This window comes from Lichenostomus cassidix, chromosome 3 (genome assembly GCF_008360975.1).
Source record: "Lichenostomus cassidix isolate B80296 chromosome 3, HeHo_3.0, whole genome shotgun sequence".
NCBI lineage: Eukaryota > Metazoa > Chordata > Aves > Passeriformes > Meliphagidae > Lichenostomus > Lichenostomus cassidix.
In genome coordinates, this window is record NC_139483.1 from 20,586,204 (window position 1) to 20,658,292 (window position 72,089).

The 72,089-nt window shown below is 40.7% G+C and overlaps 2 protein-coding genes and 1 long non-coding RNA gene across 4 annotated transcripts in view; 2 read left to right on the forward strand and 1 right to left on the reverse strand.

The window, feature by feature from the left end:
- Positions 1 to 6,712, forward strand: part of PTPN14 (protein tyrosine phosphatase non-receptor type 14) — a 106,666-nt gene extending 99,954 nt beyond the window's left edge. Inside the window, exon 19 of the mRNA XM_085054830.1 lies at positions 3,964 to 6,712. Coding sequence (XP_084910956.1) covers positions 3,964 to 4,092 — 129 coding nt within the window. The 3' untranslated portion in view covers positions 4,093 to 6,712. The remainder of the gene's footprint in view (positions 1 to 3,963) is intronic.
- Positions 6,713 to 10,285: 3,573 nt separating this feature from the next.
- On the reverse strand, positions 10,286 to 39,554 carry SMYD2 (SET and MYND domain containing 2). Of its 2 annotated transcripts, none has more exons than XM_085054831.1 (12): positions 39,373 to 39,554; positions 36,657 to 36,720; positions 29,691 to 29,801; positions 27,966 to 28,026; positions 25,403 to 25,527; positions 21,626 to 21,693; positions 19,810 to 19,912; positions 17,311 to 17,421; positions 15,391 to 15,511; positions 15,014 to 15,188; positions 13,493 to 13,601; positions 10,286 to 11,489 (listed from the first exon to the last, which is right to left on the reverse strand). In XM_085054831.1, the coding sequence occupies exons 1-12, from the start codon at positions 39,552 to 39,554 to the stop codon at positions 11,409 to 11,411; spliced, it is 1,311 nt and encodes a 436-aa protein (XP_084910957.1). In that variant the 3' UTR covers positions 10,286 to 11,408. The 2 variants fall into 2 exon arrangements, with proteins under 2 accessions (XP_084910957.1, XP_084910959.1); XM_085054833.1 differs by lacking the exon at positions 39,373 to 39,554 and adding an exon at positions 35,197 to 35,264 and having other exon boundaries at positions 36,657 to 36,703.
- LOC146439234 (uncharacterized) lies at positions 38,758 to 54,566 on the forward strand. The gene is made up of 4 exons (XR_014850708.1): positions 38,758 to 38,820; positions 39,051 to 40,036; positions 43,386 to 43,452; positions 54,310 to 54,566. It is a non-coding gene; the product is annotated as an uncharacterized LOC146439234 (long non-coding RNA).
- Positions 54,567 to 72,089: the final 17,523 nt, after the last annotated feature.

Sequence of the window (72,089 nt, forward strand, 5' to 3'; positions counted from 1 at the left end):
TTGAAGTTAAAAGGCACTGAAGTGCTTTCTTTCTGCTACCTTTGTGAGCAAGACAAGGACCTGAAATGTGACATGCAGAGATTGCCCATGGCAGGTTACCTGCTGTAGTTTTCTGTATAGTTGGTATCATGCGTCTTTTTTTATTAGAATTATTTTAATACATTCAAAGCTAGGGCTTTCTTCTCTCTTTTAAGAATTTTAGTTTAATTCATACCTGCATTTAATTAAAAGTCTAGAGGCAGTGTGTTTACAAGGAGTGCCTGAGAGAGGCTAGAGAATAATGTCCTGGCTCTTTTAACTGAAGTTTTCTGCTCTCTAAATTCTCTCCTTGAGTTGCTTCCTCTCTCTTGTATGGACTGTAATCTCACCTGGAATGAAACTTAACTGTGTTAAAAACAAGGTGTATGTATGTATTCCTTTGGGGAATAGGGCTTTAGCATTTGCAGCCACCATTACAAGTAACACAGTCTGGAGTTAAGAATAAGAGCGCCAATAGAGTAACCATGGGTAGCAATTTAATTTTCATCAGTCACTGGGAAACTGTCTAGGAAGAGCATCACATCTTGACTAGCAACATGCCACACAGTTTTCATGAGAGCTATGGAAACCAGGGATTTCTCTTGCCAAAGAAAATGCTCAAAGACCAAAGCTTCCTGTAGAGATAAGAATGCAGCAAGAGTGACAAATGGATGTAGGTATATATACATATGTGTATATATGTATGGGTGTATGTATATATATATAATCTGCCCCTCCCAATAATCAGCCACTGGGAGAGTTCCTAGAGATCCTTGGCTCAGATCAGCTGAGACAAACCTCCTCCAGCTGTGCTAGGGCCTCACCGAAGGTGAAGCTGTCCTGTAGATCTGTGTCACAGCTGATACTTTTTTCTTTTGTTTTTTCTTTTTGGGGGGGGGGCAGCTGGGGGAGAAAGGGAAAGGAGGAGGTGGTCTGGCCAAGAAAGGGCCCACAGGGATCTGCCTTGAGAATCCAGAAGCTTCCCTGTGCTGACTGCTGCTCAGTAGCTGCTCTGGTGTGGGGCAATGGCTCTGACTCTTGAGCCTGCTTGGCTTTCCTTATGCACTGGCACATGGAAGTGACTGCTTCTGTTCACATAGCAGCCATGAAATTTCTGCACACCAGAGGAAAGCTGGAGAGTTGTGAGAGCCATCCCTGAATTGCTCATGAGCGTCAGTGTAGCTGTGTCTGCTTCACAGCACCCTCTGCATGTGCTGAGGAGCAAACGCTAAGGGTTGAGCAATAGGGCCTGGACAGCTCAGTTTATAGAAGTCAAGCTTTGGTTTACAGAAGTCACCCATTTGCCAAACAGTAACTGAGTAGGAAGTGAAGATAAAGGTACATGTTGAATGCATGGGGGTAAGCCTTGAGATTATTCATTAGAGTTTTCATTGACTTCACTAGGACCTGATGCTAGTGCTCAATAATAAGGGATTTCTCTGATGTCCCTGAATTAAAGCATTCTTTTGTCTTGATTAATTATGAAAATCGTCATTAACATTAAATACAATTTTCATTAAGGGCTTCATTGCTCTAGAATGTACCAAGTTAATATTTTTGGTTTGTTAAAACCTAATTTAAAAAACAAGACTGAAAAACTTGACAGTATGTGTCAAGTTTTCAGTTTGTGACAGATAGCTCCATTCTGCACAGAAGGGTTCCTTTTCATTTGTTTATTTTGTAGTAGAATTGATTGAGATTTTTTCCTGAAATAAAATTACTTATCACTTAAAATGTTTTAGTCTTAGGAATTGGTTTTCTCAGAAGTGTCCTAGCAAGTAAATGTATTAACATTTTAGCAGTGAAGGAAAATCAGGAGGGAGTTTGAAAATCTTTATACAGACCATTTTGGAAAGCCTGCATCAGTGCTGGAACAAAAACCAGAACCCTTGAGCCTGAGGTTTCAGGTTTAGGTAAAAAGCCATGTTTAATCAAATTCTATACAGCTTCAGTCACTGTGGCTTCTGGGCAATGGCTGGTTGAGTCTAAAGCTGTATCTCATTGCAGGGATAGAGTTTCAGTAACTGCTGCATGGCAAGTAAATGTCACATCATTACATCCTTACTGCTGCAGACACATAGTATGAGAAAGTAATTGAGAAGCTGCTCTATCAACTTTTAGTCCAGACTTGGCACTGGGACATTAACTCATGATTGCATCTACAGCATGTTTTCACTTGGGAGGTCTTTACTTTGGGAGGCAGAAATGAGTGCTATTTTTGTTTGTCCTCCTTCCAAGTGCCAGCTTAGCAAACCATTAGGTGTATATATATATATATATATTTTTTTTTTTAACACATACATTGTAATGAAGGTGAATTTACAGATTCTGCTTCTCTGGAGTCAAATAGTGAGGCTGAATAGGCAGGATGGGGTTTTCTTCCATTTCTGAGATAAGGCAAAGCCATCTCCATTTTGAGGAGGTGCATGGATCACTGTGTGCCCACTAAAAACCAATGAGCTGTCATGCACCAAACTGCTGAGAGAGAAACATGCTGTGCAGGTCAGAGCTGGCCTACATTTTTGTTGTAGTTGTTCAGGTGAGATCAGGTTCCACACAACTCTGCTCAGCAAGGACCATGTGGCTTTCGTAAGCATCTGAGTCCACAGGGAGGCTTTCTCCAAGTTAGCCAAGTTAACTGGGAAGAGCTTCCATTTTTCTTTGCACCTGTTTGAAAATAATATGACATTACTCATCCCAAATATTTACACTTGTTGACTCTGTAGAGATGTCCTTTTATAACAGCTTGTTGGGGTATGTGGCAGAATATTTGGCCTTGTTTTCAGAAAGTGATAGCCTATGAGTTAATACTTGTTTACATGGAGTGGAGATTCTGAGTTTTATATATATGGACAGAAATGGATATGCAGCGTGACTTTTATTTTAAACTTTCCAGGAAACTTCAGATGTGCCTGGAAGCAGATTCCACAATCAGTTGGGCCTCCAAGGGTTAGCAGCAATCTCAGTCAAAAGACTTGCTAAGCTCCTTTTAGCACTTCTGCAATGGCAAGTGGGCATTACAAAGTGTAATTTTGTGTTGCCTGATAGAGTTGCTGTTCTTTAGTTTTATATCTTGCACTGCTTAAGAACTCCCTCAAAACCAGAGTGTATCTTAGTGCTTACGTTAACTGCTGCCATAGAAGGTTTGTGTCCCTCAGCTTGGCTCACATTACACGCTGTTTGAATTTGAGCCTGGCAGGCTGAGCTTCATGGCTCAACAACTTCTCAATAGCTCCTCATGTACCTGTTGTAACAGATAAAACACAACAGCATCATAGGTTTTTTTACTCCCTAAATGCCAGAAATCTGATGATAGCATTCTAATGAAATGTGCAGTGATTTCTAACACTTCACCTCATGGGCCTCTGTTTCACAGAACTCACTTGGTTTTGAGTTCAGACCATTATAGGCTGCCTGTGCCCCAGTGGGGTTAGGGATGTGCTTTCCCAGTGGATCTCCTTATCCATGCCTACTTACTGTACTTTAGTTCCTGCTGCAGAGCATTTTCAGGGCACACAAGTGAGTTTCTTTTGGATGAAACTAAGCTGGAAGATGCCCTCTTGGAGAACCCCTGGTGTGTCCCAGTGGATGTTCAGTAGGTGGCAACAAACTGATGCTGGCCTGAAGTCTTCAAAACATGTGTTGTGGATACTGGGTCCTTGTTTCTCTTCACAGACTTATTTCTCCTGGAGTGTTATTTGCTAACATACACTTGGCTGTGGGAGGTCGGATGTTGGAGTTCCTGGATCTTTTGGTGGCCATGGGTTCCCTTCTCTTATACAGAAAGGATCTCTATCTTTGCCTGCACATTTAATTTTGTCCAAGGAACCTTTGCTTTCTATAACTATAGTATAGTTTCCTGTGTCAGATAACTGATATATGAGACAGTGATTGTTTGATTTAATGAACCCACATCCTTATGCTTTTTTCCCCTTTGCTTTACAGAAGATGGATGTTCCTGTGATGCTGAGACACCTGCGGGAGCAGAGAGTGTTTATGATCCAGACCATAGCCCAGTACAAATTTGTCTACCAAGTGCTTATACAATTCCTGCAAAACTCGAGACTTATTTAATCTTTTCAAGCATCCCAGACCCAGCTTTGTGGATCTGACTGAACCTTAGTGATGAACAAGGGGAACTGCCTTGACAACACTGTGTGCATATATTGCACTTTTTAAAGTTGTCTTGAAAGTAAGGAATGATGGTTCTTTACCAGTCTCCCATGGATTATTTTATACAAGATATAATTTATTTTTCTTGGAATAACTGTTGAATTACTTTAATAACTTGTAAAACTTATAGTGACCTTCAAAGTGAACCACATTTGACATGACTGGTCTGCATTGTAATGTCCATAAGGAAAGCAATCCTTTGTAAATGTAGTTTGCTGGCATTTATTTTGCTACACAGCTTCTGAAATCTACAGTTATTTGGCAGGGGGCTTTCTCTCACGTAAGAACATTCTGGACCCAGTATGTGGCTTCCCTGGTAAAAGCAAGACCTGCTTGATGTCAGCTACAGCTCTTTGTGAGTGGAAGCTGAGGGTGCACAGCACGGAGACCTGAGCTTCTGCATGTGCAGCTGGACACGTTAACAGAGGGCTCAAGCACAGGACAGTGTGAGGACAGAGAGTTTTGGGTGCTAAACTGTTCAAATTCCACAAGAATTATGGTTTTAGATTAGTCCTTGAAAAAGTCAATATCGGATCTTTTAAAGGAGGCTTTGCTGCTGTGTGCAGCCCTTGAATGCATTCATAAGAGGCAATGTAGGATGAAGTGCAGTGACCCACATCAGGCTGAAGTCAGTGAATGAGTCTTTCCAGAATCTGCTGTGGACTGAGAGTTGAACAGCAGAGGATTTTCAACCAAATGTTGGAAAAAAAACCCAAATCAAGCATCCTTACAATAATACTGAGAGTATTATTGCCTTGAGGCTCACTTCCTGTAGAGAAGGAATCTCATTTAAATCAGACATCTCCAGTTACCTTAGTCTTCACGTGTGGACTATGGTTGGATGGCTAGAGAAGGAGTCAGGCTAGAGAGGAGCCTTGGAGGTCTCTGGTCCCAGCCCTGCTCACCCCACTGCTAACTTTAAACTTGGATAGGCTTGTCCAGGGTCACATCCAGTTTCAGGATTCTCAAGGGTGAAGATTTCACAGCCTCTCAGGGCATGCGATGCAATGAAGTTACTTTGCCATGGTAACATCACCTTTCTTGGTATCCCTTCCCCAGATATTTTTAATATTTTAATCCTACTGTTGCTTTTCTGTAGCATGCCCACCTCCAAACCCTGGTCAATGTACAAAGGCCTGAGCCTACAAGCACTCTTAATTTCAGCACTAAAGAGACTAAAGTAAGTGGGGAGCTTAAGCTAAGTTCTGTGCCAGAATGTTTCTTAAATGTGTTTAAAACTGTACTGTGTTGATTTGGTACTCTGCAATACAGGCCTGACGAGGTCTAATGACAAAGATTCTGGTGAAGACTTGGAGCCACCAACAAATGGAGAGGAGTTATTTTGCTGTAATACCTTGACCTTGTTCTTTTTAGGGATCAGTGGTGTTTTCAGTCAACTTCAGTTTTCCTCTAATTTCTTCTGCCAGTGCCAACATATCTCTTGTTAAATTAGCAGCAACCATTTAAAGTCTTTTCAGCAGTATCTGCATGATAATTGCAGAGAGATGCTTTATATCTGGGAAAAAAGCCAAGGAATAAACCTTGAAGCAAAGTGTATTAAATTAGTTATCTCGTTATAACTTTTTGAATAATTTCCTAATGATGAATTAAGTTTGAACTCACAGCTGTCAAGTCCCATTGCTCCATTTGGATGTGAGAAGTAGAAAATCAGGAGGGAAAAGAATCTGTTCCTGTGTCATATTATTCAGCTGCTCTTGGCTGAAATGTGTATTTCTGCTGCTACAGTGAGCACAGGGAAGTTTTTGAATAAGACAATGTGAAGAGCTGTGTTTGAGGGGAAGAAAATTAAGCAAATGTTTTTTATGCAAAGATGCATCATAGGTGTCTTAGAAAAACATTAATTAGAAAAAGGCACTAAAAATCCTTTCCAAATTAAGTCAGTGCCTATTAATGAGCCAAATAAGTGGCCATGTAGTAAACAGTCATTTCCAATTAACTCCTAATGTGGCTGGTACAGTAGATAGAGGCCAATGTGAGTCACTTTTTCCCTTTCATTGTCAAAGAATGGTAATTTTAAACTTTACCTTTCATCTGACTTCAATGTATTTTTCCCTGCTAGATTTTATCTTGACTAGATCTGTTAATATCATAAGTGAATTGGGCTGGTGCATGTCTTCAGAGGTTCCTTTCCACCCCAGCCTGCAAGCAGCCCTCAGCATGCTGATGTTTTATGGTTGAAACGTGATACTGTTGTAAGGGAAAAACTGAACCTTCTCACTTTGAACCTGCTGTAGTTTTATCAGGCCAAAATTGCTTGGGCAGTATTTCCTAACCTTTAGGGAGTGACAGGAAAATGCATTTTGCATCCAATTTTCTTAGTCATAGCAGGAACGAACGAACGAATGGGACTTAAAGCAACAGTGCTGTTTAGTTTCTGTCCTGCAGACTTTTAAACAGCTGAACAGTTTGGAGGACTGTTTAGAATTGCTGTTTGTTGTGCTGCATGGTTTTTTAACATCAAAGCGTAACAGTAGTTTGAGACCAGTTTCATCCATTTGGAGTAGTCTTGGCTTGAAAATCTCACAATGGTTCATCAATGAATGGAACTTTGACACAAACAGTCTTCTCCCAGGGCACCCTCCTTGCAGTCTTGGCATGTTAAGCCTACACCCCCTGATGCTTTCCAAGAGAGAACTTGCAGAGGATGAGTAAATCTGGCTTGGGGATCCATTCAGTCTCTTTTCCTTTTAGTGCACTCTTCACCTGTATTTAACACCCTTTGCCTTTTTAATTTAAACTCTTACCAACTATAGTGTTGAGGTGCGGGCATCAGATTTCTGGTTAAAATTACGGTCTGAGCATTTCATGCGTCCGATTGTTCAAGCAGGGATGGGAGGGATGGTGGCTAAGTTGTGACGCTGCTCAGTGCTGTGGGGATCCTGTTTCTGTCCTCCATCGGTCCCACTGAAGGATGGTGGACATCAGCTGCTCAGGTCCTACTTGTTTCAGGTCCTACAAAGGCTAATTTTGGCACCTCTTGTCCTCAACTGCCTGAGGAAAGATGAAGTTCATTCCCAGAAACATTTTCCTTATAGGTATACAGGGATCCTAAATGCTCAGCCTTATCAGAAATTCCCTAAACTAATTTCAGCTGGCAGGAGACACATCTTTCAAAACTCACCCAACCTATTGCCAACACAATCCTTGAAGTATATTGAAGTGTGTTTCTGTTCTACTTATTTAAATCAGCTGCCTCAGCTACAAATATTATTAAATATTTGCATGATTTCAAAAGTTGGGTTTTTTAAATTACTTTCTTGTAAACAACCAGAAATGCAAATGGCAAAACACAGACTTACTCATTCTTTTCCAAGTGCTTCAATAGGGATGGTCATTGTAAGCCAAGACATTATTTTTTTGATCCAATTTCTGCTATGTCTGCGTAGTCCACAAGCAACTCTAAAAGAAATGCTGATGGGCAATCTTGGATATAGCACAGAAATCTGTAGGGAAAATTCAGCAGCTCCTGATGATGCCACATTTCCAACAGCTGACTTCCCACTGGTCTCCTGGGAGGAGATGATGACTGAATTAGCTGTTGTCAGCCTCGCAAACAGTGTGTGATCTGTGTGCTCAGAAAGTGGAATCATCAGGCTGATCTCTGGTGTAGCAGCTCTCATGCATCACTGAGGGAGGTCTGAGTTAAATTTTGCTGCTTGTCTTGGTGAAAAAGAAAATGCTAGGGTGGCACCCATTGTAGGAGATAAAGGATCTCCTTTATCTCCTGCAATCACATTTATCACATTGCAGAAGCAAATTCCCGCATGAAAACAGCCTTTGACCACTCTTCTACAAAAATGAATATAAATCTGCTCATGTGTTCTTCAAGTTATATGCAATTTGGGATAGGTTTTGATGCCAGTAAGAGAAAGGCTGCAAGTCCAGAACCCCAAAGGCAATTGTCCCCAGCTTGCTCTTAGCCTTCAAGAGAGGTTTTGAAGAATCTGGTGCTATGGGAGCTATAGATGCCATCTCAGTCTTTAGAGAGAAGGACATTATACATGCAGCTGCTTGCAGGGATTGGGATTTGAGGAAGGGAACAGATGGCTGTGGGGCAAACAAGATGGAGGTATTAAACATAAATAAACTATTGTTAGACTGTGAAACAAAACCCTGCACAGGTCGAAAATAGCAGTGTTTATATAAATATTTGAACTAAATACATTTTTCAGTGTTTTTGGAGTATTTTGGATTACAGATCCATTGGTTTCTCTCAGCGGTTTTTTGGCTGGCATTTCTTCGAAGTTTTGTTGCCTGTGCTTTATGTGTACCCTCACTGAGAGTTTCCCACGTGCTCTAACAACAGGACTTTGCCTTTGGAGAGTAAACTGGAAATCAGTGATAAATTCTCCAATGGAGAATTCCAGCACTATTTGACAGCAAGGGAAGGATTGCCACTGATTCACCCAGATAAGGACTCTGTGGTTGGACAGTCAGTTCCAAGTATTTGAGGGGTAGTGTTCCTTGATTAAGCAGGCAGGCAGAAAAGAGGAATGCTTCCCACAAACGATTTCCATGTCAAGTTGGAGAGTACCCCCTGACATAAACAGTGGCTGGCAGTTGAAGGAATAGGGATGTGTCTAGAAAAGGGTGCTCAGCCCCTCTGGTGCACCTGGCAGCCAATCCTTTAGGGGCTTCCTGAGGCCAAAGCTGTATCCTGCTCACTGTGTGTAGTAACTACTGATGGATCCATCTTCCAGGAATCACATTACCTTTTCTTTAGAAGCCATTTATTCCTCTGGCCTTCACACTGTCCTGTGCTGGTGAGTTCCACAACTTACAGATGTAATGTATAAGAACTTCCTTTTTGTGTATGTTAAATAAAAGTATTTTCTTGCTTCTGCTTGGTCTTTAAAAGAAAGCAAATCTTTAGTGCCAGAAACACTGGTAATAGGATGTTTATCCTGTTGAGATTGCTCCATATGGAAAACATATTTTCCTCACTAGTAAAGTACCTTTCTTTGGTTATTTTACAAAGGAAAAAAGTTTACACATGCAGATGACTGTAATATTCCCATATGTAATTGTGTGGAATGTGTTAAATGAGATAACATTTTTTAAGTTTTATGTCGCTGGATTTTACTGTCTTGTTTTACTTCAGTATTTTGATGCTTCCTGTTTCATTTGTTCTGTAATTCTGTACACGACAGTTTAGCACAAAACAGTGATCTGAATCTCACCACCTCATTGTATGTACACATTTTGTAGAGAAATGAGACATCAGTTATATGCCCTTCCTGCCCCCCACTCCCTCCTGTTAGGGCTGAATGGCAGACCTATTCTATGCTATTGAAAGCCTTTAAAAAAAATCTATGCATGCTATTTTATATTCTAATGTATTATTCATATCAGTACATAAGCTTATGCTTGTCAGTTTTATCTTGTGTATAGAACTGATTACTTTTGACAGTATTTTTGCACTGTTTCTTTTCTTTCTCTTTTTATAATAAAAAGTTCTATCAGCATTAATTGACTGCAATAATTTTTTATCCCTTTCACTGCCTTTGTGTAAATAGTTTCTTATATGCTTTTGCAAATGTGAGAATGTCTTCAGTCACTAAGGTTTTTTGGTAAGGCTGTCCTTCATATTCACAATATAAAATAAACCATTTTTTTTCAAGGAAAATAATGTTTCTGTTCTTTTCTGTCTCAGCTTAAGGATTTTATATTTGCACCTATACTGCTTGAGTTGGTTTTCCATGTTAAACTGATAGGCAGAGCCAGGGACACAGTGAGCTTTGAATAACCCTCTGTTAACAGTAATCCAAGTTTCACAGGGGCAAGGTTCCCACTGGTGCTCATGTTCAGCTAATCCAATTCTTTGGTCTTGAAGTGTAGTCTGGGCTCTGGACAGACTTGCTGAAATAAAGGTATTAATTCCCAAGACAAGAGCGTATTTGACAAGACAAAGTTAGGATAAAAATAGTCAGCTAGTGCCCCCTTCCTAGGCTTGGCTGTAGTTAAATGGCCTTGGCTTTCTGGAATTGTAGGTCTGGTGCAGTTTCATGTACTCCAGCAACAACTGCTGGCTCGAAAGCAATGAAAGCTTTCAGCAAAATGAACTGACAAACCCTTGTTCTAGCAGTTTTATTTTCAGAGCAGTGCTTACAAGAAAGAATATACAATGAAGTTATTAAGGGTGATGTGTCCTCTTTCTCATCATGCTTTATATGCTGTGAAACAGTAAGAAATGGGCAGGTAATTTTATTGTGCACGATATTTGAATTTTGATGCTAGAAGTACACAGCTACACTCTTTACCCCATCCTTAAAAGCAAACTCCTGCCACTGATCTAAATGGAGAGAAAAAAATCTTGTTTATATAGGGGTAGAGAAAGCTAAGTCCTGGACTTTTTCTTCAGAAAGTGTTCCTGTTCCTCTCTTGAAAATAACTGCTAACATACTATTACAATAGTTGTAAGCCACTGGAGGTGAAGGTATGGCTGTAAGGAAATATGAGCTCTCCTCTGCAATAACTCACTTTAAATTGTAAAGGGGACTAAAAAGACAAAAGTTGCATAGTTCATGTCTTGTGCAAGCCTTCAAGCTCTGAGACAGGTGTCAGTATTTTCTGTACAAGACAAGTTGAGCTCTAGGTCTTTACTGTGATGAATCCTCAGCTGCCAGGAGCAGTGATGGACCTGCAGATTAACTGGCTGAGGGAACATTGGTGACTTTGCTGTAAAATAGACAGAATTCATCACCCCATTTCCCCTTTCTCTCAGTTAAGCCACTGCAAACAAAAATAATTCAAGGAAAAAAGGGAATGGATGCCAAACCAAAACAGAAAAAGTAGGGCTTTTGCTAATTTGTCAGATTAAGCAAAACTATCTGGGCAAAAATAGATATCACAAAACTATTGCACCTGTTTAAGTGTAGAAGTGGAATCAAGAAGGGCCAAGACCACTTTATTTACTTTACACAAATAAGATCCACATCAACATCCCTAAAGAAAAAAATGGCCATTTTTGCAAACGAGCTGTCAAAAGGCATAACCTTTAAGAAACCATGGATGCTTCCTTAAAAAAAAAAAAAAAGGCAATTGTAGATTTGTGGAAGCTAGGCCTAAGTGTGTTTGTCATTCCAATTATAGGACAGAACTGTGTTCATACTCTACCGCTTTTCAAAGCACTCCTGAAGGTTTCCATAACAAGGCTTTTTAAATAAAGGTTTGAAGGATTGCATAGATTCAAAGGCTCAGTGGTCCTCTAATTCCTTTTTGATCTCTGAAATGTATGGATGATCTTTCCCATGTGCTACTTCCATGATAGCAATTGCCTATGAAAAGAAAAAAAAAATATTCACACAATTGATTCATATATAACACCAGGCTATAAATACTCTCTTTAGAGGTTTGAAGCAGTCTGACACCTCTAGCTACTTTTTGTCCCCTTGTAGTCATAAACGCAGTAGGAAATAAAATGAAATTCAAAACTAAGTAATAAAGGTTTTATATTCAGAGAATGCATCTTTGATCTTAAAGGAGCCCAAAGCACCTTTCAAAATTATATTCCTGACAAAACTACTTTGAATGCAGCCAGCTCCAGGACAGAAAACTGCAAGTGCAGTGGGTAATATTCCAGCAGAGGACTTAGCCAGTATCAGAGCGAGCTCTGCTCCTACCAATTTATCCTTGAGAAGTCACACAGACATGCAGGCCCAGTGCAGGAGTTATGCTAAGGCATTTCAGCCTTGAGTCTGTAAACCCTCTGCTCCTTCCAGGGGCTACCAGTGGCTTTAGGAAGGAAGCAACTTCTTAGGCAAAAGCGAGATCCTGTCAGATTCGGACAGATGCTGCTGTGCCTGACTCCCTGGTGTTTCACCTGCACCCTTCTCCAGGCCTGAGAGTGAACACTGCAGGCAGCCAAGCACCCTGACTGGCACCTTTCCCACCCTGCCAAGTGTGTGCAGGGGCAAGATTTCCACTTGAGAAAAGATCTGATAAAAGGCAGCACTAGACAGAACTGAGAAGAAAGTTGGGTGTAAGTTTGAGAATGTTTAAAGACCACAGTGCTAAGACTCCAAGGAACTGCAGTATCCCAGCCCTCTCAGCATTTGGTCATTTCATTCTTGGAAAACTATTATGCTCTTGTATTTGTTAAGTCAGTACAAGGGCTTCTGGTTCCACCTCAGCAGTGAGAAATGACCCCACCCCTCCTCCTGCCCAAAAAAATAAAGAAGGATCTTCTGGATGAGCTGCTTACAAACTGACAGAGAACAATGGGTTTGCTTTTCCACTAAATCTCAAACATCAGAGGCTAGGGTAACTTTGGGCAGTTCCTGTAGACAGCTTTTGAAAGTGAGTCATTAGAAAATGTTTGTATTAGGAAACTAACGAGGCTAACAAATCTTCCTAGCAGTTCCCTACCCCCAGTCCCATGCTCCTACTGGCACAATTCCCATTTCTGCTCAAGGGTTTAACACCACAGTGAAGGAAAACCTATGCCAATTTCAAACTAGGTAATAGTTAAATTTTAGAGCATACATTCTTGTAGCATCTTTCACCATGGTTGGATGGCTCTGTTATTTGCTGGCTAAAAACTTGCCAGCATCTAAAAAGCAAGAAAAAATGAATACATTGTGACATTCCACACGGAGTCATTACATGCTACAGTAGTCACTGACGCTTAAGAAACTAAAATAAATTTCTGTCCAACAACAATAAGGGAAAATAGTCAAGACACATGGTATAGACTAATAAAAAATAGAAGAATAAAAACCTAAAGAATAAGTCACAGACTAATAAAAATGGGTGAAGAAAAACATAAAACCAAAATGCTGTATTTGCCAATTTCAGCATTACCAGATGCATTGAATTCCCTTCAGCTATGTAAAAATCGATTGGTTCCAGAGCAAATAACCACCAAAAGCATGCCTAGTTTAAGTTGGATATAGGAATCACATACTTCAATGAAACATTATGTGCCTTTTATAAAAGCCAAGCATTTTTCCTGTCCTTACCCAGCAAATGAGGGGAAGATAGGGTTCTGCTTCATTTAAGCTAGTGCGGCTCTAGCTCAGTGATGAACTTAGAGCAAATGTTTAAGCGTAATTCTCACTCCAGCAGCTGCAGTGTGAGCCCACTGTGAAAAGGTACCCAAGAGCAGACCTACACTCCATCTCTAGAAAAACCAAATCTGAGCCAAAAATCCAGTACCCCAATACATTAACACATGGTGCATTTCCTACCACACCAGGCTCACTGACAGAGAAACACACAGTGTTTCAATGACCCCATGGCTGAAGTGGTGTTATTAATGGAGAAATCAGGCAATAAATACCCTCTTCAGTGCTTTAACTCCAGCCGTCCTGTTTTTCAGCGCCATATACAGTCTCCCTAATTTCAGCCACATGGAGGCAACATTCAGCGAGTAGGAGGGATAATGTTTGCTGCAAGAGAGAAAGAAATTCAGCTTTATCAAACTTGGCAGTTTCATAGCATTTTCCCAGCTCCTGTCCCCCTCTCATGGGGCAAGAAGCTGCCTCTCGTTGCCCCTGCCCATTCACCGCTCATCCCCTCTGCCGTGACTGCCAAGAGCCTGTGCCAATTGTGTCTGGGATGGGGACGCCTGTCAGCTGGGAATTGAACTGAAACTACCATATGCCTCTGAACAGCTGTCAGATGGCAATGACTTTCTGCCACTAGTTTTAATCTAGCCAGCTACAGAGAGAGGCTGCATTGTTATGAGTTTTTGGAGGCACCCTGCACCCGCAGCAGTAGCTCTGTGTGTTCCACAATAGTTGGTGGGCTGGAAAGCGAGGGGCCCTCGGCAGTGTGCAGGGCACACATGGCAGGCTGTGCTCACACACACTGAGCGGGCACAGTCCGCTTCAGCAGAGCTGACCTGGAATGCCAGGCTCAGAGCCAGAGGAGCTGGGCAAGTCTCAGGGAAGATAAATAGTACTGAGCCCCCAGGGGGGGAATGTTGGCTCCTCCTTTGTATCACTGCTTTCTGCCAAGTGATCTGTGACTTTATGTTGGCATCTGTTCCAAAGGGAGAGCTTTTCTTGCGCTCCCCCCAGCTGGCAAGAAAGGCACGTCTCAAGACGAGAATGTGTTTGGGAGATTCATGGCAGGACCAGACACAGCCAGCATAACTGGCTGGCTCTAATGAACGGGATCACTACTGCAAAAACACAGAGAACTGCATCAGAAACAGTATTCATATTTCCTGCAGAGGCTCTGCGCTGCCTTGTCCCACACAGAGCTCCAGCCTGGGCGTTCCCCCAGGCCTCCAGCTCTAGAGCAGCAGGATCAGGGACAAGGGGCACCCCCAGCTCTGAGCACAGGAGCTGAGCTCGGCTCCAGCTCCCTCTGCTGCTCAGCCCCAGCCCTGGGACAGGGCTCTGCTCTCCTGCAGCCATGCCCTCTGTGCTGCTGCGGAGAGAAAAGACTGGGAGACTGCAGGAGGCTGACAGCAACACAGGCTTGGCCTCCATTACCTCGTACAAAATACTGGCTGCAGATGCAGTTTGAAGCCCTTCCTTAGTAAAAAATTACGATATTTTAGAAACCAGTATTTATCCAGCTAAGCAGAATTAGCACAGCACCCAAGGTGGCACAAAATTATTTTGAGAACCCAAAGGAAGATTTTAAAGTCAGTCCTTCTGTGTATTGCAGACCACATTCTGACAGTAACAAACACTGTCCCAGCATTTAAATACTCCTTTTTGAGTAGTGGTATCATGGGTAAAATGCTTATACAACATATACTGAGAGAAAAAATCTCTGCCCAGATTTGTCTTAATTGTTCAGATTACTGAATTAGAGCACTAAAAAAAAAAGAATCTCTCATATTTACCTGTATGGTCTGATAATTTTTTGCCCATAACACAGGGCGCCTTCCCAGTCCTGCACATAGAGACAGACACCCATGGCTTGGTACATCATATGTAACATATAAACATTACTGTCTTCAAACACTGCACCCATCTTGTCCAGGCTGAGTTCACAGATCTCCAGTAATTCACTAGGGGGTATGAAGAAGTCAAGGAACGCAATAAATCAATGGCCCCTCATTATACAACTACCTGGTAATGCCTCCAGACACAAAGACAGAGATAAGTTTAATTTCTATTCATCATAGTATTTCTCCTACAAGTCCAGCAATCTTCTGAAGTCCAGCAGGCAAGATTTTTAGGTCACGCACCAATGGACACAGGGTAAGACAAAGGATATATTTGTAGTGTTTGGCTCGCCTGAATTCCTCAATCACATTCCTGGCATATTTGATCATGGTCTTTACTGTCTCTGCTGATGGAGGATCATTCAGCTTGCAGATTTCCAGTTTCTCTTTATCCTGAAGGAAACACAATGAACCTTACAAAGGCAGGTTGCAAGCCCTAGAAATTAAAGTGCACCTGCTATACAAAATTACTCTAATAAAGACACAAATGTGAACTTAAGCTCTTCAAAGAATGAAAAAACAAAGGTAGAATGTGCACCTGCATTTTTTCTCTAAAGCCTTGGCTAGAAATCCTAGAATCCCCTGGCCTTCCAGTTCATCTGCCATTCTCTACTTCCATGAAGTCCCTTTCTTTTGAAAGACTGAGGAGCTTTTCGATTTTGTGTTGCAAGCAGTTTTATATAAGACATTTCACTGCTTCCAAGAGATTAGGGATTAAAATAAATTTAGCCCTAGTTTTAAGGCTATAGCAGATCAAATACCTTAGGTTCACTACCAAGTGATATCTCTGTGGAAAATGACATGATCTTAAATACAGAAAAGGATCCTTCAGATCTGCAGACAAAACCACATTTCCATATATTTTGTTATTTCTGCTGGACAGCTCCACTTACTCTTATCTCTCCATCTAACATACTAGTTCATGAAGAGTCAGCTACAATCTAGAAACAATTTTTTGCTTTTTAAGCTTCACATTGTTGCTAGATTTCTTTTTCTTTTATTATTTAATCTGCCAGCTGAGAGAGCTACATGGACTTTTTCCAGAACTGAAGAAGGATGAGTGACAGGTGACTCCCAGAGTAGCACATTGTTGAAAATCACAGATGAAATCCTGGATTCAATAAACTCAGTGGCAAAATGATCAAGATAACTGTGGAGAAAAATACAACTAAAATGTTGTCGACAGAATGATCTTAAGCAATAATATTGGGTACTATTTGGGAAAAAAAAAATTACAGAAGATGACACCGTTTAGGGGAAGGAGATGGTTGTCTGGTCAATTTGGGAAGCAAATTTTTTCTCTTTTCTCTTAAAAGAACATCTGGTGAAAATGGGAAGAGAAACGATCTGGAACTTAAGTATTACATTATGCCAGACACACTGATCTTGTCTGGAATGACAGATAAGCTACACAAAGGACCTAGAGTGAAGGAGGTGCACATGGTTGCACAAGCACAGGTGTCTCAGTATCTGTTTGCTTTGGGTATCTTTTCCCTCCAAGAAGTGTTTTTCTTCAAAACACCTAACACCTTGTTTTCAGGAACACTGTCTGGACCTTCCTTTGTCCTTCAAGGGGCACCAGCTCATGTCTAATGAACACAACTCTGGCCTGCACATCACCAAGGGCTGGGACTGGGACTGTACTGTCTCTGAGCAGACCAATATGATGCTATTGTAGGAAAGGCCATTTCTCAGATTCTGCTGGGTCTCCAAACCATCCAGTAATGTCATACAATGCCTCCTAGAACTGACAAAAATTTTCCAACCAGGAAATATAGCAGCAGCACTCAATTGCAGAACAGGACCCCGGAAATGCCCCGCAGCAAGATTTACTTGCTGGGAGTTGGCAGAAAGCATGAAATTTAAAAAAAAAAAAAAAAGTTCTGAGCTAAATTCTTCTAGCCAGGTAGCACAGACAGAGTATAATTATCTACTTTTAACAATGTTTTCATCTTTGCTTTGTAGCTTTAAATAGGCCACTACCAGGAAATTTCCTGGTGTGTCATGATTACAGTGGAAAGAATGAGTATCAGAAAACCATTCTGGACAGAAAGGCAGAAAAACAAAACCACCTCCTCCCATTCTCATCATCCTACTTTCCAAAATGTAATTAAACCAGATAGGATATTACATCTAAGGACATGGGTAGGTGCCTTGACAGTCAGAAGCATATTTTATACCAGTTGTATTACCTTCTCCTTCGTGATGCACTCCCTGCAATCACAACTGAAGAAATAGGAGTCTCTTAACCGGTCATTTCTGTCTTCTGTGGGATACAGCAGGTCAATATAGCTGCTAAAAATCTACATGGTAAAAAAAAAAATAGCAGTTAGTGAGAAGCAGCATCACTAAACATATTTTCCACTGCTAGGTCTGGTATACGTAGTATGACAACTACTTATTCATGCAGCTTGTGGACCCCTGCAGCCACATCACCTGCCTGCTCCCTTCACATTCCAAGCCCCTTGGCAGCATCAGGAGTTGTCACTTGTGAATGCAACCTGACAGAGAAGTGCTCCTTTTCTATTCGTTATGGAATTTCCCTCAAATATTACCCTGGCTTACACCCAGGACAGCAAGATTCAGGTGTGGATAAGGAAATTACCACAGCATAAATCTCAGGCTTCTGTCAGACTACAAAGAGATGCCTACTTTTCAGAAGTAAAATAATGATTTCAGGTATCCAGCCTAGGATAAGTTACAGTGGCCTGGTTTTTTGGAGGCTGGAATCTCAAATTTTTCTTTCTGAAAACCTACAAAAATTGGGGCAACAGCAGTCACTTGTAGCTTTAGAAACTCAGGACAAGACCTTTAGATCTCTGAAAAGAAGAGAGGCCCAGTGCTCCAGTTCAAGGAGAATGAATATCAGATTTACTTCAGCAGCAATATTTTAAAGCAAAGAAAACCTGCTTTTGAACATTTTAAAGGCCCTTCATATACACTATTCTTAAGTTTTCCTCTATTTCAATGGTCTTCAGAAAAGAACCCCTGCAACTAGCTTTAATGCTCTGCTTTTAAAATGAGATCTCCCCCAAGAAACACGTCCTATGCACAGCGCAGTTGATCATTCTGCAGACCAAGGAACAGCTTTAGCTCCGTTTCCACATTTATAGTTATTTGAAATGCTTTGCTCAGTCTTTATACTAAAGTTTCTCTTTTCTTTAAAAGTAAAATAACATGTAATTTCATACAGTGCACCTCAAGTGAAAGTCTGAGCGTGCCATCTCACACCTTCCCTCACACTCCTCTTCTCCCTTCCATATTTTTAAAGCATGTGGAATGCAGGAGCCACACTTACAGCAAAAAAACTTTGAAGTGTTGCCCTGCAATGGCTGCACGGAGCCTGAAGATGGAGACACAGGCTGGGAGACTGCACAGCGACCACACACAGCCACAGCTCACGTTCAGAAAATTCTGAAGTGACAGAAAAGCAAATGTGCAAAACCTGTGAGGTCCTGGAGAGCTGATGCAGCTTCTAAGGCAGAATTCAACCCAAAGGAGATGCCGAGCAAGGTAAATACTCCACATCTCTGCCTCCAATGATACTCCTTCCCCCCAAATGCTGAAAATGTCTGGGATTCCACAGTAAAATTCTGAAGCCACAATCAGTCCTTGTCTGTTACCACAATGCATTTGCAGTGACTGCCAACAGCACAGACAAATCATTGCTGGCAAAGGGCATCAAAAGAAGTTGCTCACCTGAGTCATTCACCCTTGGCTACAGCAGCTAAACTTTGTTCACAATGGGGAACAGCTATAATCCACAAAAATAACATCCTAACCTTTCTTCCAGGTGGCTATCACAGACCTCAGAAAACAGCAGAAGTTTTCAAAAATCAAACCTTATCAGCATTAACTTTGCCCAGTGAATTCACATTTACAAATGAGCCACTGAAACTCTGTGCAATTTCCATCCCCAGAGACAATGTTCAGTATCTTCATCCCCTGCAGGTATTTGAACATCCTCCTCAACTCTGTTTAGCATCTTTTTTTGGGGTTGTTTTTTTGTTTTTTTTAAAAAGTAAAATGCAGCTCTACTGTTTAAAACTCCCTGTCAAGTTTATTATTTGATTGAGAAAGTTTCAAGGTAAACCCAAAGCCTTCCTCAATTTCACAGATTTTTATCCCTCAGTGTTCAGTTTCACTCCACCTAAAAACACACATTTGCTCTTCTGTGACTTACTTCCCAACAAATGCCACTGAGGTGACATGACCAAGTCCCATGTTTTGTGGATGCTCTGTCCAAACAGAAGACAGAGGATTTATCTGTACCCATTTACCTTGTTTATTCTGGCTTCAATTTCAACACATTACTATTATACTGGGAACTATTATAGCAGTAATAATTTGCTTTGATCTTGGAATTTCAAAGCACCAGCCAAACATGGGTAAACTCAGCCTCATTTTACAGATGGGTAAACTGACAGAGAGGCTGGCAGATACACAGTGACTGCTGCAGGTGCCTTTCCCATGTTTTAGCACAAAATAGGGTACTGCCTCCAAAAATCCCTTCAATCCTCCAGAGCCACGCTACCTTTTCCAAAGCACCACTTTGCATTTCTCTGAGAAATGAGAGATCCTTCCTTGCTATTATTAAATTGCCATCTAATTAAAATGAACCCTGAGAAGCAGAATGAATCCTACTGTCAGGATGCAGGAGAACAGAGCACATTCAAACACTGTGAATTTACCTCCTCTCCAGGCTCAATCTCTCTAACAGCTCTGACTTCAGCCACAGTTCCTTTGTAAGTCACAATCACGTTTGGGCAACAGCTATGGTTCATCAATGCAACACTGCAAAAGTAGAAAAGTAAATGTTTTCCCCAGCCACCACCATAAGCAACAGGCAAAAAGTTAAGCACCACTCCACAAAACAAATAAGTCTGAAAGATTGAGTCAGTCTGTCTCTGTAAGCTGTTTTTATTCTGAGGATTAACGTGAAGGTAACCTTGGGAAAATCTGTTGTACTGTTATTTATTCTAATGATATGGAGGATGGCTGTGCTAATGAATCATTATGATTTTTAAATCCTATTATTGAAGTACTAGGCAAGTTATTATTTCCCCATTCTTACAGTGCTACGGGACAGCTGACAGGTGTGTTCATACAGCTTTACTATCAACATGATAGACAGACTATTTTCCTCAGAGAAGGAAAGAAGGAAAACATGTTTAGCCTAAAAGGAAACAAGCAAATACAGGAAAACAAAAGCCTTTGCTGCATTGCAACTTAAGATGAGTGTTAAAATTTTAGCTGGCTTCTATTCAAATGTAAACAGCTTCCATGTTTGAAGTGGTAGGGAAGAGATCTGTTATACAAAGCACATGACTTGGACAAAAACCTGTATGGATAGAGAAAAGTAAACCCCCTTATTACCAAGCTTGGAGAAAGTGCAGTTCACTGCTTATCTGTGATAAAATTTGTAGTTTTACTTCTTTCTCTTCCAATCTAGCAATAACAACTGGCTCTTCAGTATTTTTAGCTCACAGACGTAACTGTTAAGCAAGAAAGATCTGACTCTTGTACCCTGAGAATTTACAAAGGACGGTGTTGGACATTTTTCCAGAACATCCTGGTTTAATAATCTCCTCTTCCCACAACGACCCTGATCCCGGGCATTTCAAGGCATTAATTTCCAATCTGTAGATCAGGGATATGAACTTCAGACAGACCTGCCTGAAGAAGAAGAATCTGTGAAGCAAGAGCTAACCACTACTGCTTCTCTGCAGCACTTGGCAAAATCACATCCAGCTTTAAGTGGGCATCCGTAAGTTTCAGGTTACTTTGACACAGATAAGCCACGAGTAATCTAAGCCTCACCAGGAAGCCAAACTAAGCCTCAGTGCTAATACCTTCATACAGACTGTGCAAAGATCAGGGGCAGAAAATACCCTCCTTTGCTACAATATTAAGTGGGAAGGACAGATTTAAAAATGCAAGAAATGTTTCTTGGCCCTAGAGAAAGCTGTGGTCTCCTGTTCACAAAGTGCAGTTAACATTTAACATCTGCAGTTTATTTATAAGGCTAAGAAGCTTGTACATATTTTTTTTTCCACTGTAGCATAGCAAGGAGGCTCAAAGAAGTTATGAAAGGGATTTACTATTTGCCAAGGAACAAAGGTAGAAGGAATATTGTTCAGAGAGCACCAGGTGAAGGATTATAGCCAGCCAAAACAGAAAGTTGTGAATAGAGCAAGTCATCTGCAATCCTTTTCATTTGGCTTTGATAATTTCTTGATGTCCCTGTCCAGAACCTGCTACCCAAGTAAGTAATTGTTTCCTATCAACCTGAATATAGTTCACAAGCTAAGTTTCAAAACAAATTACACATGCAATTTTACCAAACATTACCAGATTTTTATGAAAAACTGCTGCAAATAATTGGTCACATTTTCTTAGCAAATTAAACATATTTATAACAAGAGAAATTAATTTCTTTTGGTAGACATCTACTTCCTCTCTTTGTTTTTAAATGATTTAATTTTAAAAATATTAAAATCAACCTACTCAGGAAATATGGCTGATCCCAAATGAGAGAGTTCTTCATCTTCAATTGTGAAGCCATTACAGTTAACCTAAGAAAAAAGAGAAAGGTGCTAAATCAGCTTCTGGTCAGCTGAGTACTCCACGTGTATTCACATGTCACATTCTCATACATCAAACACAATTGCAGAAATCTGCTTACAATTTTCTATCCACCTCCCCAGGACTCACAGGGAGCCCCATGACATCTCAACAAGTGAAGTGACAACAAAGTCCCTCTTCAAAGGAATGCACAGGACACTGAACTGACAGTCCAACACTTGCACCTGCTCAGGACACAACATCCAGTGGATTGCTCCTTAGGAGGGCCAACCCAGAGAAGTGGGAATTGAAAAGAGCACATAAATCCTCGCCCCAACGTGGGCCAAAGAGGCTTCACTGGGCCATGACAAGAAAAGGGCCAAAGCAGAACTACACATGCAAGGAGCAGTGTGGGAATGAAGGGCAGCAAACTCAGCCGGGCTGGGGCAGTACAGAGCTTTGATGGAGCATATGTCCCAGAGACCTGCCACAAGGCACCTGTCATCAAAGACTGCACATACCAGCACCAGCTAAAGCACATGTGAAAACAACAAAAGCACTGAGAAAGACTTGAACCTCATAAAGACATAGAATAGGAGGGGAAAGAAAAAGGACAGAGTATGAGAGGAAGTGTATTCCTAATTTAAACAGACACAGGATCAAAAGAACTTGTTCACAAAACTCTCTTATAGAATAGATTCAAGCAGGTTTTAAAACCTCCTCACTTTTGTTCTCATCCAACTCAAAGGAATCTTACAGAAGTTTCAGCTTTTTTCATGTGGTTTGTATGACTTTAAGTGGCCAAAATGCACCTCAGTCAAGTACTTTATTCCACTTCCACTTCAAGTCCCACAGATACTGACACAAAGAGAACCCTCTCCACATTCACCATTATCTCCCTACAAACATGAAAAAAACACCAGTAAAGCACTAAAACAACTACTCACTAAAACAACATGGCCAAATCCAGTTAAAGCTAGAATGGGCACAGGAATAGTCAATCAAATATAGTGCAGTATTTGTTCTGGAAAGGGTAAGAGTTGACAACAAATGCTAACAACAACAATCACAGAACCATAGAATGGTTTGATTTGGAAGGGACTGTAAACATCAGAGGTCCATCAGAGGTTTTGTTTTTTTGGTTTTTTTTTTCTCTCTAGTCCCCAGAGGCAGGGACATCTTCCCATAGACCAGGTTGCTCACCAGGTTGCTCACCAAGCAAAGTGATATACCCCACAAGTATCTGGAAAGTAGCTTGGACTGGCTTTTAGAAATATACAAATAACCAAAGCCACTCCTCAGGTATGAACTGTTCAGAGTGAGCTCATGATTAAGGAAAGGAATGTCCTGATTCACTCATCAGTATCTCTGCTATCTTTGCTTGATCTTTATCCTGTTATTTTTAGCAACATAGCATCCAAAGGTTCCCAGTCTCTCAAGATGGGTATGCTACTGCACTAGCCACTGTAAGAGCATACCTGAACCAAAACCAAAATGTAATTGCTGAATGCAAAAACAATAGAAGGGAAAGATAATATCTACAGCAAGTAAGAACATAAGGCTACAAAGGCTGACAAAGAACAGCTTGATGGTTCTGAATCAGAGGGAAATATTTAAAAATATGTAGTGAGTTAACATCAACTCCCCTTCACTAAGCCAGAGACAACACACTTCATGGAAATATCATACCAGAAATGGCACAAGAAGAGGGATTAGAAGGGATGAGATAGTACTGGTTTCACCAGATGAATGCATGACTAGAAAAGGCAAAGTCGAGGGAGTAAAGGAACAACAGCAAAGAAATTTGAGCTCAAGGTTGTTCCCAATGGTGGAAAAGAGAATGTGCAATGGGAGGCACAAAATGCAAGATCTTCAAGGAAAGGGTGAGATGTGGGAACTTGAGATGAGAAAAACTGGAGTATGATAAGGTGAGACTCAATATTCGATGGAGACAAAACAGACTAGAATGATGCCAACAGCTGGAGAAGAGAGCAGTGAAAGGCAAAGACTTTGGACAAAAGAACATCACTCCACACAAAAAGACAACTTACACTTTAGCTGTGTAAGGAAGATCAGCAGCCTAAGTCCACTAAAAGCAATGAGAAAGGAGTCAGAGGTATTGAAGTCCCAAATGACTGTCCTGAACCACAGGGAGAAACAATGAGGAATGGAGGGGAAAAGTAGACCACATAAGGCTGAGTAAATGTTGAAGCAAACAAAGAGCAGCAGCATATCCATACCACTGGGTTTAGGCTGAGTCAACTTGACATGTACATGCCAAGCACAAGCATAGCTCCCTTTCTTCTAGAAAGATTTATCCTGGGGCTAACACCTCAGAAGGCTGCATCCTGTAAATGCTTCTGCGGAGCATCCAGATGACTTCTGGAAATTTCAGTTCAAAAAGTTCTAAGGTCCACAGTGGCAGAGAGTTACCTGATGATCAGGATAAGCTTAAGGTAACACCTACGGGTGACATCAGACATCCATAGAGAAGACTGGGTGGAATATGAGATCTGGGAGTCAGCAGTTCACAGAAATCAGTAAAGTACCAAAATCTGGTAGAGCTGCTTTTGGACAGGACATGCAGCAAAAGTCTTCATAGTCAAAATAATGTAATCTTTGGGGAATTCCAGCTACATTCTAACAAAAATATTCAGAAATACTGTAAGAAACTGGTTGTACTGATGTCTTTAAAGTATCCTTCTGACGAATATAAATTGTAAAGTCTTCAAAAGAGAAAAAACCCCTTGTCATTGAAAGGAAATGTGTAATTAGAAACAACACAAGATATGATAAGAAGATGCTAAACATATTAAAGAAACATTCCCCTACAGAACAGGAGTACCTGGATATTAAGGAAAAGTACCTGGATATTAAAGTAACTGTGCCTCCTTGTTGGTAAATCAAGCTCTACCAATCAGGATATTACCATCTCAGCTTTCACCACAGCAGTCAACATTTGCCCCCATCTCAAGACATTATTTTACTTAGAAACTTAAGTATAAAAGTAGCTTATATTGAAGTAAAAGAAGAAAAAGTAGAAAATGGATCTTTCAGTATTCCACTGGTGTATTATTCCATCCACTACAATACATTCAATTCAGATGCATATGAAAAGTAGATGAGAAAAAAGAAGTGACATATCAGAAGTTACCTAACAAGACATCCTGTCTTTCCTTCATCTCTCCAGATGGCCAAACCACCTGACTACATTTAAAAGCCACACACCAGATAAAAGTTTTAGGCTGCGCTTTCTGCTGCTCTTTCTACTTCTCTGAAGTTTACTCCCTGTGAAGGTCAAACACAATGATGACCTGACCAGCAAGGATTTCCACAAGTTTGAAGCCTGAACGAAAGATTTGCCTCTGCAGGGTCTCAGGCCAGCAGCCTTCCATGTTAGTTCAGCAACAGCCACACTGCGTTTGGCCCACAAGAAGCTTAATTTGACAGGGTTTACTAAAGGCTGTTTCCCCTTTTCTTCAGTGTTTGAGAAGCACCTCATGGAAAGTCTGCAGACAAGAATCTCTCCCCTCAGGATCTAAATAGGGCACATCCAGCCACTACTGCTCAACAAAGAAGATCTCCATCAAGAACACTCAGTTGTCCCTAAGATAAGCAAAGAACTACCCTTTCCACTGCAATTAACATTTTCCCCCTTTCAGAAAAGCTAAACTGCTACAGCACCATCCACCTGAGCAGGCTGTGTTCTAGCCAACTTACTTGTGCAAAGAGAACTACAAGGGCAGCATTGTCAGGGTACTCCAAGTGCTTTGAGTAAAAGTGATGAAGAGCAGCAATGTCGTTCTGAATCAGCTCTCTCTTTTCATTGTCTAGTTTGTCAAGGTCTGTGGACAAAGAATACATTCCATTTCAGTAACAAGAAAACCCCCCCACAAGCTGCAGGTAGACTTAGGTTAGAAGAGGCCCAGACATTAACAGAAACCCCTGAAGGACAAGCTACTTGGAAATACTGCAAGAAGTGCCTGCTCTTCCACAAACACAATGTTGCCTCTGCTAAAGCCACATGTGCGCTACAAGAACATGAAGGATTAAAAAGCATTTTCTGACATCTTTAGGTTAGCAGATAATTGGACACAGACCTCACTTCCTTGGGAGAAGGGCTATAGCCTTTAAAGCGCATTTGTTAACCCTAGCAAACAGCCCAGCCAGCCCTGATGCTCTAGAGGCCTCTGGATAGCTGTCCTCAGCTGTCTGACACAACCTTGCAAAGCTATGTGGTCCCATCTATTGTGGCATGAAGTCACACTCAACATCACTCACCTGAAAGCATGCTTTATATAATGAAACTTTCTCATACAGATCTATTCCTTATCAGCACAAACCAGCCCAAACTGCTGCTAAGGCTGTTTATCCCTGCTTTCAAAAGATGTGGTCTTTCCCAGCACAGAAGCCCTAACTATCTGTGGCCACACAAATGATAGGGATCCAACACTGCAACACTGGGGCTGGTTACAGGGGTTCCCTCTGCAGCAAGAGGAGGTGCCCAGGAACAAAATCCACCTGACCTACTGCAGGTAGCTGCTTCAGCTGCAAACAGTGCCTGAAAATGGACATGTCTCCATGGGCTGGGGGGCTGACCATAAACAGAGGTGTGTTTAGCCTGCAGACATCTACTAATAGGAGACAGCAAGAACACCCAGTGGAAACGTCCTGGCACACCTGCCAACTATATTCCATTATGCGTTTCTTCAGAGATTTACCCTCAGGCCCCAGGTTCCAGCCAAAGCCATGGCCACTGAATCTTTTCCTGCCTGATCCATGCAGAGCAAGCTAGATGATAACCATTTAGTCCTGGTCCCCTCTCTCTCTCTCCTCAAAAACAGTGTTTGGAAGTTTTTTCCTAATCCACTCTCTCATAGTGGCAGTGTTACTAGTTCTCTCTTGCTTTCTCTAAATCGAAACAATGATGGAGATAAAAGGCTGCACAACAGTGGAAGAAGAAGGCAATGATTTGTAGGAGCAGATGTGAATGATGGATGAGTCACAAAAAACACTGAGGGAAATGAAACAGGACCATCTGAGGAGAATTAAGAAAAAATCAGAAATAAGAAATTCTGAGCTTCCAGCAGACAGCCAGGTGCCTTTTCCTTTCCTGTGTATGGTGTTGCAAAGCGTAAGACAACTGAGGAACATAGTAAAGGTGTACTAAGCAGTGAGGTGAGTCAAAAAGGCAGCAGGAATAGGGGTGCTTGCTAACAAAACAAAGGCTTTGAGAGGACAAGTGGGACACTGCAACAGAAAAAAAACATTTCAGCCTTTTAGCTCCCAATTAAATAAATTGAAGACAAGCTGCAATGCAGAAGAATACACAGAAACTACTTCAGCACTTACCCATTCTCCTCACCCTTGATCCTGCCAACTTACCTGTAAAAATTATCCTTGCCCTAGGCAAAGTTAAATGTTGGCATTTTTCCCCCTTTGTTCCCCCAGTTGTCCCAAAATCAATGACAGGAGCTTTTGTTCAGGAAGCAACTAAGACTACTGTGCTTGGTTACTTTGCTACCTCAAGTCCTTGCAATGAGTACATTCATTCAGCATTTTGTAAAATGTTTTGGAAGCCATCAGAGTGAGAAATGTGAATACACAACCCATTGTCTCTGTGTATATTATGCCCAGCACTAAGAAAGAAAATGACAGACCAGTGAAAACTGTGCCAGGATGGTTACTAATAGTCAATCTCTTAACTCAGCCTTACTGACATAAACAGTTCAGTTGATGCCCAGTAAAAAATCCACTTAAAAGTGAGCCATTGCCTTATCTCCTTCTTTGGATTATTTTAGAGCATTTAGGACATGGAATCATATATAACATATCAGATTTGACTGGCAGTGACAGATACTGAAGCACAGTCCAGAGGGTTCTGCAATTAGCCCCTTAGTCACTGTCACCATCAAGCAACTGTGCTGTCTCTGATTTTATACCTCCTGGTAACAAATACCAGCTATTTTAATTTTACAACATTACAATTCTCAAAAGACACTAGAATACCAGAGAAGCAAGAGATGGATGTATGCTACATAATTAACTCTGTCTAGGTTTTCATCCTTGTTTCACAGCTCCCATAAGCAGCCAAGAAAAAAAGAAAGAAAGAAGAGCACAGCACCTTCAAAAAATGAGGAACCACAAATCTCTTTATTTACTTCCTTTCTCCAGCAGGAGCGGGATGTTCTGAAAGGTTTTGACAGAGGGGAGCCATGGGGAAACAAATCATTAATATAGTTAAGTCAAAACCTCTGTTTACCTAGAAGCCTTTCTTACTTACGTGATTCAAACTCTTTTACAGCAAGCAGCTTCTCCGACTGTGTTCTTTCAGGGTGAGCTTTCTAACAACAAGGGGCAAAAAAAAAAAAAAGGAAGTATTTTAATGTTTCACTTTGGCAGTTTTGTGTACTCATTCAGAATTTGGGAACTCCTACCTGTAAGACAAATCCAAATCCACAGCCTGTGGAATTTATAAGAGTTTATGAACAGCAATGAGTTAAATTGACTGCCCTCAGTAAAGGCATAGAAATATTCTCTCCACAGCAAATTAGGCAGCCAAAGATGAACTCCTATCAAATTTTTATACATAAACTGAACAGTATTTTAAATATGTCATTTGCTTTGTTCTAGACACCCAGAAAGCTGCTAACAATAGCAAGCAGGCAGAAGACAGGCTTTGCTTTGAGGAAAGTGAATAAACTGACTGTTGACAGAGTTCAAAAGCAATGCTCCACTGTTGGCCTAAGGCCACTTCTTTGTAATCTTGGCCATTAAATATGGCTTTGCAGGTGGCCCAGCAGCTGAGGTTCAGGGACTATGGTTTGCATATTTAGCTTTTATATGACATGTAGGGTTCTCCCCCCTCCCTGTAAGCGATAAAAGCAGAAATTTACTCCAACGACTTTTTGTCATTAAACATTCGGTGTTGTTTGTGGATCACCACCAAACCATGCTTTAATTAAGTCACACACACATACATTCACACACACACATCTACACACACAGCAAGTATGCAGCTACCTTCCCAGCAGGCCACCAAAATCCTCCCTACATACAGTATCCAGGTTGCCCTTGTCACATAAGCAGACCTCAATCACACAAATATGCTTCAAAGAGGATTTGTTTTTGCAGAGAGAGTTTAGAGCTCTGCAAAGATACACAGCATAATAACCTTGAAACTCGTGAATCCCATCCCCTCCCTGTAAGCACTTGTGTTATCCTCAGTATCCATATAGCTAGGGAACACTGACATGGAGGTTGACATTGCAGTCTTCTTTCCTTACTCATAATATTCTTTACTTACTCATAATATTCTTTTTCTCCAAACACCAAAGGTCTGAAATTTCTCTCTCAAACTCTGCTTTTCACCAGCTAACTCACAACCATAAATGCTTATATCTGAATACCTCAGAGATATTTTTGACTCACAAATGTACTGGGAGTTATATGCTACATAATGCCATGCAACTGCAGCTGAAAAATACTACCACAGGCAACTGCTTCATAAAGGTATCAGTGCCTGCAGCCACATAACACTAGAAGCATTCCCAGGAATTTAAGCCCAAATATCAAATCTCATTCTTCTTTTCATCAGTGTTGCCTTGGTGCTTGCCCACACATGTAACCAAGAGCTCAAATCTACCAGAACAGAGGCTGAAACACCAACATGAACCTATCAATAAACATTTCCAGGCTCTGCTCAGCAGTACTTTGGCCATAGGTTATAGCTACACAGCTAAAGACTTCACTAGCCTTTTGCTAGCTTTCCACAAAAGTCTCCAGCCGGACTATGGTGGCCCTGACCGTGCTGCAGTGGTCTGATGGTCAGTTCATTCAGCTGCTCGTGCGCTGTGCTATACCTGTCTGTGCAGAAGAAACTAGTGTGTGTTTGTGTGCGTATTTGTGTGTGCTTGCAGGCACAGCTACTCTCGGTCAATTTTCACATTCCTGCCTTCCCTGGCACCCAGAGCAGGAGCAAACCTCCCAAGCTTAGCCTCCTGCTCACCTGTTTGGCAATGATTCGTGCTGTTAGCCTCACAGTTTCTGAAGGATGCCAGTTCTCTCCAAAAGCGCACATGGAGGCACACTCCAGCTTGTGCATTGGCCAGTCTTCCTTCTGAAAACATAGAAAAATATAATTAAAAAAAAAAAAAAAGTTGGAGATAAACTTATGAAAAAGGGGATGAAGCAAGTGTGGCCAGATCCTAGAGGTCAAGGGAAATGTGTTTCCTTTAAAAACTAAGATGACGCTCACTAAATCTGAACAAAAGCTTGAGTCACATTTAAGGGGTACAGCTATCCTGCTTTTTTCAAACAAATCCACAAGGGATGAGCTGAGGTCAGAACATCTTCATTCACTCAGTGGAAAAAAAGTATTAAATGACAAAGAAGCAAACAGACAACATGATTTATAAATCACCAGTTCTTATTGTTCAGATCAAGCATGTGAGGACACAGCAGGTCTGAGCTTGATGGCTTTATTGGATTCATTTCCATTTAATACTTTGGCCCCTCATTATGAGGTGACCCTGGTGTTATCAGGAGTAATGTGTCTGAAGTCAGTGGATTCACAATCACTAAGAATTGTTTGACTGTAAGGTCAAATCCAAACATCTTGATGGAATTATCAGATTTTCGCCTTAAATGTTGAAAAATAAAAGTGCAGCTAGACAATGAAAACACACTAATGTAGACAAACATTTCAGTTAAATGCATAGCATATAGTTTAGTTAATGTATAGCATATTCCTAACTCAACATAAGTAACACTTGGAGTGATGGCACAAGGCACTGGCTTTTTTCACTCTCTAAGTTTCACCCAAAACCACAGAACCTTCCAAAGAATAGCACAAAATCACCCATTAACAATCCGCACTAGCACAGGCTGTCGTCAGATTGCATCAAATTTCATTTTATTTATTCATTCAAATGTGGAAATATTCAAGCACTGCACAGTTATTCATTGCTATATCTCATCCCAAACACACCTTTATGGCACTATGTTAGAACATCTATAGTGTTTTGTCTGCATAGGGAGCATCAAGTTTTGCTTTCATACCAGATTCAAACTGGTGGAAAACAGTAGCAGAGGAATAAACTCACAACAAATCCCACAAATATGTAAGTGAAAACTTTGAAATTTTAGCACCCTGCAGAATGTTTTTGAAACCCCTTACTGTGATTCACCTCATACTGCAGACCCTGTGTTGGCCCACTCCCCCAAATTTATAAAAATAGTTTAAAAAACCCAACAATATGGCCCATCACAGTGACTGAGTGTCAGGAACAGAAGAAATCATTTCCCTCAGCTGCCTAACCACTAAAGGCAAGAGCCATTTGAGGCACTAGAGAGACACACTGGGGGCTGTCTAAAGCATCTACACAGGACTGGTAGATACAATACAGATCTACTGGGAGATGGATTTCTTGTAGGAACTACAGCTGTAGGCTACATACAACAACCCAAAACAGTCGGGGGAATCAGGATCCTCAGTACCTCCTGCTTTGGCTGGTTAACTTATTTACAGGTTTTGAAGATCAAAACAAAAGTTGAGATAACTAATTTCAGAATTACTACACCAAAAATTCTTTCATTGAAAACAATTATTTTAATTGCTCTGGGTATGGACAGCTTTAGGAGGTTATGTTCCTAGGAAAACAAAGGTCAGCATCTGCCCCAGCCTTGGGTAGGATTTGAAGCAGTGCAACACTGCAAGGGTATTCAAACCCTCACAATGTCAACTTCCTTGTCCTTGACATCTCAGTATTGTATTTCCAAAAAAACCTACATACAAGGCTGCTTGAAATAAGCTCCGGTGTAAATATTCTAAGAGGATGTGGCAATACAGACCAGAACCAAAATAGTATATTACACTGTAATCATGTCATGTGAAATTACACTCTCTACTCTCCTACAGCTGTCACACTACGAAATAAACCCCCAGAGAGACCCATTTCCTACATATGCCCCAAAACCTTTTCTGGAAAACTCCTGACAGTGTTTGCTTAGGAATCCACAGGCTAAAGGCTAAAAAGAGACACAGGGAAATCTCATCTCTCACCTCTTCTTGTTTACCCAGGACACCCACTAACTTTTGCATGATTGTTGGGTGTTCAAAAAGTGAAGGCACTGAACCTGAAGCTTTGCAGGACTCTCATCCATACAAACCCATTAAATAAACAAGAGAAATTACCTGATAAAACAAAAAATCAAAATGCAAAATCATGTGCCTGTCTCAAAGCAGTGTTTTTAAAAAATCCATTTGCCCCTTTATTCTTTACACATCGTTAATTAAAATCTTTCCCCAGGCAGAATCATACTGAGTTATATGAACTGGTAGGGAGGTTAAAGGGACAAGATACGGCTGAATTGTGCAAAATGAGATAAAAGCCTGAAACACCATGAAAAAAAGAGAGTTCTGATGACTGAGTAATACCTGGGATAGAAACACCATGACAGCAGCTTTCCCTGAGATCACAGCAGGACTGTGTTTTGCATTCTTTTCCACATTTTCCTCCAAGTAGTTTGAATTACAATACTAGCATTGTTCTAGCTGAATCCCTCATGCTACATTAATTATATTTTCTTCCTATTTTCATTACATCCACAGTATTTTTCCCTTCATTTATGAGTGACAACATTTTTGGAAGGGAAATTCTTTAAAGCTTATGTTTTTTACATCAAAGCATTTTTACACTCTTCTTCACCAAATTCTTCAAAAAGACACTGCTGTCCAGGACAGCTGGATTTATTCCCAGAACCCTGTCTTATAGCTCACCATAGGAGAAAAACAACAAATAACAAAATATAATACTAAAAAAAAAAAGACTCAAGTGCAAACAAATGTCCTTGTACGTCCTTTCTCACATGGACTTTTTCAATACTATATAAAAACTCTGTCCTGTTTCACTCAATTAAAAAGAAACACACAAAAATACCAGGCAGAACTGATAGGCAAGCCAATGCAGGGGTTAAGCTCACTTCTTCAAAATCTTAAGGCCCAATTGTGATCAAATGGCATCCAACTTTTCAACTGAATTTCAGTGAGGCAACTTCTGATGTCTGATATTTAATTGGTAAAGTTCTCTGATACAGCATTTCAACAAGCAGCAAAGATAAAAGTTTTATATACCTTCACAGCCATCCTTCCCTATCATCATTTACCAAATGCTGGGCTATAGAGGGTATTTGACTTACATAGGTTAACATTCATCATGCTTACAGAAGATATTTATAAAAAAAATACATTGAGAAATTTTTTGTTTGGGGGACAGACACCCAACAAAACCTTATAGTGTCAAAATCCTTTTGTGCAGTATCATTACAGCAAAAAATTTTGTATTTTTTCTACAGCTCACCAAAGAGGAGCTGGCAATTTCTACAAGGTCCCATTTAAAACACACCTGCTTAATGCTAATTACAGGTCTCCAACTATATTTTTGATGCTTACTAGATGGTTAAAAATACCTTATTTTTAAAATTTCACTTATTTAAAATTTCACTTATTCTAGCAATATCAACTACAGCAACCTTTAACATGACATGTTTAGAAAAACCCATAAATGGTTTGTTCAAAATACTTTTTAAATGCTGAAAGTCATGACAAAAACACCTCTTTCTGCACGCTGGCTAGCTGATCTCCACTCTGTCTGGGATAAAGATAGCCATGTGCAATAACAGCAAGAGGAGTTCCAGTAGCTGGTTCAAGTTCACCAGTCCCACAATTGCAACCACGTAACCCTCTTAAAAATTTTTTCTTTGGGATGTTTTAGCCCCTAATTTCTGAGGAAAAAAAATGAGCACAGGTCTCCTGCTGCTTGACTAAAATTATTATAATTTAAGAAGTCAAGACCTGAACAGGTGCAGATGGGGGCTGAAAGCCACTACTATAATAACAGGCCTGTGCTCCAAGGAGGCTATACAGTGGAGAGTGGGATGGTGTAAATCTGCTGGAAATCACAATCCCTTTTAAAAGAAGAACTGGATTACAGCTTGGGAAAAGAAAGACTCAGCAAACACAGACTAGATTCAACACACAAAACATTAAAAGCAGCATGGACAGGCAGCAAAGGTAACTTCCACTTTCATATGCCCTGCATCCAAAGCTGTCCACACCTACGCAAACATCCAGCTTAATACAAGCCAAATTTGCAATTATCTATCTTAAAAGCAAGATAAGAGACCAAAATAGGAATACTAGGGAACTATGCCAAAGCCAGTATGTGTGCATGTGTATGTGTATAGATCCACCTCTCCCCACAACGAGCAAGAATTCCTATGAATTGTGGTACATGAAGTCTTTAAGTAAGAAAAGAGCAAGCTCAAAGGCTTTGGGTTTTTATCCCAGTATGCCTCATATGGCTAACATTTGTCTAAATGAATTATATGGAGTAACCAGACATTAACCAACATATGAAATCACACCATACCCTTCTTGGCTACACATAATTTTTAGCTGAACTGAGCAAAAAAATTCATGGATTTACAGAGAAAATTAAATTAAAAAATAAAAATGAAATGAACAATACCATGGCAACGCACAAGTACAGCCCTGCCCTTTTATCACTGTCCCATGAAGTCTCACATCCATGGAGGCAAAAGGGACACATTTCCTGTACATTCCAGTGTTACAAATTCAATATCAAGGCACAGATGTCCTTTTTGGCTTTGACAAAGAATTGCTGAACTGCTGAAAAGTGCCTTTGAAGACGACAGGGATGAAGATGCAGACTGTCTGTGTAGCACGTACAGTCAGTGGAGACTGGTTTCTAGAGAATATTATGCTTGAAGGTAACTTTGAAAGAATGTCAAAGAATTCAATCTCAGCAACATTCATAAATTTCATCAGATTGACTCAGAAGGGCCCAAAAGATGGAAGACAGTGTTATATCAACTAAGGAATCAAAAGCAATATATATATCACCAGTAAGAGTGAAGGGCTAGTACCTGTGTACATCATACTATGATTTAGACATCAACAAAATCTAAAAACGGCCTTTATATCTAAAGCATCATACCACACACCAAGAGGTAGAGAAGATTTTAATTCACTAACTTATAAGACAGACAGCCTTTTGCTGTGCATCAGCTTTAGTAAACTTAATGACACTCAGTTTGAGCAGTTCAGGGGTTTTTTCCTAGGAATGCGTCCCTCTAGAGAAAGACCATTCTGACCACTAAAAACAAACAAAAAAAAAATCTAGAAAAAGCAATACATGTATGTACAAAACTTTACCAGGGAGGAAAAAAATAAAGAAAGAAATCAACCCCCCCTTGTTTGCAAATATAAAAGTATAAACTTTTGTCACAGCTGGAATTCAGGACACTAAGGGAGGCTGCTTGGTGGTAAAAGCAAAGGACCATGAATAAGAAGAAATAAGTTCTATTTCCACCATAATATCTACATACAATTTTTCCTAGCACAATATTAGTAAGCTTTCCTACTTCATGAAATCTTGTTCACCTGCTTCATAAACAATTGTGAATTTTATACAGTAAGAGAAGAAACTCACAGTCTCAGATAAAAGCTGCTAAACAGCTGCTTTGTTCGAGGATATCCTTCCCTCCTCTAGTTAAAAGCCTATAAGAAATAATGTCACATGGAAACATTTCTTAGAAACAAGCATTTTTCATTAATGAATCATGGGTTTTTCTCTCCACTGTCTTTAAAACTCATCCAGATTCCTCTCAAGACCCTTAATGATGCTCATACAGTAAGCTTTCACTTTGGAAATTCTACAAACTATTGCAAATTTTGTAAAAAAGTTATTTCTATTAAGTCTTTTGAGTCCCCCTGGTTCCTCAAAACAAAAAGGCTATTTGATTCACCCACAATTCACTAAGATTCTGTGGGAAAACAGGAAGTTGGAGAAGTAATAGAAGGAAAACTGAGGAGAGGTCAGGCTTCTCTGGAAACTTGTGGAACAGGAGAATAAGACACATCGTTGAAATAAAAGTGACAGCCATATCCAAAGTGGCTGGGAACTGAACAGCACAACCCAAAACATCTCTGTCCAGGTAATGACAACAGAGATTACTTGTCATGTACTCATGCACCCAACAGCATGTTAGCACGTAGGAAAAAGTTTGGATTATTTATAGCTAACACATAGTTGCACGCCAGGCCTTGGGTGACTCAAATCCATCGTAAGTTTTGTTCCATACTCTGTGCCCAGCACCACAGACCTTGCATAGCTTACATTATTCAACCAGCAATCCAGTTGAGTTCTTCCACACAGAAACTGGATCATTCCTCTGTATCAAGCTGAGGGCCCATAAAGGCTAGATTCTAGTTCTGGCTTTTTTTTTTTTTTTTTTTTTAAGGTGTGATTCTAATTTGAATTAAAAATGGAGTTAAAACAGCATGCAAATATTTTGGATGTTTTGCATTTAGTGTATGCTTATACTCTACTTCCTGGGGCCTATAAAAAACAAAGTACACAAAAAGAATAAAAGTTGCCACAGTGAGTAAGTTAGGGAGAAAGCATAGTAGGCTTCAAACAGTTATGGCTACCATCAACTGTAGTACTCTCAATACTTTAAATACTTGCAAAAATAAAAAAAAAAATCCTTAAAAACCTCTCTTAAGATGGCTATTTAGTGTTTTGATTTTTTCCATTAGATGCAGGATCTTTTACCAGTTTAGCGAGATAATGTTAAATTATCTGTTTTGTCCTTAAAGGAAGAAGTAATACAGGCATAATTATTGGGCTGAAAGGCAGCTCTAATCAAAGTCTCAGTGGTACCAAGGCCTGAAGCTACTGATCTTGAAAGACTCACGCAGACCATGTCGAAATCCTGTAATTGTCCAGAGCATAACTCCATGGTCAGCATCTGTGGGATGCTGGAACTGACTGGACTGCTATTAACCATAGGCAGAATTAGAGCATATTGATGCCACACAAACAAAAACTGGAGTCCTGCAACCCCTGCCCTCCTTCCCCCCCCATCCTCACAAATTGCATTACCATACCTGACATTCCACATTGCAGTAAAAGGCCTGTTTGCATCTTCCACACTTGGACAATCCTTCTTTCCTTAAAAAGAAAACAGAAGTTACTCCTTTCTAGGAACCTGAATGAAATAAAATTATACGCTGAATAACTTTTTAAACAGTTTTTTGCATTTCACTATGAAAACTGTATTTCCTTCAGCATACTGCAGCTACAGATTGAACCACATCTTTGAACAGTAGACACTATTTGTATTTGTTTAGACTTTCAAAAGCAAGTTTTTCCAAACAACTCTGTTTATGCAAAAGCACTATGCTTTCCTGATAAATTGCTGGGCTTGGAAACATGTTCCTCTCTGCTATTTGACAGACAGCATCATTTTTTGCCACATTATGATGCATGATGAGCCATGGTTTTTGTGTTTTCAAAAATTTAAAACTGCTCTGTGTACCTGTTCACTAGTATTAACCCTCTGCTTCTGCTCTGCCCATTCTACTACTTCTCTGGTTATAGAAAGCATGACCTTTATTGAGTAAGTGTCTCCAAATGCCAAGCAAAAATATTGTATTATTAAATATACTGTTTTATCTCCTGTCACCTCAGAGCCCCTTACTCTCTCACTCTGTCTGCCCTGATATCTGCGTATTCTGAACAGACCTAAGGCTCACACTCTCCTTTTTTATATTTGTATATACCCCAACACAGGGAACTGCCACGAGGAAGGTCCTTTTCTGCTTTAAAGTGCATGTGTTGCAGTAGATCCCACCAAAAATAGAACATGTGTTACCCAACAAGTGACATTTTGGTATGACAGCAATAGGGATCTCTCAGCAGTACTGACTACTTTTAAAATGTCTGCACACCCTCCCTGGTGAGGGAAGCAAAAAAAAAAGAAAATTGCCTTAAACTGAGATAAGCTCACTGAAGTAAATCAAAGGTTAGGGTCTTTATTCGATGTGATAGCATACAACATTTTGGTAGCCATTGGCATTCAGAGCCCATAAAACACAGCAAGTCTGGCATCCTCTGATTGTATCTGCAAAGCACTCAAGGTGCAACATGACCGAGCCAGGCTAACATCACGACTCCTCTCGCTGACATTACAACCGCGTATTTAAAGTAACAACCACTATCTCATGCAAATACAATGTTACAGCCTCATTTTGCCCACGTTACCATAAAAGTTTTCATGACAACTTTGCAAAGTTTCCCTTCCCTGGGCCAGGGCTGAGCCCACAACCTTCCTAGTAGGGCTCTTCAAAAGTTCAGCAAGCACAGTTCGGAATCCAGGACATGCCAGTTCAGTGCTAATGCAACAGTCACAGACACAGAACACATGTCTGAGCACTGGCAGATCACGTTACATCACTGAGACATCATTCCTCTTAGTGGCACTTCATCACCCTGGTGTGAAATAAGTTTCAGATTACCCCACTAACTGCTGTCCTGCTGCAGTCAGTATGTTCCGTGATCACTGTGCTCTTCCAGAGCTCCAAAGGAGAAGCCTGCATGGATAACAAGCAGCTGCTCCTGAAGATAACTAAAAGCAATTCCATGAGATAACTATTATCCTTACAGCATTACTTCGTATCAGTGAAGTATGGAAGTATTTCTTGGTCCTTTGGCAGACAAATCTGAATGTGCTAAACAAAACCAGACAGTTTCTTTGGCACAAGAAAAATTTTGGATAGGTACAAAAGTTAAAACCCAAAAACAACACCTCAACTCAAACCTCAGAGGCTGGGGAAAGCCACTGGTGTAAAGGACGAGAGGAAAATCATCTCAGCTGTATCCTTCTTGAAACTGATGGGACTCCCTTCATCAGCTTCACTAGGAACTATATATAGGAATCAAGTTAACAAGTCATAGATGTAGATAAGGTAATGAGGAAAGAAAAAGGATGTAGGGATAAAAATAGCACAATTCCAACAGTTGTTTTCCTTTACTGAGGCAACTACTAACATGTGCTCTGAGTTATAACCAGGTAAGCACTTAATTCCTCAGTAAGCTGTCAGAAGCCACAAAACTACTACACACTCTAAAAATGTGTGGGGTATGACATGCCAGAGTGTCATATCCATGCTGGATTTTCTAACCCTAATATGCTCTTTTTTTTTTCCCCTGCAGCAGCTCATAGTGAGAGGCTTGAGGCAAACACTGGAATCCCTCCCCTGTGTCACCCAGGTGAGGAGGGAGCTGCAGAAGTCCCAGCAAACTCAAACCCTCGCATCCCGGAGCACGCAGGAGCAGGCAGCACTCCAGCCCCGATGTTCCCAGCCTTGCCACAAACAGCTTCTTGCGCTGCCTGTGCTCTGCCCCAGTAAAAGTAGTCTGCAGACTGAGGCTTCAGACAGAGGTAATATACAGATATTGCTGTCTATTTCATTATCGAGATATACATATCTCATTCTTAGGTATTCCATTAGCACGATGGGAATGAGAAGTGTGAATCAGGCGATTGAAGACCCATTCTCCCTTACTGAACCTCCATTAAAGCCAGTGAACACTGAGTTATTACAAAACTAGACGGATCAATGAAACTTCCTGCGCCAGGATGGCTACCACGTGTCTACGTAACCACCAGAGCACGTGAAGAGCAGAACTTTTTTTTTTTTTTAATTCCCCTCTCTCTTTCCTGAGCTGCTGAGCACGGAAAACCAGGTGTGAGTTTAAACTTCCCCGCTGCCGCGGAACCACGAGCCGAGAAGGAGGAGGGGGAAGCCGCCCGGGCCCTACCTGGCGAAGCAGCAGTCGCAGTGGCTGCCGCGCTCGCTGACGGTCAGCACGGCGGCGTAGGCCGGGCAGCTGAACAGCAGCTCCCCCACGGCGAAGCGCCGCCGCGCCCGCAGCCCCCGGCCCTTGCCGGGGCTGGCGAACCTCTCCAGGCCGCCCAGCTGCGCCTCCGCCTCCGAGCGCATCGCGGCTGGGCCAGGGCAGGTGCGGGAGCGGGGCTGCCGGGCGGGCTCGGGGCGCTGCCCTCCCGGCCGCGCACGCCTGCACTCGGGCTCCCGGGGCCGCCGCGCAGCGCCGCCCGCCCGCCGCGGGAAGCGCCTCCTCCGGGCGGTACGGGCCTGCCGGCGGCTGCGCACCGGGAGCACGCCGGGCCCTGGGTAACGCGGCCGCCGCAGCTCCGGCCGCCCGGCCCCGCAGCCTGCCCGGCCCCGCAGCCTGCCCGGCCCCGCAGCCTGCGGAGCGCGGCCCGCTCCGGGCTGCGCCTGCCCACGCCAACCTGGGCGCCGTGAAGCATCCCCGAGAGTCAGCCCGATCCTGGGCAGCCAGGATCCCGGGAAGGTGCTCTCCCGCTGAGCTCACAGCCCTCTCGGTAACACTAGCACCTAATACGGTTCCCAGGGAAGTCAGCGAAGCGAGTCCTGTTCATTCGAGGAAAGGGACAGCTGAGGTGATTTTGCTCTCTTCCTTCACACCGGTGGCTTTTTCCAGCCTGTAAGATTTGCGTTGAGCTGTTTTTGTTTTTAGGGTTTTTTTAAAACTTTTGTGCCTAACCACAAATTTTCTTGTGCCAAAGAAACCGTCTGGTTTTATTTTATCACATTCAGACGATTTCTGTCTGCCAAAGGACCAATAAATACTTCCCTGCTCCATTGCTATGCAGTAATAATATGAAGATCATCGTTATCTCCTGGAATAGATTTAAAATCTCTTCAGGAGCAGCTGCTTGTTATCCATGCAGGCTTCTCCTTTGGAGCTCTGGAGGAGCACAGGGATCAAGGGATATACCGACTGCGGCAGGACAGCAGTTAGTGGGGTAATCTGAAACTTAGTTTCACACCAGGGCGATGAAGTGCCACTGAGAAGAGCACTAAGGTGTCCCAGATCAAGAAGGCGCCTCAGTCGTGAGGAGGTTTGTGGTTCAGGACACAGGGGGCTCAGGTGATGGGTCAGCAGGGCAGGAAGAGAACGTGGCAAGCCCAGTCTGTCCCTGCAGGTTCACTGACAGCCCCAGGCACAGTCAGGGGTGAGCCAGGTCCCAGGGCCCTGTCTGGGGCAGCAGGAGACAAGGTGGGCTGGGAGTCCCTAGGGAAGCTGAACAGGGAGATGAAGATCCTCAGGGCCCTAACAATGCTCTATTCCATGTAACTAATTTGTATTCAGTTGTATACCTTTACCTTCTCTGATATTCTTCTCTGTCATAATACTATAAAATTATTGGATCCACTGCAAAAATAAAGCATCTTTCTGGACTGACACTATTTGAATTAGTTAAAACATCACTGTTTTTACAAGGAAAGACTGAGCAATGAAAATTGGGCCAGTCCTTGAAAAATATGCCATCACCCTCAACAACTGAGCTAGATATTAATCATGACCAGCTGTAGACCTGCACAGTTGGAATTAGGGTATCCAGTTAAAATAATAAAAGCAGACTGTAACTGACTAACCAAGTACCTCATCTAGTGCATGAGTACTACCATTTACATCCCAGCTCAGTGTAGATTGAGGATGTCAAGTTCAGTGGTCTGGACTCTTAATTATAGACATTTCTATACCTAAGTATATTTAAAAATAGTGATTGATAATGTATTCACATTAAGAATGGATTAACATTTACTTGCAACCTGCCCTTATGATCAATCCAGTTTGATTAATTTATAGATCCATTATAGTTAGACAAATAGAGTCACAGTTCCTAAGTCCATCTACTCTGTCTTCTTAGACTGTAAAAGTTATTGAATACCTTGAACTAATTCCTACTCAAAGTAGAGCGAAACTTTTAGGAAATTTCCAGTCTTGATCTTAAAATGTCCTTAATAAATGGTTTTACAAAAAAGACCTAGTAAACACATATACTTTATTTCTACCTTTAAAATGTCCAGTTGTCTTTTCAGCTACTGGATCTTGTTATGACATTATAAACTGTTTTGAAGCATTCTCAGCTTTTTTTCTCTTTACATCAGTAAAAGGAAATGTTTCATCATTTGCCTATGAAATCTGAAAACAGCACAACATACTCCAGTAATGAAACCTGGTCATACTGAAATCAGTGACAAATTCCTACATTCTTTCGTGAAGTCAGCATTTAGTTTGTGTTTCAAATGACATTGTGTCCAAACAAAAGAAGTCTAACAACTCATGTCTAACAATTCAATGATCTTGGAGGTCTTTCCCAACCTTAATGATTCTATAGTGTGCATTCTCACGTCACTTCTAAACAATACATTGTGCTGTGTCATAGGCTTTTCTAAGATCGTGTGGGTTCACTGATGAGAAGCTTGTGAGAAAGTGTCTTTAGGGGGGAACCAGCTGGAATGATGGCAAATGTTACCACACTTCTGTTTCACATTATCACCCTTGTAAAACAGCTGACAATTTGATTATGCCTCAGGTAATGAGGAAGAATTCAAATTTCAGTAGGTCTCTTTTTTAATAAAGAGTCATTTAGTTTTAAAAACAAAAATAATAATTTACTAAATAGGCGTTATTCCACCCTGAAAAATATTGCTTTCCAAGAGATAATGCATGGATTTATTCACAAGAGTGAAATTCAACACCGGCCTGCAGTCCCATTCAAACCCTCCAGGAGAAATTCAACCAGCTGCCTGCTTAGCTTTTAGCTTCCTTTGGATGTTTTCAAAAATAAAACTGGTTTGATAAGTTATTTATGAAAACAGTTTGGTAACTACTTTGTTAGGTTATTTATCCCATCCCCCGTTTTCTGTATTTATACAAAACCTGTAAATAAAACATATTCTTTTGGATCTCCATATTTGATCTGTGTTTTCATACCATGTTCATCAGAAAATCTGAATGTGGGTTTTTATGAATCAGTATGAATGCCTAAATAAATAATGGTTTATTGCAAAACACAGACTTGCTAATCAATTTATGAGGACTCTCAAGGCTTTAGCCATATCAATATGCATGCAAAGGCTGAATGAACAGTCAACACCAGGGAGTTTTCTGCAACCAGAAAAAGACTGGAGTGCTCTCACTCCCCACTGCTCCCAAGATGAGTGGAGGAGTCTGTGCCCATAGAACATGTTGAGGGCCTGGCAGGATTGGGTGATAAAATACTGTGCTAAATTATACCTTACATCTGCAGAGACTTGTACTTCTCATCTCTTCTGTCTTTTTTTAACTTCCGTTGTGTCTGTTTTAAATATGAAAGATGATGGCTCATGAAAGAGTGTGAAGTAGGGTATAGGTTTAAGAAAGTCACAGAACAAAGTGTTGTGCCTGCTCTTTGAATTTCTTAAAATTAAGGAGTCTTTAGAAGCCGAGCTGTTCACCTTCACTCACAACCTTGGAGCCGCTCTATGGAAAACCTTGTGTGTTTGACAGGAAAAGATCCATCTCTGTTAGTCACTTTTCGTTAGGCTTAATCACTTAATCTTCCAGAAACGGTACCGCCGAACCGCAGCCTGCACTCTCCAGGAACGGCTGCATGCCCTGTGCCCAGAGCTGTCTTTTTGTGTTACGTGTCACTGCAGACTTTAGCCAGAAAGGTCCTGAACTTGGAAAGGGAGCAGGGAGTCACTCGCTAAGACACAGGGCCCCGAGCGAACTGGAGGGTGAGCTAGGAATAAACAATAAAATCAGCTACAGGGTAGGTACAAGAAACAATCCTAGACCAGCAGCCTACGGGGAGAGAAAGGACAAAGGAAATGGGATATAACCTTTTCTATATTTAATTCAATTTTTTTCAGAGAGATCTGGTTTACTAACCTTGTCTTTTTTTTATCCTTTGTTTTTTCTTTTTTTTTTTTCCCTGAACCTGTTGGTATCATCAGCTGTTTTCAGCTTACTGGTACGGGTACTGACAACAGGGGCAGCTGGAAGTACATCCCACAGTGCAGTGTAAGTAACAAAAAGCTCAGCATAAGCTGGTTTAATAGGTTTCGTGGGTAGATTCCATGGTTTGTCCTAAACTCTTCCCTTCTGTTGCTATGCAGCTGTTTCTGGTATCTTTACAATTTACAGGTAGTTTGGGTTCAGATTTGCACCTTTTCAGCAGGCGAGTACAATTACATATTACTCATTTTGAATCAGAGATTAGGTGTGAAGGTAAATTTCAGCAGGAGCTGGGACATACTGCCTTTCAAAGAGGAAAAGTGCACTTAATCACTTTTAGGAAATAACCTGAAAGGTGGCAGTTCAGGGATGGCAGTGAGTTCAGAATTCAGTGGGGGCTGCAAGGATGGTGTGTCACCCGTGCATCTCCTAGGCCCAGCTCCCAGCCCTGGAGGGGCTTGACATTCAGAATCTGTCCTTGTGTTATCTTCTACATCTGTGCCGCTGATTGTTGACATGTTGACAGTGTTGACATTGCCCTGTGCTGAAACACAGACAAAAATACTCTAGAGATGCCATGGTTCATGGTTCTGTTGATAGTCAGAACTTTGTTCCCAACCAGAGAGGACAGTGGAAGTGAAGAAATGGGCGACCCTAAAGAGATGTTGGACTCTTCTCTTTAGCAACGTTGTTATAGTGAAAGACCCAGAGATCTAGAAAGATATTCCTAATTTTATTTTTCATGAAGGGAACAAACTCTTCACTGCCTTCACCTATCAGGTGCATCCTACAGTTTTATCAGTATTAACATCGTTATTGCAAGTGCTGACCTAGAAGAAGTAAAGACTCAAGTTTCTGCCTAATATATGGAAGTGATTAAACATATTGTAATCCACTCATTTGAAGTTTACAAGCATTTTTAGTATGTCATTATAAAAAGCCTGTACACGTATTTCCAAAGACAAAAAGTGACAGCAGCACAAATGTGGTTTCAGGAACATATCATGATGACAGAGCTGGATGACTGTGGGGAACAGGCAAGGGCAGCGGTTAGGTGTGAATGTGACACTCAACACTCAGATGCTTGCAGTTCACAATTTGCTTTTATCAGAATCAGCAACCTCATAACTGCCTTTCTGTGTTAACTCCAGCCTGCCCCTGGCAGACCTGCATTAACCTTTGCTTATGGAGCCACGGCAGGACTCAAGCAAATAAAAAAACATATTATGTCAGATTCTCCACTGGTGTAAATCAGCATTTCTCCACTGACTTTGAAGGAGTGGCACCTGCTTGCTCAAGTTGAGGATCTTACCCAGTGCTACTGTAGCATCATTAAGTTGTCACATTCTTCCCCTGCCTCTCCTTTTGTTGTCTAGCTGCAACTTTTCTGAGTTGAAGACTAGAGAAGGGTCTTTGATCCTCTGATAACTCCTTGAGGCTCCCTAGGATAATTGGCCAGGACACTTTCTGAGTTATCCAGGGTCATTTTATCTGCCCTTTTACTTGGAGAGAGGTTACAAGCAAGAGAAAAATCTTGGAGCCTTCACAGATGCAGACGACCTACATGAGTGCTGCTGTGTGTAGTAGGTCAGGCACCCCTCCTGACATGAGGGACACCCCATTGCCACCAGGCTGTATTTAACCTATCCTGCTACTGATGTGGAAACAGAAACCCTTCAGGGTGACCTGGGCCCTAAGACTGCCTCCCTCTTTTTTCTGAGCACGCTGGGTGGGGGTGCTGAAAAAGGAAAGTGTGTGAGCTGCATTTCTGCTGATGGAGGTATTTACTCACTGTAATCAAGCAATCTCTCCATAGTCTCTAAAATTCTCATGGTAAGGCATTTTCTTTAGTTCTAACAATGAGTTTTGCAACTATTCTTTAAACCTCTGGGGTTTTGTTCAGCCTCGTGAAACATGATCACTGAAAATGTGTGGCATTTCAGTAGCCACACCAATGCTGTATAAAGATGTAACATCACATCAATGTACATATTGGTTACTTTTCTATTTGTTTTTGCAAAGATTGCATTAGCAGTACAATCAACACTAATTTATATTTAACTCAGCAACAAAAATGCTCGAGTGCCATGCCTAAGACTGACCCTTTCCCAGCTGTGCTAAAAATATCCATATTCAGTGATGACTTCCCAGAGTTAAAACATTTGTGAGATTTGTGCTTAATAAGAGCATTGTTCTGCTAGGGGGTATTTCACTGAGGCAGTACAATTTTTTTTTTTTTTTAAATCAGAATGCTTTGCAAAATTAAATCAAATGCCTTACAAATGTCTCAGTATATCACACTGAGGCAGTTACCTTTTCAACCAAATTTGTAATCTAATCAGGTTTGTCTGACAAGACCTGTTTTCCATAAAACCATGCTGACTGGCATTAATTACTTCCTGTCCTTTCATTCTTTATCAGTTGAATCGCATATTCTATGATTTTGCCCCCCCACCCCTCTCCCCCCCACCTTCTCTCCAGTTTGATGTTAGGTTAGCTGGCTTATATTTACCAAGGTCATCATGTTCGTCCTTGTTGAATACTGGCAAAACATCAGTCTTCTTCCAGTCTTCTGGAATTTCTGTGTAATTTCAAGAGCCATTAAAAATTAACGTGTGGAAGGAGGAATCTCCTCCACCAACTATTTGAGACTCCTCAGGTGCAAGCTATCTGGGCCTGATGAATTACAGGTTTTTATCACAAGTAGATATTTAATATCCTATTTGGTTACTAATGGACTGAAAAAGGCTTTGGCTGCCCGATATGATACTGCTGTTATCCTGCTTTTTCCAAATCAAAGAGAGACATATTTATTGAATATGGCTTTCTTCATTATTAATGATTCTGTCACCTTCATCTTGTTCCCAGCAAATTCCATTGCTGGGATTTCTTCTGTGTAAATGTAGTTCACATACTCTTTTATTTCTTGTCTTTTTTTTCCCCTTGCTGGACATTCAAGTATCTTAAGCTTCGATTTCCTGTGTGTCATAATTTACCTTTTTTTTCTCCTTTTGCTGCAGACCCCTATTCCTCTTTCTAATCTCTTCCCCAACAAAATGAAGTAATGGCAGATAGGAGAGAGAACTATAACTAATATTGTGCTTACCTTCTTGCCTTACTGTCCTGGTTTAACTTTATGAATGATTTGGCTGCACCCAGTGCTCTAAAAAGTATTGAGTGGAAGGATTCTGGAAACCAAAGAGCCTTCTTTAAGTACACCAGCTTCCTCTTACAGGGTATGATTCCCTGTTGACTGAGGAGCCCATATTTCAGCAGGCTTATTCATGTCCACATGGTTCGTGTTTTCTCTGTCAACCACCTCTTCTGCTTTTCATTCTCTGTCTGCTTTTCTACATGGACAGAAGCAGAGGAGACACAGATTTTGCTTAGAGAAGAGCCACCATCCATCATCAGATGACAGGCACTTCTACCTCTTGAAAGATGAAACCTGCTCCAGCAGAGTACTAAATATTTGTAAGGAACACTGTGCTGAGAGGTATCAAACCACCAGCAGCTGGAAGGCTTATATATGTGTTTATACAGAAATGTGGTCCTCTCCCAGCTTTGCATTAGGTACCAGACTGCATTTGAAAATTAAACCAAATGTAGAATACTTTTATTACAATCAGTGACTTTGGGAATTCTCATTACTTGCAACAATTTTTTTGGTGGTCATTTAGCTTGTGTGGCAGCCGCTAAGTGGATGGGAGAAAAAATAATGTAGTCAAAGCCTGGGAGTTTTGCTCTGGGCCTGAGTCTTTGTCCCATGAAGAGTGCTCCTAATTTGTGGTGTTTGCTCAATGTATTTGGAATAAAGTGTCCCTGAAGCTGCAGCCCCTGTGGTGCTGATTCCACTGAGCAGAATTCTGTGAGCTCAGGGATGCAGCACAGGGAATGCTTGAAGGGCTGAACATTGCCACAGAGATAAAAAAGGGAGATAATACGGTGCAGTCTTGTCCATAGTGCCTTTGGGAATGCTTTCAGGAGGAAACCATCTGTCACACGTGGCCATTGCACTCTTTTGGGGATGTCTTGGAATGATCCAGAACAGAGACAGAGAGTAAGTGTGAACTGATCAGGGATTTCAGGTATTCTGCACTGTGGAGATCTCACTGTGAAAGTATTTTAGATACAGACAAGTACATTTTAGATAAATGCTTCTCCCTTGTCCATTGTCAGTGCATATTAACTTTCAGAGTTAAGAGAATGGCAAGAGCAATAATAACAATAATAATAATAATAATAATAATAATAATAACAATAGTGATAAAACTAAAGGAATTCTTATCTTCAAGTGTGACTGCCTTGCAGGTTTATATCACTGACAAGCCTCTCAATGGGGTGAGAAAGAAAGGCTGTGTGGGACTGGGAGTTGTCAGACTCCATAGATGCAGTTGGAGCACCTGGACTGCAGAGGGTGAATGAACTTCAGGGCTCAAGTGTGTAGACAGACTAGTATAGCAGATAGGATTGACCAAGTGGAAAAGCAAATGTTCTTAAGACAACAGTTTGGAAAATCCCAATGTATAAGATAGAAAATGAGGCTATTCAGCAACTGATCTGGATTTTTTCAAACACTAGAAAACTAGGAACAGAAACCAGTATTCCCAAAGATTATTATGACAGTTTTTCTCCAGTGCTAGAAGAGGAGTAGGAATTCTCCATACTTCAAAAATATCTTAAGGAACAAAAGAAAGACAGAGAACAGAAGATTCATTAAGATTACAGTGTTGAGAGTTGAAAACTGTGTTCAGCTGGACAATAGTACCAATTTCAGCAAACACACTCACAATGAGAATGAGACTCCACTGCTCAAGCAGTCTGAGAAACAGTGTTGAAATCACAGCTCCTCAGCTCCAAACATCTTCAGAGAAAATCTACAGGGACAAAACTTTCTTAAAGATGGAAAAGAAAAAAAATGAGTCAATTCAAAGCTGCTTCTCAAGGGAGTTATGTAAAAAAAAGAAATGTTCTGAAATATATGCAGAAACCAGATGAATTGAAACAATCATGAAAGCAGTAAGACATAATATTGTCGTCTCAGGAATGAAATAAAGATCTGATAATAAAAATGAGTGGATACACAATCCACATTAACATTTGGGAGTTTGAACTTATCCCTTTTTATGACATCTGATGATGCTTTGGAAGGTTTTGAATTTTGATTCATGTATTCAGAGACCTTTTTACACCATCAAAGGCATTCTTATGAACAAAATAAGCTCTCAATGAGTCAAAACTAACACAAAATTGTTGTTTAAAAAATTAAGTTAATCAACTCAAGGAGCATTGATGTTGTGGGTCCTTTTTAAAGACAATCTCATTTTATCAAAAATTTCTGGGGTCCCTCTTCTTCAAGCCATAAAAACTGGCAAGGGTACTCCTTGTGTCAAGAATCAGTGACTAAAAATATTTGTCTCAAATTGATATGCTAAAGCTTGCTACATTGCTTGTGCTTCCATCTCCTGCATCCTTGAGATCAAAACATGGTCTTTCTGTGAAATTCATGGCAGAGAAAAAATAATGGACCACATGACCTTCATTGGTTCAATTACCTTAAATTTTAGTCTTCTATACATTTCTTTATATACCCAGCATTTGCCTTCATAGATGTGGAATTACCTATTTTGGTCACTAACTCTGTACATGCAGAAAGTGAGTAATGAAACCTATTTCTCAGACAACACCTGTTTAGTCACTGTAATTTTAATTGCTCATCATAAGGCCATATGGAAATTCTTGTTTTCTTCTCCCCTCTGAACAATGCATGTGAAGACAATTTCATGTCTGGAGCCATGACCATGACAAGCAGGGACAAGTGAATCCAGTGTTGTTATAACACAGTTAACTAAGTGACCTTTTGAATCAAAAGCTCTATTTAAATTGCTGTCAGTTCTCCAGTCCATTTTGGATTAATTTGGCCTCTAATTATTGGCGCAAACAATAGTCTGAGCTATCTTTCCGTAGTGGATTATCACCTTCAGATTATAATGGTATCAGATCAGCCTTGAAGTACCTGCTGTCTTTATGTCCATTGACAAATATTAAGCAGCCAAAATCATGAAGATACTTGAATCAACACCCAAGAAAACAGCCACTTTATTCCAGAAAGACTGATAGTAAGAATTACATTATAATTTCAGGATTGTGATGTGCCAAACACTTCCTGAAGACTTTTTTCAAGGAGCTAAATTAACCCTTTCACTACTTACTTCACCTTTTAACATAAAGTCCTGAGAGGACATTTGCAAAGAAAGGTTTCTATAAGTGTTTATAGTTTGGGCTTTGCTTCAAAATTATATTAAAAAGAAGGTTGAAAGCTCATTTTCCCCCCTCTTTCACACTAGTGTTGTTTCATTGGCCTAATTAATTTGAAAATGCAGCTGTAAATTTATATTTGTCTGGCTTTGACAGTTTGATTACTAATTTACTTAGCTTCCTATCCAAAAGACAAATAATGCTTTTGCCACACATGGGAATATAAAATGCCTAAAATCATGGAGTTGTAAGAAATACACCTTGTAATGTATATCTCCATATACATTTTGTTAAAGGAAAACAAAAAGAGGGAAAGGGCCTGTTATAAGACAGGCCTTTTATGAAAAGTTCTAGATAACATAATTGGAATAGAAACAAGGGGGTCCTATAGAAATGTAACGGAACACTATAAAATTACTCTAAAACCTATGGAGCATTACATCTTTTATATGAAGGTTTTTGAGCCATTGTATAGAATTTAATAGAAGAGGTATCTGAGCTATAGGATGGTAGGAGGAAAAAAAAAAAGCTGTAGAAAGCGTATCGTTTTGTGTTAAATTCCACAGGAGTTTTCCATAAGGGCTGGGCTGTTTCTGAGTGTATCCTGTGCGTGTTTCTTCTCTCTCTACTCCTGCGGCGAGCTGAACTTTGGTTTTAGTCTGCAGCACATTCTGAATGCACGAGTAGCCTTTTGTGGGGAAAAAAGAAGATAGTTCTCTGTCTCATTAATCTGCAGATTCATGTGGAAGTCTATGCTGTCTTAAACTTTATTGGCAGGTCACCATGCAGCTGCATGAGCCATTGTGTTTGAGTTCTAAATGGGGACGTACAATAGGCACTGTACCTTCTGGTGTAAAACGTACACAGGAAATCACATACCACTACCATCAGCAACTGAGGTTTTGTGTTATTTCAATGGACTGAGGGCCCTTTTTTAGTGCACCAGGGAGCTAAGAAAGTGTACATAAAGGACAGCATAACAGCATCCTTGCCGGACTTGGTAGAAATGAGAAAAACTACTTTTTTTTTGTTGGTGTTGGTGTTGATGATATCTTAGGCAGGTTGATTATGTATGAGCCACAAACACAAGATCAGCTGTATTATGTTAAAAGTATTACTTTTAAAAAGACAAACAGGTAAGATATTGACAATTCTCCATTGTTTCTACCACAAAATTCAAAACAGAATTTGGGAAGATTGCTGCTGAAGCCAAGATGACAGGAATTGGAAATGACAAAAGGGTCTGAGTTCTTCCAAATTTAGGAAGGAGAAAAAAGTGTCAAAACAGTAATAAACCACAACCAGGTCAACAGGTCCATCCACATGAGAAAACCGACATTTAACAGAAAGGCCTCTGAAACTTCTGAAGAACAGAAGATTGGTAGAAAAGCATTTTTATGACAAATAAAATGTGCCTTCCTGTCAGGGAGGAAGGGTGTTGCAGGGTGCTTGAGAAATGGAAAAAAAAAAATGCCATTAAACCCCAATATGAATAAAGATCAGGTGAGAGAGGATGTCACCCTGTGGCCTTTGGAACTGTATTTCTGCTGCCTCCTGAAATTATGTTTTCCTGAAACAAAGGAACAGTGTTATGGAAAAGTGGGTGCCAGATACTTTAGGAAAATGAGACACAGTGAAGCGGATAAAAGAGACAAAGACAATAGCAATCATATGCAATAAAGTGAAGGCAGCTGAGGTCTGAGACAAAGGTGAATATTCTGAGCCAGCAAGATGACTGAAGCAGGGGAAGGAAGGAGGGAAAGGTGATTCACAATAACATTTGAAAGACATTGGCTTGAATATTTATCAATGTCACAGCAACTTAGCTTGGCAGCCTTAGTGGCTGACTTTGTTCCCTCAGCGGTTTCCCACCCTTAAGATGACAAACAGGAATGTGGTTCGAAGTACAGCTCTTAATGTGAGATGAATGCAACAGTTCTGAGGCCCACATGCCAATTACACAGGCACTGGTATGCCATTTTATAGCTTTCCTATAGACATAGCTGAGGTTTTCACTCATATCAATATCCAACAGTATGGATTCAGGAATGCTGTACATTTCCAGAGGTGTGGAGGTAACATACAGTATGACATGCAGAAACTTCTGTGCATTTCTTCAACTACCTCACTTGCTCTGACTCTATTCAAATTACAGCATAGGTCCTATGACCTGGTCAATGACTATGCTACAACTTTAGTTTAGAAATAACTAAAATAATTTTGAAGTGATTAATCCACCTGATTTTTGATGGATACAAAAGTACTCCAGTAATTAATTTTTTTTTGGCTGATAGCAAAGGTCTAATTTATAGTGCTTTTGCAAGAGTTACTTCTGCATACACACAATGGTATTCTGAAGTGACTGATTCCTGAAGGGTAAGATGCAGGGATTATTAAGTATCTTAGAGAAGTACCTAATCAATACATTTTGGAGCTCCACTCAATGCTCTATCTCAGCTTAATCAAAGCTAAAACTGCAGCCCAACTCTTTATCTATCTATCTTATCAGGTAAGGACAGAGAAAAGGTCATGCTACAAAAAAGACAGAAAAAGGACCATGTCTGCCCTTGGTGGCATTGGTAAAAGTGGAGTTAACTCCAAATGTCATACAGCTGTAACCAAGGGCAGAATTTGGCTATTTGTTTTGAATCAGTGCTATCAATAAAAGTCTGCCAAAAATAACCAACTGGTAAATATTAATTTAAACAGAAAAATTGGAAGTCAGTTGCACACTGAGTTGCAACATGGGGCCATTCCATGCTGGCAGTAAGAGGATAATGATGCAAAGTGCCAAAAAATACCTGGAAAGCATTACTTCTGTGTGACATCCAATAAAGACGCTGCACACACCCCTACATTTTTCAGCAATTAAATATCTGAAAATGAAAGTGCTCTCTTTCCCCAATTCCCCAACAGCAATGGCCAAACTACAGCCCAGCAATGCTGCAATAGAAGTTTTTCAGGGTGGCCCCTCTGCACAACAGCTGTTTCTCAGTCTGATAGTAGCATCTCCAACCAGCTGCTTCAGTTTGCTTCTGGCTGTCACTGCTATAGGTTAATAGGAACAGAGGCAAGAGAAGGGCCTAGGCCAGCATAAAGCAGAAATAACAAAATTTTCTGCCAAAAGGGAGTGTGGGATAAGAACTTTAATGGGCAAGCAAACAAAGAATCAGACTGAAGCCTGAGGCGCTTCAGTGTGTTGGCAATAGACACACAGTCCTGGAACAAGTGCAGCCCAGAGTCTCAATTTGAAATGACTGTGGGGCCTCTGTGCCAAAAAAGTTTGGCTCTGCATATGCATGTGTGCATGTATATCTATATCCCCACACCAAATATGTAGTTGTGATAATCATGTAGTAAATTACAGAGCCATATGATGAACTGCATGTGCCTTTGACCACCTCACCTGCCCCCTGCCAGCTAATCCATCTCTATTTGGATTTCCTCTGTCATTATAAACCAAGGCTTTAATCCTGCAAACACTTATGTGTATACTTAACTTTAAGCACTGGAACAGTCCAGTTGAAAACAAGTTTGGCTGGGTGTAATTTCAGCTTCGGCTCTACGTGTGATCATAATCCTGCCTTCTACATTCAATGGCAGCAGTTTGGGCTTGTGATTTCTTTAAGCTGGTAGGACAACACCTCTGGCACTTACTGCTGTTTTGGTGTATGCTGTGGATAAACCCGTATAATTCCACTGGCCTCAGTAGTGTTACACCAATTTACACCACCTGAGAATCTGTCCTGTTGAGAAGGGAAAGTCATGAGGATTACCAGACCTAATCTACAGATCTATACTAGGTCAATATCAGTCCAAGCATAAAACAAGGGCAGGGTGCAAGTATCAGATTTTTTATCCACACAAGATTGGGCGTGCAGGCTGAGATCTATCCACCCACCCTCGTTTCATGAATGTAAGGAAGGTCTTGCAGAGCTTCTGCCACCTGCTCTCTTGTAGCTTCAGCTCCAGATTTTCTCTCTGTCCCCTTCCATAAAATGTGCAGAAAACAAAGAGAAAGGCAGCAGAGGAGAAATGTAATTTTATACTGCAAAATAACATTCATAAGTCACACAAACACTAAACCCTACGAATAATGGATCTGTCCTTCAGGGACAGTCCTTTCCGTGTCATTGTCTGGTACTTATGTTGTTGTTCATCTAACTAATTACTGCTTTGAAAGGTATAGTCCTGCTGTCATGCCTAGATTAGCAGCAAGTGTTTGGCCAGCTACTTTCTTGTCACAGTTGATAATTATTTAATGAGTTCTGTTCTTCCCTAGGAAAGCAAGATTGGGATAGAATTGGACTTATTTTATCACAGTAGCATTGCTGCGCCTGTTGGCAGGTTTGACAGGAACAGTGCTGGATTTCAGCAAAACAGAAGAAGAAGAATTTCCATAAGTAGTTCCTGAATCAGTTGGAAGCAATAGGGAAATTAATAGTAATGAGTGAATCTCAATAGATACTTACTCATTACTGTGTTAGCTGCCAGTCCTTTCCCACAACTGTAACGGTGCTGGAAGCTGGGGGATGCTCTTAGCTAAAAGAAGAGCCATCCTAAGCTTGTACAATATGTGGCTGAAATGGGAAACCTAACTTCAGATCTCCAGATTTCTCCATCTGCACGGGGCCACTGAAGTCCTCTTTTTTTTTTTTTTTTAAGTGGACATCTATTGATAAATAAAGGAGTGTCATCAACAGGACCACATGGATTCAGATCCTTCAGATTACCTGTCTAAAAGAACATTCAGAGCAGGTAAAGGAACTGTGCTGAGATCAGGTTAGAACAGCACAGTCAAAGCCTTATTGTGCATGTAACTACCTGCTGCAGTGGGGTGTGTTTTAAAAACTCTGTGGTACCTGTGCCCAGTTATTTTCCCTGCCTGTCAGAAACTTTTCAGAAATAAATGGAAAACTATATGGAAAATGATAACTCCTTGAAATCTGATTACACGATTTCAATAAAGAAAAATGTAAAAAAATACCTGATCAAATTAAAGATGTTACATTTTTATTTTAATTTCAAAACATATTTTAACTCAAACACTGTAAAATTTTTCAAGTCAAAGCAAAGCATCTGGGCCAATCTTAATTACTTTTTCTCTGTTAGAACTTCCCTTCAAGGAAAAATTGGAATGAAATTTTATTCTATTTCAGAATAGGGACAATGTCAAAAAGGTAGAATTTCCAACAAAATGGGAACTAGTTTCTGCTTGCATTTACTGTTTCCTCTCACAATGAATTGTGTTTTTCTTCCCAAATCTTACAAAATTTCTAATTCCTCAAGGCCTTAAAGCATGGGGATTTTTTTTAAGGTTACAGATTAATTGTGAGCTTGAGTGCAGTCCATTCCTTTATCCCTCTCTCTCTCCAAAACAAGATTGACCTGGGTATCTATGAGAACAAAGACAGGATTTTTCTGTCTCTTGATTTCCCTGGAAATGGCACTGAATCCTCAACTAACCAGACAATGCCATGATGTCCTACACTGCAGTGCCTTCTATATGGTCACATCACTCAGGACAGCAGCGGTAGCCAGACAGGGAGAGGCTGGTTTGTCTGAAATAAATGACCTGAGGACTGCTGGTCTCAGCAAACTGCTCCTGTAAACAGCAGGAGCAAGTGAACTCTGAAAACATAAGAATTTCTTGTTAAGCAAGCATCCCCAGTAATGTTAATAAATAAAAATAACTTATTCGAAGTATACAAAATGGATGCCTGCCTTTTAAAAAAAATCCAATATTTTTAATATTAACTTTAATATTTTTCCAAGCAAGATGGCTCCTTAGCCATCATATTTTCCAAATTTTCTCACATGTTTTCCATTGCTTTTTTAAAACACAGATCTTTTGTTTAAAACAGTCTAATCCTAAATTTACGAAAGTCAGTGAGGAATTCCTATGTTGACTCCAGTGGCTTTTGTATCATGTCAGAAGTATGGAAGGCAGTTGCTTTCTCCTCATATCTTCATCGTAAGTTCTGTAAAATGTATCCTGAGATGGAAAACAGAGATTTTTCCAGGAAAGCAAATGCAAGTGCAATAAGTGATAAGCATATATAGGCTGAAAGGAGATTAAAATATTTATATAAATAATGTGTGGGAGAAATTGTCCTTGGTTTAATTTATGTTCCTGCTAGGAGATGTGAATTCCTTACCAAGAACTGAAGGATGTTCTCACTGTGGCACACTGGATCTTTCTCCAAAGAACAACAAGCAGATCACACAATACATTCATGGCTACAAACAACACCACTAATGCGGTTCAGTGATCAGCACTTTCACTTTTTTGCAACAACATGTCAGCTAGTAATGTAGAAGTAATGATTTACTAGCAGTTCTATTACTACATTTATCTCAGGTCAAAGGTTTATGTGTATTTTTTCTCTTGTGTTCCTGGAGATGGCCCCCAAATAGGTGTTGTTGTCTGTTAGCAAGCACATACACCAGTTTATTTGGAGGGGTTTCCTCTATGCTAGTAGGATGTGTTCTGTGATGATTTATTTGCAAGAGAATGTACAAAGTTGCTGAGAAGAGATTCCATGCCAATGAGGTTGCTGTTTTTGAAGTTAAACACTAGAATTTACCTTTTTCTATACACAGGTTTGTATACAGGGCTGGGATTTCATTGTGGATGCCATTTTCTTTGCAGATAACCAGTTACTGAATTACTCCTCAGAAGTGAGGAGGTTTCAAGAGATGCAATTCTTGCTTTACCTCCCTAACTTGATATATTCTCCATTAAACTCACTGTCATCCCAAATGAGGACCATGTCATCAGAGAAAGACATTTACCTGGTTAGCTTGAAATGTCCTAAAATTATATAAAGGATTTGGATAACCTGCAGTTACTGAAGTAAGGGCATTCTTATCTCTGATATATCCTTTACCCTTCCTTCCTGCCTCACTGGCTGATCTATGCCATGATAACTGCAGAAGGGATATAGCCCCAGAAAGGAGCCATTCCTGCAAGATAAGACACTGAATAAATTCTAAACCCCCTCATCTGGAGAGAGTTCAGGGCTGAATTTGAATCTGTTTAAGTCACTTTCAAATGTATGCATATTTTCACTATAATATTCAATAGGATGTGAGTGTCCCCATGTCCTTTGTCATTGGCTTTGAGCATAGGTGCTAATGTGAGTTCCTCTTGCCTCCTCCAATAAAGATCCCCTCGTTACCTTCTCTCACTTTTGGCATTATGGTGGGAGAGTTTAAGCCTGTTATGGCAGGTCTTGCCAGGCAATGTCTGAAGGAATTTCACCCACTGCAGTTACCATAAAATTAAGGGGCAACTGCAGTTTTACAGGGAAAAGAAAAAAAGAATCATGAGTGGTGAGAATGAAATCCTTGTCTGCCCTACACCAGTGCAGTACAGCTCCCAACAGTATGTTTTCTCTATGTAAAAATAAAAAGGACTTCTGTTTGCAGAAGAAATACAGGCGAAAGAGAAGAAATAGGTAATTGCTCTGTGGATAAACTAATTAGCACTGCAAAATGCAAGTGGCAATAATGCCCTTCCATTCAAGATATTTTCATTTTATTTTGAACCAAGCGTGCATCTGGTGAGGGTTTAAAGCACTGCACATTAGCTCATTTGACAGGGGTGAATGACACAGAAGTCAGCATCTTGTGATCAACAGGAAAGGAAAAGAAAAGAAGAACACGCGTTATTCTGATGTCATCTCCCATTGTTATTGTTGTTGTTCCTCCAAATAATGGAATTCTGGAAGCAAGACCATAAATCTCAAAGCTCAGCATTGTCTCATTTGGAGATCAAGGTCCTTGTTGCTGATTGATTCATGCATTTTTCATTTGGCTAGCTAATATCCTTTAAATGGAACAGACACTTAGGCAGTGAAACCGGAGCTATTCTCCCCTCCCCTCAGAGGATTTAGTCTATAAATTAAGAAATTTCTCAGATGATTTTGGTAGAAAATATAATTTGTGGAAAACAATTAATATTATTCACCTCAAAAGTCTAACATTAATTTTCTTGGCAATGATCCTGGTGCTAGTGTGCATTAAGAGCACTCAGCTTTAAGGTTAGATTGTGATTCCTTTTTCAAGTTGCATAATACCTAATTCTTTGAATTATCCCATTGGAATGAAGTATTAAGACATCACTTAAGATATCACAATCTAACCCTTAATGGAATTTGTAGAAGATGGGTGTCCTCTGGAAGAATGAGTCCATAATCCGTATTTTTATGGATATGTTCTACCTTCATTTGTAATTTTTAGACAGATGCATGGTCATGGCCTGATGTAGCTGCTTATATTTCACTACAACTTTGATAATTTTAAAGCTGTCTGAGATTGTACAAAGAGCATAATCATAGAAAAGTTGCATTTTCTTCTAAGTTTTAAATGTTAATTTTTATATAAACAGGATGAGGAATATAGTTTTTAAAATGCAGGCGAATTAGCTGTTCAGGGATCACAGAACTCATTATGCTTGACATGGGATGAAGGGAGGGTACAGACAGCTTTGCTCTAAGGAGTTATTTGTTTTCTCTTCAGACCCTTAGGTAAATTCCAGTTTATCTCAGGCTTATGATATAAATCTCAGTGCCTCAATAAGTGTTGATTTTTTTCCTCTTTGATCCTGCTTCAATCTGGCCACATTTCCAGTTCTTTCAAAAACTCACCTTCCTGGAAAATATCAGAATTTCTCAAACATTCCTTTGCAGTGGGATTACAGTTATCACAAATAAGAATTCTTCTTAGTGTTTTAGATTCAAAAGTGTATGTTGAACCTGTACTACCCACTAAAACATAACCAGAGAGATATTTGGATTGATGCTTAGCACAAGCAAAATCTAAGAGGAGTATGCAGTATCAGGATCAAAATGGCAACTCCAGTACCTCCATCCATTCAGTAACAACTGCTTGATGGAAGATATCACTGTATCTGAAATGGCCCCTTGCCATTCATGGTTTTGTTGGATTCCCTCTAAAAGGTGCTTACAAGCATAAAATTCCATGTTTTATGGCACATTGAGTTATTTTTCCTCTGCACAAACAGTGCATTTGGATTCCCAAAGGACCTGTGCTTACCCTTCCTGAACTAGGGTTTGGGCTCAGGATGACTTCAGAGTGGTCAAAGGGAAGTGAGGACAGAAGCAACAAAGAACTTCTGGTAACCCTTGGAAAAATTTGAAGAAACCCATGGGTGACTCTGTTTCCATGGGAGAAGGGACATTGCCTAAATGCCTCCTAAATGCCTGCTTTCCTGGACATAATGGGCTGCTGGGAACTGTGCATCATCAGCTGAGATGTACCCTTGTTTTGTCTGGAAAAAAATAGAGCAGCAGTGAGGAAAAAAAAGATAGAGCAGCAGTGAGGAAAACAGCTGAAAGAACTTTCCATCAGAGTTAATTAAGTCATCAAAAGAGAAATCTGACAAGACAAAGAAAGGAGCAGTGAGAGGCCTGAATAGTGTGAAGAGGGAACAGTAAGTTAGAAAGAACTGTGTGAAATGCTGAAACAGTGCCTTTGGAAAACTGTGTTTCCCACCTTACTCTTCCTCCTGGTGGCAAACATCCCACTAAGAAATATTAAAATATATTATTGCTCAGAGCTTTACTGGTTGAGGTAGGTCCGTCTCCCCATGCTGAGAGAAAAACAGCCATGAGACAGGGAAAATTTTCACACCTGAGCAGAGTTCTTACAGCAGCATTTTCTGAGGGTTTTCTGAGCAGAAAGAGGGACAAGAGGATCTGACCTTTTTCCTGCTGGACTGCAAAGGTTGTTTCCTGCACTGTCAGAACATTGCATCTGATGTTGCATCTGTGCTGGTGTTTTGAGAAAGATTGTTATTCTGGTGGATACTGGAAAATAGATTAAATTCGTCTGGAAGCTGTGGACATTTTCTGTAAAAATGAAGTGCTAAAGAAGAGTTTGGGGTTTGTTTTTATTCTTCTTTTTTTCTTTATTTTTACTTGCATCCTTCCTGAATTTCCTTCCACGTAATTCTCCGAACTTCATGACTAACTTCTCATATCATTTGTTGATTCTTTCTGTATGCTGACAAGAAATTGGGGGTTTCCAGGCCTCTGTTCCACGAATCATTTAAGCACACATTTAAATGCTTCTCTGTTCAGGCACAGAATAGAAACACCTGCTTTAATCCTGCAAGTACATGTTTAAGTTTACAGCAAATAAGCTGGATGGGCAAATAAGGACCTCAGGACTGCATCTGAACCCTGTGGAAACCCTGTGGGAAAACACTGGCGCCAGGAAACCTCTCAGATTTCAGCCCACCTTGCTAAGCTTTGCAATAAATAGTCCAACATCATGGGGTATTTTTGTGGGAAGGTAAGGGGCAGGGGGTGAGGGGATGGGATGACAGGGAACTGTGTTATGGGTGTCAGGCCCTTGCTGGCCCCCAACACCTGCATTCACTCCTCCATGCTGCAGCCCACGGGAGAAGCCCTGCAATAACAAATACACCTGTGCAAACACCCTTGGTTTCATGTTTTCTTGGGGTTACTGTAGCAATAGAAATGTGGCATGAAAGAAAATACCAAGCTAAGCTCCGTGGAAACCTGCTCTGCCTGGTTTCAGTGACATAAATATTAATGCTAGTGGTATCTTCTGGCTTTGGGTGACTTTTTATTAGTAAACCATGGGCATTTGGGAATCTGAAAAATTAGCTAGTGCAATTAATAAGATGTAAAATGCCATAAATTGGTCTTTAAACCTAATTTTATTGATTTCCAACTTTGATACTATAAATCATATTCAGCAATGTTCTTATGCCCTTTGCTCCTGAAACTATAGATCCTTCTGGACCTTCTCCAACCTGTGTTTAGACTTTCTGGTCCACCCAAATGGACTTAAATCCAGCACATCAGGCATTTCCAGATGATCTCCAGCCCCTTCTCCCCATCGCCTCTTTCTTCTGTATTCCTTCCATACATAGCTTTCCAGTAGGGAATTTCCTATGACTTCCAGACATCATCTGGAATTGGCACTGATTAATTTCAATATTCTTGTTGTCATCCACCTACTTCATTGGTCTGAGCATAGATGAAGAACTCACTGCCTGGAGAATTCCCTGAGAGGAGCAGGGCAGAAAGGTTTGTTCTTACTTCACTCTAGCAGCCTGTAAATATCAAGGAGCAATTCCTTTGGGAACAGTATTTTCTGTGCTTGGTGACAATTCAGACAGCTGGGACGGAACTGGCAAAGCCTTTGGCATACTCATATTTTTCTGCATAGGTTCCAATCCATTTTCAGGCTCAGATAATTCCAAACCACCTGAAATGGGTTTCATAACGGGGCCAAAAAATATAAATTATCCAGCTCAGACAAACATGTCCAGGGAAATATGAGGGTTGAACTATGTGAGACAGATTTCTTTGTGGACAGTTGAGATTTGAAAAGAAGGCCCAATATGAAGAAATAAGTTAGGTAAAAGGTACAAGGCCAGATGATGCTACTCAAATGTCTTCTATTTCTATTAAAATGTTTCCTTAATTGCTTTTTAATAAAACGCTTCTGTAATCTGTTGGCTTTAATCAGATGCCTTCCAGTCTTCCTGTAAAGGCTGGAAATCTGAGTAACAGCTTGATGTGTGGCCTCCAGTGAGAAAAGTATATATTTTTCCAAAGAGCCACAAAGAACTGAAACCCAGCACTCTCGTGGTGTGTGCTGACCTGTCTGCTTCCAGGGTTTGGTGCTTCACCCAAAACTTCAGTTGCAGGACATTGATTTAATTCTCCTTTCCTGAAAGCCTCTGGGGTTCAGTGCAAACACAGATTATTCCAAGCTTAATTGTGATCCTTTGCTTCAACCTCCTAGCAAATAGACAGCAATTTTCCACATACCTTTTCAACACTAACATGGCTTCAGTTTCTTTGATGAGGGGAGGAGTTGTTCAAGAAGTGCACAGAGAACTAGAATTTGCTACCTCACCCTTATTTCTGCTAGTGAGGACAGGATTGAAGTAGTAGTCAGCAAATAACTGTGAGGCCAGGACTGAGTCAGTAGTCAGCAAATAACTTACAGGATGTTTTTCTGGGATCCTGCTCACATTTATTGCCTGGAGCACTAAAACCACAGTAAGAACTAAACTACTCTTAATCCCAACAGCTGATATAAAGTCCTGATATGGAACTTGTTGTTTACATAAAATAGTGTTTCTGAGAACTGTCAGCAGATCTGTTTGAGGTTGTGAAGAGGATCAGTATTGAGTTAAACACATTTGCATTTCCACTTCTGGCTGTGGCCATGCTAAAATCTAAACCTATACCTATAAAAAAGCATGCCACAGTGACATAAGCACCATTATATGGGGATTACTGTGATGCTATTTTGCCACTTGAGGTGATTCTTAAACCTGTCCAGTGAGAGTTTTGGTACAGAGCTTTACAGTTTGGTGCCTTTGTTATTTTGTCTGCTCTTCTTAGCGGTGGCTGATCGGCAGACCCAGTGACCTACTGGCTCTTTGTATGTGGCAAAACAAGGGGTGCCAGCAAGGGCTTCCCAGCACTGGTGCTTTGGGAACATGGAATTTATAAGTGGGGAAGTACCAGCCGTGCTGTCGTCCCCCGGCCCGGCTCACCTGATGCCCCTGTGTCCTGTCGGGCAGCATCCCCTATCCCGGGTGGCCCAGGCTTGGCATCCCGGCAGTGCCCCTCATCCCAGGATGGTTTCAGGAGGGGATCACGCCAACAGAGAGCAGCTGGAAGGTGCCTGCAGCCTGTCGCGGCTCCTGCCGTGGATGGCGATGCCACGGGTGATGGGATGGCTCGGATGCCCCGAGGTCGCAGCGCAGGCTGGGCGCAGCCAACCCCAAATCCACGCTCCGCTGCAAGGCTCGGAACTGCGTTTTATTATCGCTTGCTGACATCTGCTGGCAGCGCCACGAACTATTTCGGAGGGACACGAGCATGGCATTACGAACAAGCTCCCTGCTCGGAAGGCTGTAAGCAGCTTCTCTCGCTGTCTTGGGAGAGGCAGGAAATGTTGCCCGTGGCCACAGCATCATTGGCAGCCCCGTGCCTCCGACCATTTCACTCAAGACACCAGGAAGGTAAATAACATGCTCAAGGCCAAAGGATGGGTTAATGACAGAACGAAACCCCAGTTGTTCTTCAGCCATGTGCCTTTAAAGGCCTTCAAATACAGCAGCAAATGGAAGCTGGAGTGATCCCTGGCTGTTGCAGGAGTTGTTATATTGTCCCTGTCGTCTGGATGAGTCAACTGAAACGAAGAATTGCAAATCATAGAATGGCTCAAGTTGGAAGGGACCTTGAAGATCATCTACTTCCAACCCCCCTGCCATGGGCAGGGACACCTTCCACTTGACCAGGTTGCTCAGAGCTCCATCCAGCCTGGCCTTGAACACTCCCAGGGATGGGCCAGTCACAACAGACTCTCAGCTGCATTAGGAGAAAGGGCCAGCTGTAGGATTTCTACACAGGTGTTCAGGTTGCTTTTGTGCAGATCTCTCTGGTGTTTCAAATTAGTGCTGCCTCAAAGTATTTTAGGAACTGTTTCAAGCAGTTATTTGTCCTTAACATGGCGCTTAGAAACAAAGCTGTTTGTGGTCTAAGGGAATAGAAGGAAACAGACATTACTTTTAATGTGCACCTCCTGTCTGGGTCCTCAGGGCAGGACACAGCACTGTAGGCTTTTACTATGCCCTGGAAATCACATGGACACTGCTGGCAGAGTTTTGTGGCCTTCCACTATCTTGGCATAAATGCCATTTTGGGTGGCTCATGCTCTAGGGTGGCCTGGATTTAAGAGCCACATTTTAAAAAAATAATGAAAAGCAAAAAAAAAAAAAAAAAAAAAAATATACAGGAGAAAATACTCATTGGGAACGCAGTGCCCCTTTTACCTTACTGTGCTCTTTTTCACTGAGCTGGAAGAAAATCAAATTAATCACCTTGATGTACATTAATACACAGATGGTAATTGTGTCATTTACTGTATCTTAAATGCTGGAACTGATTAGCTTTTATCAATCCTCTGAGCACTTTAAGAGGACGATGCACCTAGTAAACAAAGACAAAGTATTCTCTGATAGAAGTGATGAAAGGAGAGACTATTTAAAAGAGATAGGAGAGTATTTTTTACTTTACAGTACAAAATGAACAGTTAGCTTGCTGGCCATGAAAGCCTGTAAAAACAACTTGATTTTACTAGCTATCTAAAATCTTGAATCCTCCTATACTTTTAGCTCATGTATGAATACTGGAAATTATTTCTTTGTTTTTAATGTGTTGATGCACTGCTAAAAATAGCTCTGTCTTATTCAGTGTTTATACATTGTCAAGAAAATATAAGTCAGCATTGCAAATCACCAAAGGAAAAATCCAAAGGTCTGTACCAAAGAGAGGTGTGGCCAAAATATTCCCTAAATAGCAGACGGTGTGGATTGATATATAAGCACTTCTGGCCATTCCTATCAGAAATGATGCACTGTGTGGGATTCACTGATCCAAGCCAAATGACAAACACAAAGAAGTCACATGAGTTGTGCAAAGGAAGCTTTCAGTGTTCTCAGAGCTCAGGGAGTCATCTTTTCGGCAGGCGTGTCTGAATTGCATTCCCAGAAAGAATACACTAAAGCAGTAGCTCTCAACAGCTTCTGATTTGTAACCCTTGAAAATGTTTCTACTGAATGTTTAGAGGCTTGCAAGAGAAAATATAACTATTTGCAGTATACTTTTCTTAGGCTTTCCTTAGAAATAACTCACAGATCTCTTAGGGTTTTCAGCTCGTGTTAGAAACCCTTGCACTAAAGGCCAAATAGCAGTAAAAAAGAGCTATTTTTTCTCTTATGTGCAGAGCATACAGATGATACAGACTTGAAATTCCTGATTTCATGAAGAAATGTTGTGGGAATGTGTTCAGAACACTATCTTAAACACTTAAATAAATATGAAATCAAGGAGAAGAATCAATTAATAATTAAGGGAAGGAATATGCTTCCTTTTGACACTTAGCTAGGAGATAGCACACATGTTTTGGACCAGGTAGATATGTGGATAGCTTATGTACATGGCAGGAAGAAGTCATAACACTGTATGCCACAGCTGAGGTCTCTCTAAAAGATAGTAATCCTAGAAATCCTTTGGGCCTGGGGTGGTTGTGCCAAGTGGGCTGACTTAGAGCTGCCCTTGCATGCCAAATTTCAAGGATTGTCTCCCAACTGACAGAGAATTGAGACGAGGAAGATACTGTGGCTAACACCATGCAGACTTTTTGGCAGTGATGATTAAGAGGTGCAGGCTTCTTGGTTTCTGCTAAAATTCTGGCTACTTAGTCTTCTGCGAGCACAAGCCATGAAATGGTGACATGCCAAGTACTAATCCACAAATTTAAGACATAATTCAGGGATTTCTGTATCAAATGGTCACTGCCTAATGAGAATTGCAGTCTTATTGTGTTCCAAAACAATTGCACAATTGTGTGTTTGATTTTCCACATCAGATAACTACATTGTTTGCAAAACCACCGCTATAATGCAAAATGGGGACTTTACTTTCGCTAAAATAATCTGGAAATACTCGATTGAAACTCCCAAAACAACTTTACCCTGCCATGTTACAGCTATATACCTGCTGCTAGACTCGCAAATGACCCATTTCCAGTAGGGTAAAACACAGAGTGGAAATGATGCAGATTCTCACATCTGCAATGTTTTGTATCACAGTCAGCAATGATTATGTTGGGTATGTTTCCCTATTCACGTTTGTTTCTCAGTAGAATTTGCTTAAAAAGTCAAAGTTCAGTGAAAAGTAGAAATAAATGGTGGAGAGACTGCTGAGGGGAGTTGACTCATTGTCTCTGTTAGAGAAATGACTTGTCATGCGTTTTTTGCCTTGGTTGGTCTTTTTTTTCAGGCAACTCACTATCTGGATAACACAAAAAAAAGCTTCCATTGCAAGAACTGATGCTGCTGCACATGACTTTAAATGTGAAGAGGGCACATGCAGAAAGCCCACTCCTAGACCTGCTATCCATTTAAAATACATTAGGCATTCCTCTACTACTGTTACATCCTCTCAGGATCTTTCTCAGTCACTTCCCATAATTTAGACTCGAATGCCTTCCCAGAGTGTTTCTCACAGCCCGGTGTCACAGTAACCCCTCTCAGGCAGTGTTTTGGCTGTGATGAGGAACCCCACAGGCAAATCAAGAGTTAATACCCCCCCCTCCCCAGACCAGCCAGGGGCCCTACAGCTGCTCAGAGCTGCCAAGCAATTAGGCTTGTCAACATCCCTCAAATAAACTCCGGCAGTATTATCAAACCCCATTGTTACCTGATCCCCCAGAGGCTGGGGAGGCTGTTCTATCAGGACTGCAAACTGCAAAGAGCCATGTCTGTTTTCTCTTTTTTAAATTCTGAATGACCCATCCTTTACTGGTTGGAACTGAGTCTCAGGAAAGACGTATCTTTTGGGAAAGGATTAAATCTCTACTGTAATACAAGTCTGGTGGGAAATCATGGTGTGTTTTACCCAGGAACCACATACAACACTTCCTTGGGGTTTTGCCTCAAAGCAATAGCCTGCTTCAGTGGGCTACCTTAAAAATAATGGGATGCAAGCTGCCATCTTAAGGAGAAAAATGTTGCCAGAAAAGAGTATTTATTGTTCCATCTAGGGTTGCTACCTTGGAAATACAAAACCCAAGTCACTTCAGACAAAGGCCTGCTGTGCAGGCACAGATCAGTCTATGTGTGGGCCAAACTGGGCAGTGTGATTGGAAAGCAGGCAGATAACAACCCTACCTGATGTGTTTGGAAGCCAAGGATGTGTTTGGAAGACTGAGTTCCAGGTTCAGTAGTGTCAAAATAAGCCCATGTATTTACAGAGACATGCAAAGATGGCAAACCCACAGTTTTTCCTTGAATACATCATTTTTAGCTTTCTTTTTTGTTCAGAGATGGCAAAAATTTGATCTGAATTAAGCGACACAGTCCATCTGAATCTACAACCCAACTAAAACAATTGCCCTAAAACGACTTTATGATCACCCCAGTTATTTTGTATTTTGAAGTCTGTTGCTCTGGGGACAACAGCAACTAGTCCCAGTGGGACAGAGAGGTGGGACTACTGTGCCACCACAGTTTTGTTGGAATGGATATATTGCTGTGATGTAGCAAGGACTTAGGAAAAGGCACAGCAGTACCAGTCATCCCTTAGAGACACACAGTACCCAGGGACAAAGACTGGCAAGCCTTGTGGCTGGGTGGGTGCCAGGCATGCCTTCCAGGAAGGGGCTTCAATTATGAGCATTTAGGGTGAAATATTTTTGGTTTTTAGTAAAGCATAGTATGTTTTGCTTAAAATGCTTTGGGTTTGGTGCCATTTTTAAGAGCAAGTAACTATAAACTCTTTCTAGAGGGCTGAATAATTGCATGCACAAGCTGACATCCACACCAAAAAAAGCCTTTCAGCATTTAGTTTCTTTTCATTCAAAATCCAGAATTTCAATGTAAATCTTCATTTGAGTTGAAAAGCATAAGTTTTTACTGGCCACAGGCAAAATATAAAGTGAGATGAAAAATGCCTGGTACAGAGGAAAGATGATCTTGCAAGATGGAAAATACTCAGGACACAAAACTCTTCTTTTTCAATGCACATATAATGCCCTATGCATTCAGGTGGAGAAGCTTTACATAAGCATGAGCACTGCTGCCCCTTTTACAGGGGTATGGGGAGGCTGACCCTTTAATACAGAAGCTATGATTTATTCACTTTTATTGTACCACGATGACTCTCAGTGTTCAAATATGCTTTTTTCCACATATGAGAAATGATATTGCATCAAGGCCAATGCTGAACTGCAAACTGATTTCCCTTCCCTACCCAAACCAGTTTGTGTTATTTGTAAATGTAACAATAACAAAGATTCAAAGGTCTATTACTCAGCGTCTCTTGATTTCCCTGTTTTATTTTGTGCCCCTTATCGATACTCTTCAGAGCTCAGGGCTGAGGCAACATAATGGGAGCCTGGAGACATTGTCTGCATCTCAACTAGGGTCTTGGCATTTGGTAACAGCACCAGGTTGTCTTTTTTTTCTTTTCAGAGCAAAACAGCTGGTGAGTATTTGAGTGTGTGCTGGTGGCAGAGAACTTGCAGTAGAACTGGCTGTGACTCCTGCTGCAGAAGCAGTTTCAAGACACCAGCACAGAGCAGAGAGGCATGACAGATAAATAAGACAAAATGCAAAATATGCTTCTTTTCTGTTGATCAGGAGTTACAAATTTTTCAAAAGGCTCAGGGTCTTTTCAGATGCTTTCTTCCACACTATGTACATCTCTTACGTGACTGAACAAAGTCTTCCCCTTAACCTACAGCCTTCTTTCATTTAAGTTTTCGGATACACCTTGCTATTGTAGTGATAGAAGTGATAATTCATCATTATTTAATGATGAATTCACTGACACGTCAATAATATTTATCTGATTACTTTGGATGGTGAAGAGGGACTACAAGAGCTTGAGGGAAAAGCCCTGTTTGTTTCTAATGCCTCAAGAGGTATCGTTTCTGAAAGAAGGACTCTCTGTAGAAGGGATTTTTTTACTGGGCTTGGCAGATACATATTCGTAAATGTGCACATCAAATGCACATTAATACATTATTCACTCAGTCATTCAGATGAACTGACACATTTATTTAATCCTAAAAGACATTATAGTCCAGATCGACAGTACCAGTATTAATGGAAGACTGAAAAAATTGAATATTTGCTTTTCATACTGTACTTTATCCTCTCCTCTTAAGCATTAACTCTTGGCTTTATTATTCACAAACCTTATTCATGCATTATACAGCAAACTGTTCATGCTGCAGCAGGTAGATAGATAAATGCAGATTCTGACTTTAAAAAAGTAAAATTTAGGCAGAACTCTTTTACTCTGAAATGCATGGACATGCAAACCCTAAATATTTACATTTCTGTAGATGCCACCATTAAATTTTATAAATAGCAGGGGAAGTCTGGCCTGAAAAAATTAAATTCCCATCTTTCTGATACAAAGAACAATAATCTAAAAAACCTCTAGTGTAAAAGAAAAATTTAGAAATTAATTATACCAAATGACAGTTTTCCCTGTTTGCTATTAATATGCTTTTTTCCCTTTTAATTATGCACATTGTCTGGAGTTGTACTGGGATATTATTTAAAATAATGTGAATGTGGAAAAGCTCAGCAAAAGAGAGTGCAGTGGCTCCAGCTGAATGTTAACATTACCAACTGCCCAGTCAAGTCTGAACAACTCCCCAGCACTGATCATTCCAAAGCAATTCTGGGATGCATAAATTTCTCTGTAACAGACAACATATTCCAAAGCATGTGCAAAATTACCTGCCCACACATTCATCAAAGTGCTCGGTGAACTTTCATAAATCTCCTGTTACTTTTCCTCAGCTCTTTTCTTCTTGGCTGGTAAGAGTCACAGAGGATTTTTTTCCTTTCAACATTTCAGTATTTGATATTACACCAAGGCAGGGTGCTGCCTGCACATTGGGTTAGTTTATGCAATACACTATAAAGTACAAAAATGACATGACAGAAAGGGAAAAAAAGAGTTTTCTAATGTCTAACCTGAAAAAGATAATGTGAGCGGCAAACCCGACCGCAATTTTTATTAGGCAATTAAGCTGATTGCCTTTGTGAAGTGGCCACAAACTTGAGTTACCTGCAGTCAGTTGGTGAGCACAGGGATTTGGATCCCCACACATCTCAAGTGCAATGGATTCATATACCTCAGCTTTGATATTTCCCATGGTTCAGCTTAAAAAACCCACACACGGTAAACAACTGTTCTGTCTCAATCATTTTTCCCTCAAACACCATTGTCAAGGGGCAGCAAAGCATTGCTGAGGAAAGGTCTATGTAAGAATATTGCCAGATGGATTTGTGCAGAAATGGATAATTAAGTAATGACCAATTAAAATACAATCTGTAAATCTAGTAACAGGAAAAATAAATTGTTAAGATAGATCTTAATTAGTTTTCCATTTGAAATTGTTCTCTCCTAATAAAAAACTAGTATATTTTAATCTTAAATTATAGTTTACTCTTTATCATTTCATCTCTGTTGAAAGCTGTGTGTCAATTGACATGCATTCACATATACATTCACATACCTACTTACTGAATAACATTGCAAAAAAAAATGGGACTTAGTTTCTGCACAAAAACCTATAGGAATCTGTGTTGTTCAAAAAGGTAAATCTGCAACAGAAAGATACTGCTAATATAGAGGAAAATGAGACTTAAACTATCCTCAGCAAACATCACTGGTAAAGCTTCATTAGTATGTATTTTCACATAATTCAATTAGCCAAAATACATACAAATGCTGGCAGTGCTGTTCCCTGCTCAGGGAGCGTCAGTGAAGCTTTAAACAGATCTGAAACAAAATTGCATAAATGGCATGTAAAGCCCTGTGCATACAAAGATACCTTCAGGGTTCTAATAAATTCATGAAACTTTTTAAAGTATGATTTCCTAGCAGGCAATCACTTTTAATTAACAGGATCACCTACAGCAACACATGTCCTTCAAAAACTTACATTATTTTTTCTTTTTGAATTTCAAAGTTTCTGTAGTAAAAGTTGAATAGCTGAGTAGCTTAACCTCAAAAGGATTGCAGGCTTTTATGACAGTTATAAACCACTGTGGTGCCTTCTTTATAAGAAGAAAAGATTCTTAACACAACAGAGAAAGAAGGAAATCTCTTTTTAGTCATAGCTAGAAGCAAGCATTTCCTCCAAAGGTCAGAAAACTTTTCCTCAGTTAAAGAATATTTTTAAGGACATTGCAGGCTACTTGTACAAGTAATCTCCGTTAATTTGCTCTATGAATTACACATATGATTTCCAGTATTTATTATTTTATATATATTGGCATTTTCTTTTATTTCTCTGAGCTCTCAGTATACAGTTTTGGTAAACAGAGGGATGAACTGGTGAAACTGGCCTCCATAATGAGCTTTACATGACAGAGAGCAATGGGAAGCTCATCTCTTCATTAAAAAAAAATCATACTAGTTTACTGAGCACATCTTCTAGGGCTGTGTGTTTGAGGTGGTGCTTGCCACTTGCTTAGAAGCACATTTCCATGTTCCAGGGCTGGGTAATCTTCTTCCCTGCAGAACTAAAGTCACAAAATATTCCATATTTTGAGTTTGAAAGAAAATAAGAGGAAAAACATAGAAAAAGTGTTAACAGATTTTAAAGCACCAATCCCCTCTCCAGCCCCCATTTACATGAATCAAGGCATTGGTATTGGTACCTGAGAAACTTGAGCAGGATCTGCATAAATTAATTTGAGAAGAAAGACAATAAGGGTATGTTGTGCCTGGCTTGGTCCAGGAGGTTTTACAGGTTGTAATGGCCTGGATACTATGTATCTTCTAACAGTGGCCAATGAGAAATATATCTTCTTTCCTTTTTTTGCAGCTTCCTTCCAGGGGACCATGTGTTTAGAACATGGGGAGAGTGGTAGAGGCTGAATTTATTATCTTGGCAGAACAGTCAGCACCATGTCAGGGGTATGCCTGATGTCTTGTGTGAAAGCATTGGCACACTGTTCTCAGGTGCATTTTCTGACTTGGAGAAGAACAGATGTGGTAATATTGGGAGTGGAGAGGGTAACAAGCACCCTTGGAGCGTTTGAAAGTCCTACTCAAGAATTAGTTCTAAGGCACAGGTGGGCACCTAAGAGGACCAAAAGAGTAAAAAGCATGTTTATGGATCAAACAGCCTTTCTGGCTGAAAGGAGCATGGCACTCACGGTGCCCCTGTATTTGAAATGAACATGTAAGGACAAAGCCATGTGCCACAGAGAACTGGCCGTGCTCGAAGTGACTGTGCTGTGCAAAGAGCAAGGTGCTCACAATGCTGAGCATCCTTGGGGTGAGTGTTCACCCTGTGCTCACACATTTCAGCTCTTCATTGCTCCTCTGCAAATTCTTTGTCTTCTAGCAGCCTCTCTCCACATTAATTATTCCTAAAGCTGCCTCCCCACCAATGGCTGTCCCATCTCTTTTCTGGGGTTAGGTTCATCCTGCTTTCAAGCAGAAACTCATAGGAGCTGCTATGCCTCTGGGACTTTGGACAAGTCCCCTCTCTGTGTATTTAATTTCTACCTGCTCTCATTTCTTCTGTACTTTAGACCACCTTTGGAGCAGTGGCTCATTCTTCTGTGGTTCTACAGCACCCAATAAAGGCTGCTTTTTCTTGGCAGAGGCCTCCCTCTAGTTTTTACAGAAGACCAAATGCAAGAGATTTACTGCTAAGAATAGTGTAACATTTCTCTCCATGGGGAATACTAATGCTTTGTTGTTTGGAAAAGCACATGAAAGTTTAGTCTGCAGTCATTACACACAGGTACTCACTGACAATACTTGTAATCAGTTCAATAACTGAATTTTGCTTTATTTTTTTTAAATAAATGAGGCCTT

Excerpts from the sequence above, each read along its gene's own strand:
- SMYD2 (XM_085054831.1), bottom strand. The coding sequence starts at position 39,554 with ATGCGCTCGGAGGCGGAGGCGCAGCTGGGCGGCCTGGAGAGGTTCGCC. Across the intron at positions 36,721-39,372 it reads TGCGACTGCTGCTTCGCCAG|GAAAGAAGGATTGTCCAAGT; the intron begins GTAGGGCCCGGG and ends TTTCTTTTTAAG. Across the intron at positions 19,913-21,625 it reads GGATCAGCCATATTTCCTGA|TGTTGCATTGATGAACCATA; the intron begins GTAGGTTGATTT and ends CTACTTTTGCAG.